The sequence below is a fragment of the Eublepharis macularius genome, chromosome 11 (genome assembly GCF_028583425.1).
Source record: "Eublepharis macularius isolate TG4126 chromosome 11, MPM_Emac_v1.0, whole genome shotgun sequence".
NCBI lineage: Eukaryota > Metazoa > Chordata > Lepidosauria > Squamata > Eublepharidae > Eublepharis > Eublepharis macularius.
In genome coordinates this window covers 84,207,970-84,271,015 of record NC_072800.1, presented here as the reverse complement: position 1 = coordinate 84,271,015, position 63,046 = coordinate 84,207,970, and the positions used below count along the sequence as shown (strand labels likewise).

The following is a 63,046-nucleotide window of genomic DNA, read 5'->3' as shown; positions in this document are numbered from 1 at the left end:
AGTTTACATGCTTCGTCTAGACAGGAGCGAGGCAATAGATTAAAATGAAACACAGTATTCATCTTCCCCCTGAGAACTAGCAGGCTTGCAAGGTCAGAGACACTGAGCTTCGAAGCACAAGAGATAAGACACTCTGGATACAGCCGGCCTGTGAATACAAGGCAAGTTATGGCATTATGCAATATGATATCAAGGAATAGCACAGAACAGTAGTTCATAGCAACACATCAGCTGCAGATAATGACATGGATGGGTGACAGACTCTCCATCCATCCATCCTCCACCTTTCTCACTAAGACCCAAGGCAGATTACACAGTGCAAGTGAAATACAATATAATCAGCAGCCAGGACATTCATTGAGCAAAATACAATCATGAAAATTAGGACGTTCAGTGAACAGATACAATAGGGAAGGGTAGCAGAAAAATTGAAACAAGCATAAAGCTGAGAACAGAGATGAACTCTTTCTTAAACAAAGTGTAACTAGTTAACATGGCATGTTTAGCAACACAGAAATTTCTCACCAGCAGACAGCACCCAATGGCATAGTCTATAGTCCCTGTCCCTGCCACGGCATCTCTCTGACCTATTTCTTATGACACAGCCTAATAATTTGGTTAGAAAGCCCTCCTGCATAATTCAGTTTTGCATAGTTATACCTTCTGGTTTCTCTCTGGGTGTGCATGCAGACGCAGGGAGACCAAATAGTGGCAAAATATTTAAAACCATCCCCCACCCCCATGCCTTAATTTGGTATTCATTAAGTTTGTTAATTTGGACTTTTGTAGTGTGTCGTCACAACCTCGTCGCTGCTCTGTTAGCCTCCTTGAATCTGAGGGGGAAAGGGAAAATAGACATCTTTTCAATAAATGCGCAGTTTGTTTTTTTGCTACCATCCACTGTCCTGGTCTGATCGATTTACAGGTGGACTTGGCTAGGCTGCTTCCACAAGTTAAAATGTATGAATGAAAGAAATAGACTGTTGCACCTTTCCCAATAACTATACATAAAATTTGTTCCAAAAGACCTCAGTTAAATGCCAACTCTGGCTACCAATCTATTGGGCAGGACATAAGGGCTGCAGTCCTAAAATATTTATTGAAGACAGCGATTTAAATCTTTATTAACACTTTCCTGGGAGTAAGTTCCATTGAGTAGTCTTCAGTACGATTCCAGCTGGTCCTGCATAGGATTGCACAGCTAAGGAGCAGTCCTAAGCAGATCTATTGGGACAGGAGGCATTTCCCCCAATTTTATTAATTAAAATACTTCTCTCTCTCCATTGTTTGTGGCTCAAGGCAGCTTAGTAAAATGGGAAATAAGTCCCATGTTATTCAATGGAGCTTACTCCCAAGAATTGTCCCTACAGTTGCAATCTTAAAAAAATTGGAGTAAATAAAAAGGTCTTTGAAATAATAAGAATAATAAAATACACAGTATGTAGAGTTTGGAGTAGCGCCAAATCTATCCACCGTAGTTTTCACTTTCTGCCCAATCTCGTCTTTGTGCATTTCTTCTGGGAGTTCATCGTCACTCAAACAGCTTTTCTGTATGTCCTTTCTCTTCAGTGTCACATTGGAAGGTGCTTCTCAGAATTTCCAATCTTCTGTTTTTTGGGAAGACTGGATTGTTGTGTACTCAACTATGTGTGTTTTGTAGACAGCAGTACTGACCAATGGGTTTACTCTCAGGGCCGTTTTCTTGGTATTGTAGGGCTTATCTCCTGCCCAATATATTGGAAACTACAGCTGGCATTTGTCCAAGGTCTTTGAGAACTGGAATTTCTTTCTATTCAAACTTTATTACAGGAACTTTCCCCCCACCCCCATACATATGTTGGACTGCTTATTTTAAATAATCAATGCAAAAAATTAAAACAAAGATTTGGAAACAAATAATTGTTCTCTGTGAGCAGTGATTTATTACAGAAAATTTTCCAGCGTACATGACCTAAAGAACCATACGGGTCAACATTAGCACTTGCCTTCTGCTTGGAAAGCGAGAGAGAGCCACAAGAATGTCAAGACATGCTGGTATACTATACATGTTAGGAGGAGAGGAATTGCTGTATTTTGTTATCAGCTGTCATCTCAAACACTTTTCAGTGTCTTCCTCACAACAGCTCTTGTCACAGCTGTCAGATCACGAGTTACAAAAGGCATGAATGGAGCTGGCGAGCCGAAATTGGAGGAACAATTCAGATGTAACGGTTTTCCTCTGTGAAAGACTGTTGTGGAACAAGTGTGTGAATGTGGTTGTGTCACAAAGCAACGCCAGTGCTTCCTTTCAAGAAAAGATCTACAAGCAAGAAAAGTCTCCTGCCTTGTATAATGTCTTTCTTGATTTTTTTTAAAAAATGTATTTCTCTACAGTTCCTCCTGTGCAGAGGACAAGTGTCACATCAGAATCAGTAGCGTTCTGGTGAGCTCAAAAGCTTCCGCAACGTTTTGCGTGAATTTGGTTGGTCCTAATAAAAGATATTACATGGATTTTGTTCCCGTTTTTACATGGCAGTCAACCTGGACTGAACAGTTCTCAGATTTCTCACCAGAAGGAGCTGGTAGAAAGCGCAGTTCTAGAGGCCGTGATGTATCCAGAGACACCGCAGTAAAAACTGATCCTCATAAAGAAAAGAGTTCTCCCCAAAGTTGGCAAATGCTGCTGCTGGTCTTGAACCACCTCTGTTAGTCTCTTGCCATGAAAACCCAAGGGTTGCCATAAGTCAACTATGACTTGAGGGCACTCTCCACCACTCCGACTGAAGGTCAGGAGTGACTCCTCTTTGTTCCTTGTGATACATCGGCGGCAGGCTGTGGTAGAGAACTCTGGTATTTATAGCTCAGCCAGATGTTGTGAATGGAGAATGGGGAACAGGCTCTGCCAGAAAGCTGAGGGACACTGGTCTCCATCACTTGATAGGTATAGACAACTTCACCAATGAGGTGAAGATACTTTGGGAGCAACTACATCGATTGCTGAGGTAGCCAGTTTTGTGTAGTGGTTAAGAGTGGCAGGACTAATCTGGAGAACTGGGTTTGATTCCCCACTCTGCTTGAAGCCGGCTGGGTGACCTTGGGTCAGTCACAGCTCTCTCAGAGCTCTCTCAACCCCACCCACCTCACAGGGTGATTGTCATGAGGATAATAATAACACACTTCGTAAACCACTCTGAGAACATAAGAACATAAGCAAAGCCATGTTGGATCAGGCCAGTGGCCCATCCAGTCCAACATTCTGTCACACACAGTGGCTAGAAATCCAGTGCCATCTAAAGGACTGTTAGTGAGGCCAGGACACCAGAAGCCCTCCCACTGAGTGGGTGTTAAGTTGTCATGAAGGGTGGTATATAAATCAAATGTTGTTGTTGTTGTTGTTGTTAAGTGCTATTCCACAATTTAACCAAGTAATCAACAAAAAAACTCCCCCCCCCCAAATATTGGTCTACTGCCACATGGAGTTTTGGAATACTGTGGAGCTTGTAGTAAAGAGACCAGTAGCACCTTTAAGACTAACCAACTTTATCGTAGCATAAGCTTTCGAGAACCATAGCTCTCTTCGTCAGAGGCATCTTAAAGGTGCTACTGGACGCTTTACTATTTTGCAACTACAGACTAACATGGCTAACTCCTCTGGATTTATGGGGCTTTATGAGTCTTTGGGGTGCAGTCCAACCTAACATTTCTTCCTGATGAGGAACATAGAGGCAGGTTGAGATCAGTATCTTCAGGAGTAATGAGCTGGAGATAGTATTATTCTCTTCTCAACACCTGAATCTAAGCCCACGCAAAATGTCAGTGTATAACAGAATGATTCAGAAAGCCGCATACAGAAGGAAAGGGACTGCTAACTATATCACTGTGTACAGGCAGAGTATATTATCTGTTTGCTGCATGTATTATCCTGTCATTGCATTATTTTCTACTGATGCAATGCCATTTTTCTGGTATCTGCATTATGTATCATGTCTAATATTCTATGCTTATTTCAGTTTTCTGAAATCCTAACCCTAGTACATGGCTTATTTGACATTACATCCTATTGGTTGCCTCAACTTACACTGTGTAATCTGCCTTGAGTCTCAGAGAAAAAGACAGACTATAAACACAATCAATCCATTTGTTCAGGATTATTAAAAATTGACCACAACTATAATCTCTCATACTTCCTCATTTGATTAATTTCCTAACCAACTCAGTTTAACCATATATGCGTGCTATGGAACAGTGTATTTAGAAAGTTTTCTATTCACTGTTGTATTATTCATGGGTATGTTTACAAAGGGGATAGCTGTTTGGCTTAAGCGCCACATGCATAATTCCCTTCTGTAAGAGGGATTTGTGTAAGTCCTCAAAAAATGTCCTGGCAAGTTTCAGTGCTGCCAGTTGGCTGGGTGAGCCCAGGCCTTGGGAATGAAAGCTGGAGTTGCTTTTGATTCATCAGCCCATTGAAGCTGCACAAAGATTCCTCTTTATTTGATACTGCGAGACACCTTTGCCCTATACCACGCTGCTGCATTGAAGTGCCACCTTAAGCTAGGCAAGGAAGGGCACAACTGTGTGCCCAGTAACCCCTGAACTTGTGCTGCATTCCAAGGCCGAATCCACACTTCCTTTTTGTTTCCGCACCTTTTTCGCAACCGTGGCGCTGTTCAAGCAGATACTCACACGCTTTCCCATTCCGCGTGTTCCCCGCCATCACCACAATACAATTGCACCTCCTTTCTGTACCACATGATAATGGCGGAAATCTGTTTTTGCCTGGCCCTTTTTTTTTAAAAAAGGGCTTTCATAGCACATTTGCACAATAAAGAAAGGTCGGTATACCGCAAAACCTACTTTAGTGAGCAGCAGTTTGCACGGGAAAAGAAACAGATGATGGTCCTTTATCTTACCATCAGTTACTTTCCGCTCTCGGCTTTGAATGGAACCTGGTTCCCCCCTATAAATCCTCTGGCTTTTCCCTGGCTCTGCCTACATAAGAGTCGGAATATTGGTATAGTGCAAAATTAACTCTTTTTTTTAAAAAAGGGAAGTGACGTGCGCCATCAATGCTGATGACGGAGGAAGGAACCGCCCACTATAACACTTTACTCAGTGGCGTGTGGAGAACTGATTGCGCCACGATGACGCACTGGGAGGGTGAAAGTGATGATGCACAGCATGGTAGCGGAATGAACCCAACTGCCATGACTGCGCAAGATAAGCGGATGGTGAGTGCCTGTGGATTTGGCCCAAGTAAAGATCGGGAACCAGATAAGGATCACGACTAAGAATTAAAGTTTGCAATAACTGTGTGTCCGTAACGGTAGTTGTTACCAGGAATCAACATGTTGCCGGAAGTGCTTGTGTTAGGAAGAATCCCATTCTTCTCGGCATTCAAAACAGAATTTCTTTCCCTGGGAAAATGCAACCCTCCACTCCTCCAGTTTGCATGCTTATTTCAATGGGTCTTGCAAGCAGTATCTGTGACATCCCTGGTGACAAGTGACGCAACTGTCACCTCTGTGCCTGTTTTGTGACCTGATATTATATGACAGCAATCCTGTGCATGTTTTCCAGGCAATAAATCCCACTGAGCTCACCAGGACCTAGAAACAAGTGCTTTGTGTCCCGTGCTAATATTCGTCCATCTGAAATAAATTGCAGTGGATGCCCTTAGTTACCACCTGCAAGTCTTTAGCGGATTAGAGGCTGATAGGGGAATCCAGTTGAAGCCAATACTGAGGAGTCCAAAATTAATTTTATTTGGGGTATGTGAAAGTCTTCTGGATGTAGCAGAGACTCACAGGGTGGGGTAAGCTTCCATGGCTGACACTGCAGGCGTGTAATTCTTCCTCTTTTCTTCTCTCTCCTAGTTCTTCTCATATTTACTTTTGCTTCTTACAGAGACGGTCCCTTCCTCCGCTTCCTTTTTGCTGCTCATGGTGTTCAAGCAAACCACAAGCAGAGCCAAGCTGCAGGCTCTAGCATCCATTACCCTAAACTATGGCTACTGCCCAAACTCTACAGGAGACGGCTGATGCTTGGTTCTTCGCATTCCTTTACCCCACGAGTCTCATTGCCTTCACCATCTCAGCCCCTCCATCCTACCACCCCCTTTAACAAAAGCAGCAGTCGTGGGAGAAGCAGCAGTGGATAGAAACGAAGGACAGAGACATGTAAGAGAGAAGAAGGTAGAGAAAGTGAAAGGTATCTAAGGAAAGTGTCGGGACAGAGTGTGAACAGGATAAGGAGGACAAAAAGAAGGACACTTGAAAAAGAGTAAGGAAGGTGTGTGGAAGGGATCAGGAAGTTGGACAGCAAGTAGACACCTGGGTATATATAAGGGCCAAACTACAAGTGATGCCTGACACTAGTTGGACACTTGTCAGCTTCCCTCAAGTTTTGATGGGAAATGTAGGCAGCTTTGCAGAATGTTGGACAAGTGACAGTTGAAAAGTCCATTCGACAGCATTTGGAGAGCCAAGCTGCAAGACCAGGATGCCTACATTCCCCATCAAAACTCAAGGGAAGCTGACAAGTGTCCAACCTGCATCAGGCATCACTTGTAGCTTGGCCCTCAGTGAACACCACATTGGACATCACTGACCTAGGCTTTCCTAGTGCTGTATAAATCAATCTCCATTCAGCAACTGCTTTACTTCCTTTCTTACAAATACTGGTCTCTGAGCCTTTTGTCCAATTTGAAAGGCAATCAGAAAGAAACTAGCTCAAAATCAAGTTGTTAATAACTAGGTATATCTGAACTGCTGATTCCACCCCCCCTTTAAAAGATGTGGTTTTCCCCTTTTCCACTGGAACTCAATATGCCAAATGTTCTGTCGGGGTCTTACTTTGCTCTGTCAATGAGAATATTTGTAACATATTACAATACAACAGTGTAGTATCTTGCTTTGATTTGGAATTTTCTATCTTTAAAGTTAAATTAGTGCATTGCCATGCTGAGATGCATATAACATTTTAAAAATTCCCTCTTAAATGCTTGAGTTTCGGTACTTGTGAACTTGAACACGCTGCTTTCCTTGTTTAAGAATTTTACTGAGACTAGAAACAACACCTGTTGTGTGAAAAAATACAAAGGGCTCAAGGAAACTGATTTGGCAGACCTCCTCCTAGTGAAAAGTGAGTGCTTCACAGCAGCCTGGAGGCCAGAGTGGGAGGGCGCTGAGGGGAGGCATGAGGAGGAGTGCTTAGGCTGTCGATTCAGTGAGCCCCCTCGTGGCGGTGAGTGGGTGCTTCACAGCAGCCTTGAGGCCAGAGTCGTCAGCAATGCACCTGTGCAAGGATAAAAAGTCAGTCGTCGCCAATACGGCTTGCCTTTTATATAGTAGGATTTGCCGTGGGGATTCAGAATCCGGACTAGACCCACATAAGCCTCCAAGTGCATAGTTCTGTGTTATTTGGCTAATATTCTTTGAAAAGATGGGCACTGAGGCTGGGAAACATCTGTGCTGAGTAAGAAAAGGGTACAGAAACAGGTGGCAAAGTGGTAGAAGTTTTCTTGGGAGGAGTGCTAGTATGAAAGCTCTTTTTAAAAAAATATGCAATCAGACCAAAAAAATGTTTTGGAGGGGGGAGGGGAATGCAATTCCAAAAGAACATTTGTGCAGTTCGGAAATTCAAGTTGCACAAAAGATGTTACATTATTACATTGGCTGAGGTAAAAAGTGATTTATCGCAATGTGAAAAGGACATGGAGACATCCAGCCCCAGGATCCTCTAGAACCCTGGGCCCAGATCTAATCAGTTCTCCTCTCTCTGTTCCTGCCGAAGATGCTCCTTACGGACTGGACAGGTGTCTTGTAGCAACATGCGCTACGCATGTAAATTACAGCCACAGTTCCAAATGTTCTTTTTAAAAAGCCCCATGAAAGCTGGTTGCCCATCTTCTCTTCCTCTTTTAAAAGGCTGAATGTGAGAAGTGTGTCAGCTCCTCAAGATTAGTCTCTGAATCCGTGGCAGGATGGATCTATAAAGAAAATTCACCCTGAAGCAGTTATGAAACATGTAAATAAGTACCCCTGAAATACTGTTCTCTGCTCCTTTCGCAACTCTGGGTTTATGAGCTCATAAAGTTGATGAAAATGAATTAGATAAATGATACTGATTGTTTTCTTGCTCTCTTGTGGAGCCGCAGAGAGGATTCGCATCTTTATGCTGATAGTTATGATGATGTAGCGCGGTTTCCACTGAGCCATCTCTCCCTGATCCTTCCTGGGGCGTGCTGTGTCTTGTTTGCACAATGAAAAATATTTGCACTTTATTTTTCAATTGGAGCTCCTTGAGAAGGGGAAAGCAGCAGAATTCAATTGCATGGGCTTCTTATAAAGATTAGCCAAGGAAGGTTAGAAGGGTATTCACTGGTGGTCTCAGTGCAGTGTTCGCAGTTCCTTGAAAGAAATTCATTAAGCTAGGAAAAGCTGGCACCAGCCCAGTCTTCCTGTAATGTCTTCCGTAATATGCTACGAGGGACACATTTACAGTCACTCCTGGTTGTCTTTATGGGACTGTGGCAAGATGAAGGGCCAGTTCACAGCCATAAGACTTTTTAATGAATAGAACCTGGTTGCTTCCCACAGCCCAAATAATTTTCCAGGCATCTCAAACATAGCACAGCCTTTTGAGTACTGGGCTTTCCCAAGGATGCGCAAAATAGAATCATAGCTGTAATCTCTAGAATCACGGTGATATCATGACTGTTTTTCTTCCAGAAACTTTGTATTTCGTGCTAATCCCTTTAAGCACAGCAAGGAAACATTCAGATACTGTGCTTTTCGTCACTCGTAATCTTTCAAAAGGACCGAGTATTTCATCTGTCTTTATTCTGTCCCTCTTAGCTTCCTTTTATAAGCTTTTGTAAATAGCACATAGTGAAAGGAAGAATATTTTTGCTTCGAACCTTGAGATGTCCTTGCTCGGCCTAATTAGGGCAGCAGAAATCAGGCTTTAGAACTACGCTACTTGCCAAGGAACCTAGTTAAGAAAAACATGTGGATTACAATTTACATTTGATGACTCAATTATACATTTGACGACTCAATTATAGCTCCCCATAGGATACCAGGTGGATCTTAATTCTGATTGGTCAAAAAAAACCCAACCCTCCAATACTTAGGGTTTCCAAATAGCCTGGATGATGATGGGATCCCTGCTGGCTGTGAACTGCAGGCTGGTTCTGGTGCTGCACAAGGTTTTGATGGACTTCATACCTTAACCCAGATTAGGGTTGAGGGACAGAGTGAAAGTAGGATTTAATATCTGGAAGGGGACCAAGGTCAAGAGAGGGAGGAAGGTGGCCCAGATACGTCTAGGTAGTCTCATCAAGGCTTGTTGCCTCCACACTATCAGAACACCCAGTTCTGGAGACTTTCTGTTCATTCCAAATTCCATAATGAAGATTCTAGTGGAGTCAGATGGCCCAGGCTAGCCTGAACTCATCAGATCTCGTAAGCTAAGCAGGTTAGTACTTGGATGGGAGGCCTCCAAGGAAATCCAGGGTCACTACGCAGAGGCAGACAAGGGCAAACCATCTCTGAACTTCTCTTGCCTTGAAATCCATATGGAGTCAGCTGCTACTTGGCAGCACTTTACCCACAGATTTGTCATGCAGTCATGATGTTAGATCAGTAGAGAGGCCTGAAAAAGAGCTCTTCAGGTGGTTTCAGTGGACAGCTCCATGTGGAACCCAAAGGGTTCCCTGACCAGACCGAAGTCATGCTCCTTAAAACACATTTTACAGACAAAACTAAAGGATGTTCAGGTGGAAAATTTAAGATGGATAAACATTATTACAAATTTTTTTTTAGAAATCTGCGAGTTCTTTTATCGTATTTTGTCACTGAGCGATCCGGCTTCTCACTGTTTCTACATCATATTCAAGGCCACTATTTCTGAATATTTTATATTTAATTTTTATTATTAATATATTAATACATAATATATGATGATATATGATGAATATCTAAATATTCTATTTAATATAAAAGAAACAGAAATAAATTCAGAAAACACGAACAATGAAAACAAATTATTGTTACTCATAGGAATTGCAATCAAAAGATTTAGATTGGAATGAAGGTTAATCTGTGTTAGTTTATTTTCATAAAAATATAATTGTTATAATTATTATAACACACTTTTTGAAGGCTTGAACTAGCATCCAAAACTATTGGCTTAAAAAGCTAAGCAACAGCATATTTTGGCTCATTCAACAAAGATGTCACCAGGTGAAAGAATTCAATAAATGTGGTACCACAACTAAATTGCCCTGCTCTTGCATCTGTCTCTTCAAAACTTTCCTCCAAATTCCACCCTTTCTTTGTTTTGCGTGTTCTACTCTACCCAGATATCGGCCGTTTTCACACTACTAACCTGCTTCCGTAACATTGCGAAACGTCGCGCAAAAAATGCGGAAGATAGCATCTTCTCGCGAGAGTTTTGCGCGATGTCGTGCAAAACTCTCGTGAGAAGATGCTATCTTCCGCGTTTTTTGCACGATGTTTCGCAACATTATGGAAGCAGGTTAGTAGTGTGAAAACGGCCATCATCTGTACCACCATAACTGAGTCTTGTTCAACATCATGCTGTTGAGTTCTGTGAGAGACAATGAGTCCTGATCGCCCTTGAGCTGACTTCCAGATTTTTAACTTAAATCAATTTGAGATATTCCGTGTGTATCTCTCTACGTCAGTGTTTTTTTCCCGTACAGAAAAGCCAGAGCCAGCCCTCCACACCTAGGGCATGGGACTAGACTATCTTTACAAGAAAGACTCCTTATGTTGCAAAATAAGCACTAATTACAGCGGACAGCGCTGCAACCCAGTGGTGCTTTTGGCTACATGTCCTGAGGTTGACTTATCTTTAAAATTTAGACAACGTCCCCACCCCACCCCAAAATAAAAAGAAATGCTCTGGTACTTGAGTCTGGTCTGCTAAGGTGTTGCTTAGCAATGAGCATGTAAGCAATCAACTATTAAAACCACGAGAGATGTCATTTCTCACCTATGCAGGATGCCTAGTTACTTGCAAGATGTACCGTTTCCCATCTCTACAAATGATCTGGGTCTTTTGTAGGCATTATGTGTTAGTTATTACTGGAATGCAGTAATCAGTTTGAAAACTATCCATCTTTCAGCTGGCAAGTTAATTTAAGTTAGCCTCCGCTGACATTACGGCCTCGTGCAGTTTAACTGAAGCCATCTCTGCTTCTGACAGTTGGCACCCGTGTTTCTGTTTCAGAAGGAATTGTAAAGACAAAACCTGCAAGTTTGCCTTCTGTTTGGATGAGGCTGCCCAATAGTTATTGCACACGTACAAGGATTTTGTTTTTAATTCTGCTTTCCTTCTCAGTCTGAGGCCTGGTTTACACAAGGCATAAAGGGAAATGTTTAGAATATCGAGCTGGTCAACTGGAATACACTACTTTAGTATAGCAGGTTATTGATCCCAGCCTTGAATGTTACTTAGGATTGGCAAAAAGCCTGGAGAAAGAGGTCCTCTTCCTCTCATAGAGACTTCATGTGTGGAAAAGGGCAGCTAAAGCTTTTCAGGGCATGGAGGTAAATAACATTCATGGACAACAGGTCTATCGGTGCTATGGTAATTAAAAACTTTATGAACTGACATGGTGAACCGAAATGATGACTAAAGAGAACCACCACATTCAGAGGCAGTAAACTGATGAATACCAGTGCCATGAAACAACGTCAGGGGAAGGCCTCTATGCCCTGTTGTTGGCCCTCCAGATAGGGTTGCCAGATAGGGCGTGGAGACTTAATGAGTGTTTATTTATTCATTCATTGAAGAAATTGTTTATGGACTGGCACCACATTTCGCCACCTGGAAGTTTTCACACCATCTCTACTTCTTCACTTCGAGGGAAGAGGCTTGCCAAGTGCTTGTGGACTATGACTATAGGATTCCTCTTGTATTCACTGTAAAATTACTTGGACATTTGTTATCCCTATATCGGCTTCTGTACGTTATTAAGAAGTGTTTATTTTGAATGTATTGATGTTTTCATGATCATTGTTAATATATAGAGCACTGTTTGCACTTGGAATTTTTTGATATAGAGTTATCTATTTTTGACTGTTTGGATTAACCCTACGGGGAGGTGTTTTGAGGTTTACTCCCTGTTATTTACCCTTTGTTTGTGTTCCTCCAGATAGGGTTGCCAGGTCCAGGTTGGGAAATTCCTGGAGATTTGGGGAGTGGGGGCTGGAGAAGGCGGTGTTTGGGGAGGGGAGGGGCCTTGGAATGGTATAATGCCATAGAGTCCACCCTTCAAAGCAGCCGTTTTCTCCATGGGAACTGATCTCTGTCGCCTGGAGATCAGCTGTAATTCCAGGAGATCTCCAGCTACCACGTGGAGGCTGGCAACCCTACCTGCAGAGTAACTGGTTGGCCACGGTATGAGACAAGATGCTGGACTAGATGGGCCACTGCTCTGATCGGGCAAGACTCTGCTTATGTTCTTATTACCTCCCTTTAGCCTCTGTTAAAGGGAGATGCCATTTTTCTCAAGACTTGTTAGCAACCCTAATGTTCCTTCAAATGCAAGTCCAGTCCCTGCAAACAGAAAACTTGCACAACAGGGAGAATGCGTCCATTTCTTTTCTTCGTTTGCAGCGCTGGCTGTTTTCAGGGAGGTTTCAACACACTCCACAACGTGCTCCTCCATCAGCCTTTCCTCTGCAGTTGCAACTGGTGCATTCCCGTCAACCGTCTTATTTCCCTCTTATTCTCCTGTATGATCAGGGCAGAGATCGAAAGGAAAAAAGAAAGTAGTTTCCATCTGTCATTCTAGTACGTAGGGAAGCAACTAATGACATATGATGAATACATTTTGCTAATAAAGACCTAGACAGCATTCTCTCTTGCTTGCCTTCCAGGCAATTGTTAAAAGGTTGCCAGAACACAAACCAGAAATCCTGCCTGTCCTTTTAAATGTTCCAAAGCAGCTGCATTTGCACAACTCTAGTCGAAACTGTAGTGGCCAAGGGCACAAAACAGGCAAATTTAAACTGAGTTGCATCCAGATCTCAGAAGCTAAGCAGGGTCAGCACTGGTTAGAACTTGGATGGGAGACCACCAGGGAAGACGGGGGTTGCTCTGCAGAAGAAGGCAAAGGCAAACCACTTCTGCTTCAAACTTGCCTTGAAAGCTCCTTGTTGGGGTGGCCATAAATCAATTGTGACTTGATGGCACATATGTAGGTATTTAAAGCTTTTGTGTAACTCTCTGTAACGTAACTTAATGGGTCTAAATGTGCCTGGGTCATGCAATATTTCCATAATCCCACTTTAGGGGCTTTTTAAAAATACGCACTTTTTTGCTATAGTGCCGTTGCAACCGGAGCTATGGGTGTCACCAAACCCCACCAAATATCAAAACATAAAGTTACAGAGATAGATTTATAGATTTCCAAAATAGCTGATTGCTTATGTGTAAAGTGACAAAGTGCATACATAAATACGCTATTATAAATACTCCCACAGTTCATAAAAAGTCTGATATCATTCCAATGAAGTCTATACAAAATACGAGAATCATCAGCCGTATAACAATAATGACTAATACAATTAGAATGTTAAAGAGAATGTTAAATATCGGGAGAGCTGGAACAAATCCACACGCCACCAAAGGTGCCAAGGAAGTCTGTGTAAATACAAACACCAGTGCATTGTGATCAATGGCTGCTCTCAGAGCGGTGCACCGATGTTTGCATTTGCACAGACTTCCTTGGCAGCTTGAGAGAGAAGGACACTGGACCCAGATTAAAGCCCCTGATGAAGTGGATATGAAACAGGCAGTTTAAATAGCCAGCCCCCTGTTGGGCTTTGGGGTATGCAGATTTGTTCCGGCTCCCCTGATATTTTGGTCCATCTGTAAGAGAAGAAAAAAGAAACATGATTAATCATAGACTGCTCTGTCACTTACCTGGAACTTACCTTTGTTTGGAGTTTGTTCCTCTGAAACCAGCTGCAACACACTTTAAAAGAAATAAAATTTACTACAAGGGAAAGGAAATGTACCTTCCTCTCTTTAACATTCTAATTGTGTTAGTCATTATTGTTATACGGCTGATGATTCTCGTATTTTGTATAGACTTCATTGGAATAATATCAGATTTTTTTAAAAGAATGGTGGCAATATTTATAATAGCTTATTTATATATACACTTTGTCACTTTACACATAAGCAATCAGCGATTTTGGAAATCTATAAATCTGTCCCTGTAGCTTTACGTTTTGATATTTGGTGGGGTTTGGTGACACCCACAGCTCCGGTTGTGGCTGCCTACTCTTTGTCTTCATTTGTTACCGGAGGAGCCTCTTCTTGTTTACCTATAGTGCCATTGCATGCAAACATACGCAGTCACTATCTCCACAAGGCTTTATTATAAAGAGAACACTGGAACCTGAGTGATTGGATTTCCTGTTTCAACACTCATTTATTTATATCTCATTTGTACACCACCTTTCCTGCAAGGAGTCCAGGGCAGCATGTATGGGTATTATCCTGACAACAGTTCTGTTGCAAGCACCTTGGAGAAAACTGATTGAAAGACGGGGTATGTATCTTGTAAATAAACAACCACACCGTGTTTAGCAGATACGGTGAGTTGTCCAAGGTAATCCAGTGACCTCCAATAGTTGGGTAAGGATTTGAACCCAGGTGAGCCTGGATTAGGTCTACTCACTCCGCCTGCAACAGGCCACTTGCTTTGGGAATGGACTTGTCCTTCAGCCCCCAAGCATTAGATTGGGTGATGACTTTTTAAACAACAACTTTAGCAAATATCTGATTAGTGGAGTAGCGTTCTCTTGGTTCATTGAAATGGAAACCCTTATCACCAGATTAAATTGCCTCTTTCTGTTTGATTAGACCTTCCCATTGGGAAGCTCTGATGACCTTGCAATTGTTCTTTTTTTTTATCTGTTATTTGCTGTCCTGCTGTCTTTTGTTGTGTAATTGTTGGTTGCCATGTTAATTTAATTGTAGTTTTAACTGGCGTCTTAAGCTGGTTCATTGTTATTGTGAACGGCTCTCTGAGCCATTATGGCTGAAAAGCATAGAAATATTCGCTGGGATGCAGAGCGGACCTCTGGTCACTGAAAAGACTTCTCCAGACTCCTTTTTCTTGTCACACTCCTCTCTACCACCCACAACATTTCTGTATAGGGTTGCCAGCTCCAAATTGGGAAATTCCTGGAGATCTGGGGGGGTGCAACCTGGAGAAACCTGGATAAAGTGGGTTTTGAGGAGGGAAAGGACCTTGGCATGGCATAATTCCATAGAGTCCACCCCCCCGAAGTAGCCATTTTTTCCAGGTGAACTGATCTCTGTGACCTGGAGACCAGTTGTAATTCCGGGAGATCTCCAGCCACTAACTGGAGGATGGCAACCCTATTTCTGTAGGTTCTAGGAATGATGTGGAATCTCCACTCCTTGTGTTTATGGAAGTGCAGTTCCATTAATGGAAGAAAAGATTTGGAGCCATCCTGTTGTTATTAAATAAATAAATAAAGGCCTATTCCCTCCCTCCCAACCCACAGATCAAGGAGCTAAAATGAAGCCTCCTGGGCTCTAATAAGGCACATAATGCCTGTACTAGAGATCTTTTAAAGTGTGAAAGAATAATAAAAGAGGTCACTGGACTCTAGTTTTCAGCTTTTTTGCCATCAACCCCCTCATAACACAGTTTTATAGAAACTGCACAGTATAGGTGGAAGGCCCTTTTTCGGATTTTTAGAGCTAGACAATCTCTCTCCAAGATTTTATAGAAAATAAGTATATTTAATATAATTGAGAGGGGTGGGCTGACTACATTTCATAAACTGGAATTAATGCATAAAAAAATCCAAGCTGAAAATGGGGAGTTTGGGGTGGATGTTTTTTCTCCTTCCCCCCTTGGAAACTGGCAGCTTCAATGGTGATGTTTTTCAGTCTCCTTGCAAGTGCCCCCTGGTTCAAATCAGGGGAGGGGAGGCTCTTTCGCAGTCCTTCAGGGCACAGAGGCCCTGTCTCATCACTTCTGTTTCAGGTGGGTAGCCATGTTGGTCTGTAGCAGAAGAGCAAGATTTGGGTCCAGTAGCACCTTACAGACCAACTAGGTTTCCAGGATGTGAGCTTTTGAAGAATCACAGTTCCAGGAGAATCTAATCCTGCAGGTAATTCCAGAAGCAGTCCTAAACCAGCCTGTTCCAAAGTATGGCCCATGTTATTCAGTGGGCCATACTCCCCAAGAAGCGTCTTTAGGGCTGCAGCCTCCTTCCAGGTCAACCGCAGAATTCTCTTCTGGGCACAGGGTGCCTGATTTCCGAGGGGTGGCCACAATAGTGCACAAAAGCTTATGCTGGAATAAATACTTGTTGGCCTTTAAGTAGCCGCAAGAGTCCTCTTTATATTTTCGTTAAGGGACTTTTATAATCTTTTCCTTTACTTTTGCTAATATTTTATGCCTTGCTTTAATTAAAGTCCAATGTCTTGGTTAAGGGTCTCCCCTCTATCGGATTATCGGGGAGATTCCCCTCACAGTTTGCTTTCTGGTTGATTCATGCAACATGTCTGTACCAGAGATCCTAAAAATCCACTGGACTTGCTTGGCCTGTCAATCTTAGAGAGGATGCAAAACTAATTATGGGATGCCATCATTAAGTGGCAATGTCTCTTTACAGGACATGCCTGGGTGCATGTTCGTCAGGTGCTGGGAGACGCAGCTGAGAAGTGTAGTTTCGAAAGACAGAGCCAGCGGAGATCACTCCAGAGGGACGGATTCTCTCACAGCCCTTCGCTGCCTCTGGCATGCCGGATTGTCTTCCCTTCCGGAGCTTTTACCCTGATGCCCTTGCTGCTTAAAACTTTGAATTAACCGAGCTTCGGCAAGGCAAAGGCTCTGGAAGGGGAGACACAGGAGGCAGTGGAGGGCTGTGAGAGAATCCGTCCCCTCCGGAGCGATCTCCACCGGCTCTGTCTTTCAAAACTACACTTCCTGGCTAACATTGAGTGAAGAAGATGTGTCAGATGTCTTGTGTGGGGAGACAAGCTGTCAAGTCACAGAAGACTCTTTTTCATGGTAGATATTAAGCAAAGCAAAAAAGAAAAGAGTCGAACAATGCACTCATAACATTTTTAGAACTTTTTTTAAAAATGAAGATTACATTTATTATTGGAAAATATCTGGCAAGTCCAGAATGCAAACTGGATTAATTCATTTTCAGCCTCGAGTGTGATTATCTGCCAACAGTGTTTCAGTGCTCTGTCATCAGAATGAATAGTTGCGGGTGAAAAAGGAGCAAGCCGAGCTCTGAACCACAGCAGCCCCTAATGGCATCTCAAACCATTTCATCTTTGCGGGAAAAGAATGCAGTCTCATCTCAAGAGAGAGGCCAGCCACCTGTTCTACTGGGTGGCATCCAAACGCTGAGACAATCTGGAGGCAGATGAATGGCATTTATTGCAGCAGACAAATTCTTGAAACCACTGGCCAGGTAGACACCATGCCAGGGATATCTGCGGCAGGACGTCTGACCTTAAAAAAATTATTAAAAAGAAAGATTAGCTTTTGAGCAATGTGGACCGAGGAAACCTGTAAGGCACAACCAAAGGAGTAATCCTAAACAGATTTACTCAGAAGTAACTCCTACTTTATGTAATGGGGCTTACTCTCAGGAGGATTCTTAAGATTGCAACCTGTGTTGCTCATCAAGTGAATTGTAATTCTAAATCAAGTGAATGCATAGACAGATAGAAGCTTCTCTCCTCTTCGCCAGTGTTCCCACGGTTGACTTTAGGAACACGTAATGACATTAAGAATTAATCAAGAAGAGAAAGAATGGAAGGGTTAATTTGATTTTCCTCCCCTTCCATATAATTGGCCCATTATATATGACTCTGGAAATTATGCATTTGCTGCTGAAACAGTTCCTTGGATAGTAATTTTAAAAGTGTTACTTTTGTATGTGCAGTATTCAGGGAATCGGCAGCAGAGCTCTGACCTTTTCTTTCCAATTTCACTTTCCTGCGACACTCCCACCTTAGAAAAGTTGCTTCTGAGAGTCATGCGATCAGCAGAGAACAGAATGAACAGCCCAGAGAGCTGCAAGTAGCACAAGTACTGAAAGGAAAAAATTCCCCTTGCATGTGCAGAAGGTACCTTCTGTTCCTGCGGGGATGGAAGTTGAATTCAACCCAGGGAAAAACAACTTCAAAATGTTGAGACTCTGGATCTCCCGAGTCTGTTTAGAAGCAAATGCCAGCGACTACCATCTAAGGCCAGTACATGGGTTGCATTGCTTCAGTCTGCAAGTTGGGGCCCCGCATGACTGAATGTTCCTCCACAGAAAAAATCCCCTGCACACAGAGAAGTGGCATGCCATGCCATCCATCATAGCAGGCTCTGGCTGATTTTCTCTGTATATGCAGGTTGGCTGGGGAGTTACAGTGAGCATGGGCAAACTGCCCCTCCTTCCCCAAGTAGCAGCAACTACATTCAGCTCTCACACATCTGGGATTAATGGTAGTCTGCCTTCGAAGCAGGTTTAGAGAGACCCTTTTATTTTTCCACTGGTACCACCAAGAGCCAAGCTACAAGTGACGCCTGACACAGGTTGGACACTTGTCAGCTTCCCTCAAGTTTTGATGGGAAATGTAGGCATCCTGGTCTTGCAGCTGTAATGGAGAGCCAAGCTGAAAAACCAGGACGCCTACATTTCCCATCAAAACTTGAGGGAAGCTGACAAGTGTCCAACCTGTGTCAGGCGTCACTTGTAGCTTGGCTCCAAGTTAGTCTGCAGGGCCAGGCTCTGTTTGTTTGTTTGTTTGTTTGTTTGTTTGTTTGTTTGTTTGTTTGTTTGCAGGGCTTTTTTTCTGGGAAAAGAGGTGGTGGAACTCAGTGGGTTGCCAGCACAGGGGGCAACTCTTGGCAGGAGGCAGTGCCTCTGGTACCACATGCATGTGTGCAAAGTGTGTGCACGCTCCCAGGACTGCACAATGACGTCACTTTGGGTCAGTTGGAACAAGGGGGGAGTTTTTAAAGTTTAAATTGCCCTAGGTGAAAATGGTCATGTGGCTGGTGGCCCCGCCCCCTGATCTCCAGACAGAGGGGAGTTTAGATTGCCCTCTGCACCGCTTCGGCGCAGAGGGCAATCTAAACTCCCCTCTGTCTGGAGATCAGGGGGTGGGGCCACCAGCCATGTGACCATTTTCAAGAGGTGCTGGAACTCCGTTCCACCACATTCCAGCTGAAAAAAAGCCATTTGTTTGTTTTTGTTTGTGTCATTTATAGTCCACCTTTCTCACTGAGACTCAAGGCGGATTACGTAGTGTGAGATTAGTACAATCAGTATCAAGAACCTTTCCATACAGTGTCAAGGACATTTCCATAAACAATGCCATAGAGTAAATAAATACAAGTTTACAAAGACATAGCATTAACAAGGATCTATTACAGGATTGAAGAATTGCTGAAACAGAACATAATCAGTTCTAGGACTGACATTAGACAACATGAAGCACAGGTAGTATATAGGAGTACATATTTAAAGTAACAGATAATATGTAAGGCAACATAATGGTGAAGTCTATGGTCCCTAACTCATTAGAGAAGCATCGAGACCCCCTCCCTACAATACCGCCCTCCTATCTGAGTAAAAAGCCTTTTTGAATAATTCGGTTTTGCATTGTTTGTGGAAAGCCAGGAGAGTGGGGGCTCACCTGACCTCCTCAGACCAGCCATACCACAGGGTAGGGGCCACCACAGAGAAAGCCCATGTATGGGTTGCTGCTGACTTCACCCATGTGCAGGCTGGCACCTGCAAGAGACCCTGTTAAGATGAGCAAAGCTGCCATGGAGGGACATAGGGAGGGAGGCGGTCCTGTAGGTATGTTGGGTCAAGGCCGTGAAGAGCTTTGTATGTAATAACCAATACCTTGAATTGAGTTGCTATGTTCCGACTGTGAAGCTGACAAAATGATTTGAGGACCGCAGCCTGTTTTGTTTATATGTGAACCTGAGAGAAGTTTTTCCTTCCAGTAGCTCAAGCGAGGGGGCTGCACTGTTGGCTTTGGTAATATACTTTTTTTCAAAAAAAAGACCACATGGAACCATCATTTCCTTTTCAAGCTGTTTTTGCCCCAGCCTCTTCTCTTTCCCAGCTCAATGGCCATTTCGACACAGAGGCAATTTTGTGTTTCTGGCTCTAGGCCATTCAATTGAGTGGGAAGTGCTGCCAGAGAGATACTGGGAGCTCTGTTCCCACATCTCCCCAAGGCTGAGCTTTATGCAGCTGTGCCTCTGAGGGACACCTCTGGAAATAAAGGGCAGCTTATTACCCATCTTCTCCAAGTCCTGTCAGGGAAGTAAATATCCTGGAGTCCGGAGTAGCCGCTGTACAATGCCCCTTTATAGCTCTCAGCGGGCCTCCGTTGCTGGCTCCAGCTGCCTCGACATGCTGTTTTTCCGCCGTTCTTTTCTTCAATATTTTTTCCAGTTGACTTAATTATTACAGTGCATGGACCAGCCTGAGGAAAATACACTGATGCGGGGAGTTGGCATCGCGGTAAGTGCGAGGAGAGGGAAGTGCCTCTGCCATAGGATGACATCACCTGGGAAGCGATTGGCCAGCTTCCTTCGGAAGGCGGCTCTGGCCTCAGGCCTTTGGGCTCCCTTCGGCTGACTTCCGTGATACAGAACAGAGACAGGGCCTGTCTCTTGCCAGCCTGCTTCGCTGCCAGCGTTCTGGCAAAGTCTGAGAGACATTAATAAAAACAGTACAGTACTTTGGCCTCTGCTGAGGAGTGGGGGGGGGGTAATGTGGGAGGGGAATACAAAGTCACTTCACAGCTCCAGCTTGGACCCCAAGAGAGAACAAACGAAGGAAAGAAATCCACAGCAAACCACACGTTGGAACCTAACAAGGCAATAAACAAGTTGGGTTCTCATCCGAGAAGTATCAGGGCCTGATCTCGGGAAGTGCCTTTGAGTGGTGTGCAAATACGGATGGCTTTGCTTGACGTGTGCAGAATCATTGCACGTGAGAGTCTGTAACATAGCGGTTAAGTTGCAAATTGGCAACCAGCTGGTTCAACTCCTACTACTACCCTTAGTTCTGCCGGTGGCCTTGAGTAAGCCGCTCCTCTCAGCCCCAGCTCTCCTGGCGTATTGTGGGGATAATAATAACACTGACTTCGTTCACCTCTCTGAGTGGGCACTAATCTGTCCAGAAGGGCGGCATATAAGCATACTGTTGTTGTTGTTGTTATCTTTATTATATGGAATTCCACAATATAGATGGGAGCAAGTGTGTGCCAGCAAGACAGATTTGTGAGCTGGAAATTCTGGTTCAAAATTCAACTGAGCTGTGAACAAACTGGGTGGCCAAACTGGGTGGCCACTACCTCTTTGCTTCTGCTCCCACCATTGTAATACAGGAGTGCTCAGAATACAGACCGGCAATTTTCTTTAGAAAAAAGAAGTCAACGACGGCTCCTGTTCCTTAACCAGCCATGCCTATGACTGTCAGGTAGCCTTCACCCGTGGAGCTTCAGTAAGGCAGGGGGTGATTTTTTCCTCCTCCGGAGAGTCTTCTTCCTCTTCCCTGTAGGCCACTCCCCTTCCCCTCTATAGCCTGCCGACTCCTGGCAGCTCCTTGCATCAAGGCCTTAAACAGCCACTGGCAGTAGCTGCAGGTTCCATCCACCAAACCTTGCCCTCGTTGCCCAGCAAGCACAGTATTGTCAAGGCCTGCCCCTGGACACCTCAGCAAGGTGGACCAGCCAATTCCTGTCCCATAGGAAACTGAGCACCTTGGGCCATTGCCCCCCATAGCTATTCTGCTCCCTGCATCCCTCCATCTCCGAGGGGTTGATTCCACTACCAGCAGCAGCGTTATTAGCGCTGTGGGATGTCAGCAGGGCTGGATCTGGTGGTGCAGGTGGTAATATAAGAATTACAATATGTGTAGCTATTTCTGAGTGCATTGGAAGAGTTCAGTCCTCAGCGGACAATAAAGAGAGGGGGAAAAAGGGATGAAGCATTTGAACAAGTGGCCAAGGCTAAATAAATCCTGGTTTAGAGACTCAAGTGAAGGTCAGTTCCAAAAGGCAGTCCAGGCACGAAGGGAGCAGAGGCAGACTGCGGGACTGGTGGGGACAAAGAATGAGAGAAAGACTTGTGTAACTGGGAAAGGAAAGCATGGAATAAAACAAGGAGCACCTTCGTGTAGTAAATGCTGTCTTGGTGTAGCTGTCAACCTTTCCAGACCTAAGACCAACAAGCATGTGACATCAGAATCACATGACAGAAAGGGGGGCACCAGAATTATGATCTCTCTGGTGTCAAGGCCAATTAATAGAGCGAAGGGCGGGAAACGCAAACCGAGCGCTGGAACATGTGCTGCCGTGAAGATTGAGCTAATACTCCTCTGTGCCACTGAGTGATTTCCGTCTTGCCGTTTCTCTCGGAGTCTCTCTACACGAGATGTGACACACGAAGAGCACGTATCGGGAGATGCAATGTTAGCTGGGAAGGGTAGTTTTAAAAGACAGAGCAGGTGACAGGGCAAAGACTTTGCTATACACTGGAGCTGTGTGAAGGGGCTGTGAAATATTAGAAGGGAAACTTCAGCCCATTATAACAGATGGTCCTCTGGGCCTGCGCGGAGGGCAATCTAAACTCCCCTCTGTCTGGAGATCAGGGGGCGGGGCCACCAGCCATGTGACCATTTTTGCCAAGGGCGATTTAAACTTTTAAAAACTACCCCCTTGTTCCAGCTGACCCAAAGTGACGTCACTGTGCGGTCCTGAGTTCTACCACTGAGTTCCACCACCTCTTTTCCCAGAAAAAAAGCCCTGAGCAAGGCAAAGAATCCTCAAAAGTACTTGAGCCCAAGGAGGCCTGAGGTTTCTCTCCGTGCCCAAAGGCCAGTGAGGTGTAGCCATGATCAACCACCTTGGCACTGAGGAGCAGTGGGTGCAAGCAAGACTCCAATGGCCAGTGTTCTTTGACAACAGAAGTGCTGTAATTCTCACATTTATTATTTCATGTATCTTGAAACATAGATATGACTTGGGAAGACTGAACCAACAGTCCGGATTCCAGGACAGAACTTGACTGAATTCTTCTTGCTTAGTTTATTAAAAGCAAGTTTCTAATCCTCATGGTTTCAGAGAGCACCTTTATAGGCTGAGCGGGAAGTGGCAGGAGGAAGATGAGAGATCTGTTCTTTAAACTCCTTCTTAGCCGCTGTGATGGCCCTTATGAGGGCAGAAAGGTGGGATATGAATTTTGTGAAATAAATAAATATGTTTGTTATTCAGTGCCAATAAACCCTATCAGTGACTGCTGAGAATAAAATACACTGGCTCTGCCATGATTGCTTAATTTTTACAAACAGCTAAAATGAGATAAAAGCAACTGGAGTTACAGTCCAGAAAGTAATAATCTTTTTCCACAGGTGTCGCCATAATTTCATCAGTGTCTGAAAAGTACTTCTAACTACATGGGGATGTGATTATACATACCCTCCAATCATGTTGTAAGCCGTTTCCTGTTTCTCTGGATTTCCCAGTGTAATACCGTAATGATCAGGGCTTTTTTCCAGCAGGAACGCGGGGGAACAGAGTTCTGGAACCTCTTGAAAATGCTCACATGGCTGGTGGCCCCGCCCCCTGATCTCCAGACAGAGGGGAGTTGAGAGTGCCCTCCGCGCCGCTGAGCCATGTGACCATTTTCTCCGAGGGCAACCCACTGAGTTCCACCACCTCTTTTCCCAGAAAAAAAGCCCTAGTAATGATACTGAACTGGTCTGATGCAGGTTAAAGATCATTGACTTTCCATGTAGGTGGTGTCATCCCACACTAAGCTTTCAAGTGACTGCCTCTTGTGAATTCACCCTTAGAAGCTGGTTCAAGAGCCAGAGGGACAGACGCTTCCAATGCAAACTTTGATGCCAGAGATGTACCTTTGATAGGTTCGCTGCCACCACCAGAATTTAATTTATCAGATTGAATGCTCCTAGCTGGACAACACTTTGCCCTTTGAATGTGTGTCTGCGTGTGTGTCTGAGACACAGCCAGGACCCCCACCTCTCATTTCCTAGGTCTATATGGTCGTATGAGCTTGGAGTGGCAGGCTGTTCGGGGAATTAAGAGAGAAAGTCTACGAAAGTAAAAATACACGCTGTAAAGGTTTTATTCTACGCACCCACAAAAATATTGGGGGAATCTACAAGGTTCTAAAGAACATAGGGGAAAAAATTACAGGTTTTTTGCTAACTAAACACACGGTATTCAGATATCTCCTTGCCTGAGAGATGGATCACTCCCTCCTACCCTAATGCCACCTCGCAGGTATCTGGGCTTCGCATCTCCATGTCTCATATTTTCAAGGAGATCCCTTTTTGGACAATAGCAAGTATGGATCTCATTCAAAACTCCTGCCAAAGGAGAATATAACTAATAAACTTTTTTCTTAAGAGCCTGAGATGTTTTATGCATGGTCAAAAAGCAACGTGCAAAAAGAGAGCAAGATGCAAAGAGTGAGAAATAGATGTCAGGCCAGGGGCAATTCTCTGCTGATCCCTCACTGAGTTGACAGTCGTCAGGTCCTTGTGACAGATGCCTAATGTGACACCCATATGTTAATCCCCCCCCTCGCTAAATCTGAGATACATATGTGCATTGCTCATCTTCTGCGTAGTGAACTTTTGTGCTTCACTGTAAACAAATCCTGCTTCTTCCTAAAACATAGGGATACTCCTGTAACAACAGCATGCAGGGATATCACACCCTTTTTTCTCATTTGTTACTTAAAGCCGTCATTGAAGCAAAAGCGAGCGTAGATGAAACGGCATTACGGCCTACGCAATGTGATCCACCAGCCGTGGCCCATAGCAAATCACTGGGGGGCTCGAGAGCTTTCCAGATGTTGCTGCTTGCCTTGCGTCACATAAAATAGGGCAGTTGACCTGCACTGGGCGGCCCACTATACGTGGCAGGTGGCTACATTTGTCTTGGCTGAGAACAAGCTGTGAGGGAATGTTCAGTACTCTCTGTCAGCAAGCAGTGCCTTCGTCAGTTTCTGCAAACCAGAGGTTCCTGGCTTTTTCCACATTTCACACACATCTGGGCATCCAAACATGTTTGCTGTCTGGGCGAGGTACTTTCTCCAGTTCTTGGCAGGTATCAGCATCTGCACACCAGTATTTTATTGACGGCAGGGAATTCACAGCTGTTCCCAGTGCAGAAATGGGCAGGTCATCTGTGGCGCCAGGGAAGCGCACCAAGGCAGCCAGGTTTGGCACCTGAACCGAGGAAATGGAGGTAAAATGTTATGTTGCTAGGGAGGGAGGACTCTGCCAGAAAATAAATCTGTTGCATTCCAAATATGGGAAGCAAGAGTAGCTTGAATGAGGTGAATATAACTTTTTATATATATATATAAAGTTTTTATATATATATAACATTAAAACACTCAAAATATAAACAGGTGGTACTTTTAAGTGCTCACCAAGGAGAAAACAGAGTGCTCGTACTATGCAAGTTATTTATTTATTTGTTAGGGGAAAGGGGGGGGGGAGAAAAGCTTTAATGGACTCATTATTGGCTTCCCTTGGTGGAGCTGTTAATTAATTAAATAACAACATGTGAATGGCATCCATGGGAGGAGTGCATTAGAGCTTCCAGATGCTCGATGCTAGCTCTTTTGGGACCACAAATAGTTACCGTTGAGTCACTGCTTACTCTGAGATTAACTGGCACGGTATTTCCACTTGGGAGAGAGTAAACCTCTTCTAGCTTGCACCAAATATGTGCCAGTTCTTCATGTAGTTAAGATTAATTGGTTCTTTGAGAAGCAGAAGTCACAGCTATTAAATATTTAAGCAAACTCCATTAATAGAATAGGGGGAGGGTTGGGGAAGGCTTTCAAAAACATTGGTGGGGGGGGGGCTGATGAATTCAGAGAGCTCAATCCACAATCCAGCCAGCACAATTTGTCTTATTTACATCAATGTGGCAATTTCTGCTTCAGTCCAAGAACTCTGTCACAGGTGCCTTCTTAATTGCCGTCTTAATGAGCATAAGCTGAGTTGGATTTCTTTCTTTCTTTTTAAATATGTCATATTTATGACTCCCAAGCATTCAGTGAATATAATTTATGGGGTGGGCAATAAAAAACATCGAGTCTTGCCAGGACTCAAGAACCAGGTAAGCAAATAGTTTCACAGGCCTTTTAAAGACACTTTCACAAAGGACCATCGTTCCCCTCCCCGGGGGGGGCATCTGGAAAGCTAAATCAGAGTATCTGCTGAGTGCCCCCACCTCAGGCCAACAGGTTGGGTTTAAGAAGTATGTTCAACAGTGTCTCTGATGTAGCTCCACCAACTACTGTTGTTTGTGAAAACCCTAGGGTAGAAAGATCCACATCAACATCTGATCTGCTGCCTGGCACGTATGATGTCGCTCCACCAACTTCTGTTTGTAGTGAAAATCCTGGTATACAACAATATGATCTGGGTGAACTATGGTATTGTCCCTGAAGAAGTCTAATGATGAAACATGTGGTTTCAGTAGCTGGCCCCTTGTTGGGCTAGGTGGGTGCAAACCAGTAGCACCCCCAACTTTCATGACTCCACTTGAAAAAGAAGAAAACAAAGTTAGATATTGCTGTTGCGTGTACACTTACCTTGAACAAGGGCATCTTCCCCGGAGCTGTTTTTCTCAGTGTATCTAAGAGAGAAGAAAGAGACTGCTTTACCTTTAAGCTTCATTCACGCTGGGTTATGGTTAAATAGTTGCGGCCATTATTTATTGTATGCTATTTATATATTTAATCATTCAAGATATGTATTTATTGACTATTCTACCTCGATATTGAATTGTGGAATGTTCCTTGGATAGTTTGTATGTACTTTATGATATTTATTAATGCACTAGGACACTTTATATTCTTGATTGAAAGTATGTATAAATTTTGAATTTGGCTTTTGTATCTTGAATTGTGGCTACCCTTATTCCTCCGGTTTTGGTTTCACCAGCTATGGGCCGTTTTCACACTACCTTAATTTCCCACTTTGTCCCCGCCTTTCCTACTGCCGTTTCTTCCAAACCATTCCACAATCTGCTGGAAAACGCGCCTGTCTCCTGCCATCCAGGTTCCTCACTGTCCTGTAAAAGAGCGCTTTTCCCCCAGAAGGCATGTAAGGTGATTAATCACATGATCTTTCAAACACACCTGATCTTTCAAACTCCAAATCATGTGATCTTCAAAATGGGAACAGAGGGCGGTGCGACCGGGCTGCGCGATCAACTTCAGGAGGAATGAAAGTAAAAGTAAATTCTAGTGGGAGTTGACGGAAAACCCTTTTATTGCAGCACAGGAGAAACACGCAGTAATTGTGTTCACATATACAGGGGGAAAGACGGAAGAAACCCGTCCGAAATAGGAAGAAGCGGGATACTTTGAAGCGGAAGAATGGATAGGATTTTGCAGAACATGCACGAGATGATCATGAAGAGGTATGAAAAAACCAGCAAATGGCGAGACACGGACGATAGCATGACGCAACGATAAGGTAGTGTGAAAATGGCCATGGTTTTGTTTTTTAAAATTTCTATTAAGCCTAAACAGAGTGATGTAGGGAATTCTTTTTGCAATGCACACTTCGAGAGACTTACACCCTTCTGAAGTCTGCTTAGAACTGCACAGTTAGTATGGGAACAATCTGTCTCATCTTCGGTCCAGTCAGACATAAGGGAGTCACCTTGGCCTGTTATCAGTGTGCTTTGGCAGACTAACAATGCCACCTGGGACTCAGCCCTCCAGAACAGAATTGAGTAGGATTGTAAGAATACCTCCACAGGATTGCTCTCTTAGTTATGGTGTTAACCCTCACCACTAAATCCAAATTAAGCTACTAAGTGGTTCGATGGTTTGGGGCAAACGTCTAAACACTCAAACTAAGTCCCGTACAGAATAATAATTATCTGTGCTTTTTATTTTTTAAAGACAACTTGTGACAGATTTATAAACTGTCACTTTTTGGCATTCAAACCATTGTATTGTGCCTTTGAGATGATAAATCTGTTTTCAGGCTTGCTTGAAAATCCTGTTCAGCCCTCTTTGAAGACTTCTCACTGTCATAAGTCCAGATTGTGTTGGTTAATATTTAACCTATGTTCCCTGTCAGGGAAAAAAATTACACTTAAGAATTATTTGTTCAGGAATAATCCACAGGGTTAAGGAGATCAAGGAAACTCTTATTTTTGTATAGCTTTAGACTTTCTAGAATATCAATTCTCCTGATGGGGCAAGAAGTATAGTTTTGTTTAACTTGTGAGAGAATGCAAATGGGCTAAGGGGAATGGGATATCTTTTTTTCCACTTCAAAGGACTCCCCCTCTATTTCTGTAGCCAACGATGGGCTCCCGGCAAAGATGCTTAGACACACAGCTGGCTGCACGTCAGGGACTTTCTGCTTTCTCTAGGAGAGAGACAAGGCTTTTGTTTCTATTTTTCTCATGTGGTACATTATGGCAAAAATGCTCTCGTTCACAATTGCTATACTTTTTCTGTTATGAATCGATTGCTACTTTTATTGATTTTTAAAATCTTAAATGCATCCTTCATAAAATAAGGTAAACTTGGACAGTCAAAGGACTACACTTTCCCCTACAGCTGTTGGCACCTGGGTGGCAAGCGGGACGTCATCATGCAGTCTGTGGTGCGTGTGTGCTGCGCGCGCATGGGGGGTTGCCACAGGCGCCAGAAACCCTGGCGCCGGCAGTGGTTGTGGGGATAATAACAACACACTTTGTGAATTGACCTGAAGGGCGGTATATAAATCAAATGTTATTACTATTAGATTATTATTTAAGGTAAATACAAGGTCAAACAAAATAAACTGCTTGAATGGCTGAGTGAAAATGCTACATTTGTACACTATAACGTCATAATCCAACATGCCATGCTACACTTTTAAAAAAGCATTATGTTTCTCTGCTTTCATTACAGGAGAGAAAATAAAGAATATTATATTACCATAAACAGCAGGATTTGAGTCCAGTGGCTCCTTGGGAGATCAACAAAATTTTCAGGGTGTAAGCTTTTGAGAGTTAGAGCTCCCTTCTTCAGACCGTTGCCACTAGAGTCAAATCCTGCTGTCCTTCTACAGATCAATAGGGTTACCCACCTAAAACTATCCTGATATTAGTATAAAATGTTTTATCCCAAAATATTACAAATAATTACCAGGTTTATATGAAACAGGGCTCTATTGTTCTATCCTATCTTATCCTTAAATAGTAAAGCAGTTGAATGAAATAGCAAGGTCCTATATCCTATAAAACCATCCCTTCTAAAGATGGGGGAATCTTCTTCCACTGCAAACAGTAATTTTACACTGCAATCCAATGCAGAGTTACTCCAGTCAAAGCCAATTGAAATCACTGGGTTTAGTCTGGAGTAATGCTGCATAGGATTTCACTGTTAGTCACTGTAAGAAGATTCATTACCAGTTATACAACTTCTTTTATCAATGACATTTTTACAGAATCCTAACAAACTGTGTTGACCTGTGCTTCATTTCTAATATTCAGTTTGTAAACATTTTAGAAATAGCATTTCAAGTAATTGTCTTACGTATATTGAGAATGGAGGTTAATTTTCCACCAGTAACAGGAATTTGTCTCAAATCTGTTTTGCTTGTTGATAGCATATTGTCACAGGGCCAATTGTAATTTTGAATAGCTTTGGTGGTACTATTTACTGCATGCTAATTATAGGTTATACGCTATTTACCCTAAAGTTCTTGGTTTCCAAGCATATATTTATTAGTTTCATTAACTTCTTTACCATTTCAGGTTTACAATTAAATGAAGGGTTTTAATAAGTCGGTAACATAGTTCTCAAGTAATCATAGCTTCTGCAGCAAAGGAAATCAGGGCCGATTCCAGACGGCCCTCTGCAATCCAAAACGTTGCGCGTTGTCGCGTGTCATCGCGCGGAAAACGCGTTATTTCGCGTTTTCCGCACGATGACGCGCAACAACGCGCAACTTTTCGGATTGCAGAGGGCCGTCTGGAATCGGCCCAGGTTTGCTGGTTGTACAACAGATCAACCATACAGTGTTAATAACATTCCAGTTATGTGGACAGAGTGCCTGATTTGCTGATGTAAAAAGGAATGAAAAACTTTAAAGCCCAGCAAGACAGAAACTTACAGTGCCGTCCTAGAGTTACTCCAGTCTAAGCTTTTTTATTTGAATGAGCTTAGACTGGAGTAACTCTGCTTAGGACTTCACTGTGTGATATTTGACTGATGGTGTTATGCTTGTGATGCTCAGCACGTTCTCGGTGACTTATGATTTGAAGTGAACGTTAGCCAACTGAGTTCTTCAGCTAATAGGTAAATTGAAAGGTCTTTCCAACAACTTCTTGTAAACTGGTACAAATGCTGAAAAACGCAAGTATGTTATGTTTCAACAGAGTGGAGAGGTTTTTTTTTTTAATGTCTCCCATCCAGGGTCTGGCCATATTGCCAGCCTGATGGTTTTCCTGAAATGATGGCGCGTAGGATGCCTTCAGGCCATTCTCAGGCCCTAAGGAAAGGAGCCAAGTGTGCATTTAAGGTACTTTCACACAATACACCTATGCTTGAAGTAACCCGGGAATAAATTTTTCCTGCCTGAATGCATTTCCTCTTACGACTCTAGCCACTCTTACGGCTCTAGCCAGTTGTTATAGCAACTGGAGCAATGTAATCACAAAAACACTATTTATACTAGTACTGAAATTCTTTTCACCTGAATGCCCCAAACTGAGGCTCTGGTGTCGAGCAGGTTCCTCCCATCCAACACATCACTATTAACCATCTCATAGCACCATAAAGTCAACCTTTGGCATTATTCCTGTAAGGATAAGTAATGACCATTATATATTGGGTCGCCTCCTACCAGCTTCCTGATGGCATGAGACAGTAGCAATCTTGCCAGATGCCCCTTGCCAGATTGCCAAGTTCCCCTGACCTCTGCCACAGCAACCTGGCTTAGCTGGAGGGAGGGGGGGCAGATGTGTGAGAGAAAAGAAAGCACAGGTGAGATAGTGGAAGAGACAAACAGCAGACAGACTCTGATAGGGTTGCAAGAAGCACTTTGGGCATGTGGGATGGGATCTCTCTCACTCTATGGATCTGCTGCCCTGTGCAGATGTTCTCCCTCTATATTTGGGGAAAAAGCAAATACTGTGTGTCTCCAAAAAGAAACATCCCATGTAGGCACGAGCCCCTGGACCCTCCCACTACTTTGAGAGGTGGGGCAGCGATAGAAACATATTATACTTTGCCCTTCAACTGTACCAGAGTCACAAAATGAAACAGTTGAATGGACTAACTCATCAAAAACATAAAAGGCATAAACCAACATCAAAGCATTTCAACGACTGAGATGAATGTCAACAAGAAAACGAGCAGACTAATAGTAAAAACCCTCAGCTCAGCCAAAGGATTTTTGAAATTAAAGAAAGTCTCCATCGGTTTTTTGACAGCTAGCAATGAATGGGCTTGGGGAGCTTCCTTTACAGAAAGTTCCAATGGATAGGTGCCACTGCTGAGAAAGCCCTGCTTCTTGCCGTCGCTAGCTTTGCTTCAGGTTTTGGCACTTGCAGCAAAGCCTCAATAATTGGCCCAAGTGCTGAAGAGATGCTACTACGGAAATCTGTGTTTCCAATCATCACTACTCACATACTCATGGGGCTGGTTATACCACCATGCATTAGTTAGGACTGACATAAGGCTTCATCCTACCAACTTGCCTGTTGGTGTAAGGAAGAGGACCAGTGATCTTCCCCAGTTCCCCTCCTTAACTGCAGTCCAATCTCATATAGCTTTTGTTCCACATGGGCCCCTCAGTCCCTGGCAAAGACTGTGTCGGCATGCCCATTCTTCTCCAGTCAAGATCTGGACCCTGAACTCAAAAGAGGAGGGGGTTTACTGCACTCAGCCCCTTCTTCTTGACAGCTCCCCTCCAGAACAGCTTGGAGTAGGCGTGCTTCCTTGCTGACAAGTCTCTCTTCCTTTTTAAGGGTGCAGCTTTGGCCCTTGCAAGACATCAAGTGTGTCTTTTCCTGTGCCATAGGTCTGTTCTACAACCCCCTCCTCCCATCCCTTCTCATCACATCAGCACAGCCACCAGTTGGTGGTGGGTGAATCCATCTGTTGACTAAAGATGGGCACGAACAGAAAAAAACCCTGAACATGATGTTCGTTGTTCATTGCCATCCACGAACAGGGACTCACAAACAACCACAAACATGGCCCTATTCACGAACATGTTCGTGGTTGGCTGTTCGTAGGGGCCAGCAGGCTCTCCTCCAGCCATCATCCAAGTTTGGTCAAGATCCCTACCGCACCACTCCCAGAAACCTGACCTGAGCAGGCACCAGGAAAGGTACCAATAATAAATAATAGCTTGGCCCCAGAGCCTGGCAGCAGCCCTGGAACCTGAGGGTGGGTAGATCCCTACCGTACCACTCCAAGAAACCCTACCTGAGCAGACAGCAGGAAAGGTACCAATAGTAAATAATAGCTTGGCCCAGAGCCTGGCAGCAGCCCTGGAACCTGAAGGGTGGGTAGATCCCTACCGCAACACTCCAAGAAACCCTACCTGAGCAGACAGCAGGAAAGGTACCAATAGTAAATAATAGCTTGGCCCAGAGCCTGGCAGCAGCCCTGGAACCTGAAGGGGTAGATCCATATCCCACCACACACAAAGAAAATTCAAGCTCCAATGAACTCTCTCTATCAAAATGCCAACAGCAGCTGTCTCTCTCTCTCCACTGTCAGCAAAGACTAGCCAGAGCTGGGAGCCCCCCCTCCCCCCTGGTCTTTGCTCTCTTGTAACAAATTTGGAGCTCCACACTTGGAAGGAAGACCTGCCTATCAATCTAAATTGGGCTTAGATTGGAGTTTCCAGGGCAACAGCAGGAGTTCAGACAGAGTTCAGACAATCCCTGCCTATGTTGCCAAGGGAATTGATTGCAGGTGCCAGACTGTCTGGCTTGACGAACAGCAACGAACGAGGCTTGCAACGACCACCTGTTCGTTTAAAATGGGGCTTCAGAAACAGCTTGTTTGTGAACAGCACATTGGGCTGTTCGTGGCTTTATTTTGTTCGTATTGCTGTTCGTGCCCATCTCTACTGTTGACATCCTTTTCAGAGGTCCTCCTCCATTTTGCACCAGCAGTAAATCTGGTGGGAATCTGACCCTTAAACTTTTGGACATGCAAATGTGAACCATTGTCACCAACAAAAACAACAAAATAGCACAAATGCTATTGTTTCTAGTGTCACAAGCGTGCACAGCACTGGAACGTAAAAGCTACACAGCCCATTCACAGTTTACAATCAACTTTCAGTCTGAATGGCTTAGTCCTTTTATCATCCTATATTTTAACGCACTGTTTATTTACCAGTACATGAGACTAACTGCAAAAATATGAAAGCAGCTGTACAAAGCCTATCACCAGCCTACTTAATTGATTTTCCCTTTGAAAGTAGTGGTTTTTAAAAAAAAACATTCTACAGTGCCCTTTTGCAGCTCAATGTCTTGTACATGGTGGCATTTGATTGTACACCCTTTTGCTTTTATATGTAATGAATTAGTTGTAACCTTGAATTTAAATTATCTACAGAATATATAAAAAAAGCTATAGTAACTTTGATAAGAGGACTTTGGTTCTTCATTTTTAAGTTTTTAATTATCAGCATCCTTGACTGTCATTCATTTTTAAGTTTTTAATTATCAGCATCCTTGACCGTCAAAACAGGCAGTGACCAAAATAAGCTCAATTACCGGACAGAGCTTGAACAAGAATTTCCAAGCCCTCCTATGACATTATCATTATGGACTAAAATGATCACCCAGTAGATATTAAAAAAACACTTTAATTTCTTGATTTGATACTTTGGAATAAGGACACATTAAACTGGATTTCCTCCATTATTGTTATAAAGATTCAATAGATGGCACCCATGTCTTTTAAAAAAAAGATCAGACCTCACAAATCAGTGGTTAATGAAGAATCATCAACTTAGACAACAATCAAAACATGAATTTTCCTTTTCAAGGGTTGGTATGGTTATATCAAAATGTTTCTTAATTTGCTAAGATATAGTAATGTGTATAATCAGGGGTCATTTCGTAGAAAAAGAGCTGGAGGAACTCATTAGCATAACTCATTAGCATATGCCACAGCTCTTGTCATCACCAGAAGTGTGTCATTAGTATAACTGATTTGCATATGCCACACCCCCTGGCATCACCTATTCTGGCTGTTTTGGACCCAATCCTGGCCATTCATGACCGAAGTTGGGCCCAAAACGGCAAAAAGGGGCTGAAAATGGCTGGAAAGGGGCCCAAAATGGTCAGGATCTGGCCGTTGATGAGCGGGAGAGTGATCCACCACCCGTCAGAGGCCTGAAATGGGCCCAAAATGGCCAAGTCAGGTGACCTCTTTGGGGAACTGCCGGAACTGCGTTCCTGTGTGTTCCCCCTCAAAATGAGCCCTGTGTATAATGTAAGGCACCTCTTATGGTCGTTTTGACAATTGACTTGAAATCCCCTTTGAGAGTAAGCTGGATCCAAGCAGCAGCTTTTCAGCACATGAAAGAGTCATTAAAAAGGCTACGCTGGGGGACTACGAGACTTGCATAGACAAAAGTAATGTGGGGCAGGGACTGTAATGAAGAAGACTGGACCATATTGAGTGAAAAAAACTGGCTGGATCCAACCTTGAGTTGTACTCTCCTAGTCACCTCTTTGGATGATAGCTTCAGGTGGGTAAAGCATGTTGGTCTGCAGGAGATGAGTAAGGTTCAAGTCCAGTAGCACCTTGAAGACCCAAAGACAGTTCCCAGGGTATACACTTTCAAGTGTCAAGTTATCTTGGTAACTGACAAAAGGAGCTTGACTCTCAAAAGCTTATATCCTGGAAACTCTTTGTTGGTCTAAAAGGTACTAGACTCACACCTTGCTCATTTTTGGATGAGATTCAGTTTATCTCATCTGCAAATACTGCCAAAGAATTTTATTTCTTATAGTATTTATACCCTGACTTTCTCTTGTGGCTCAAGGTATCTTACCATTCTAAATTTAGCACCTCCACGAAAATGCCCGCAGTTCAAATGACATTAAGAACCTCAGGAAATAAAACAGCCTTATAGAACTTCAACTTCCTAAAATCTTTTTAAGGACACCACCTTCCTCATGGAACCTATGCCACCACTTACTTTGCAGTAAGCAGTAGCGTGCTTTCTAGGATGCTGAATATTCGGATCCATTTCTGTTGGGTTTCAGAGCTGATTTTGGGATAGAGGCTGCTTTGGTCACATTGGCTGATGAACTTCAGCAGGATAGTAATGGAAGCTGCTAGAACCCAAACAGACAACTCTATTGCCTCATGTAGCCAAGAAGCTGCAAACATGATCACTTCTGGGAGGAACCTCTAAGAGCCCCGCCCCCCAACAGCCCATTGGTTCCCTGCAGTGGAAGTACCAGGAGCCCCACGGAAGGTTGAGGGTTCCTGGCCGGTCAACAGTCACTCTTACAACCTTGTCCTGGCACGCTGAACTTTCTTTCTGAAAGAAAGGTGGGATATCAATCAGAGGAATGAATGGAGTGCACTGTCCTCAGTATATTAATGACACCCAGCTCTATTTCTCTTTTTCATCCAGCAACTAGAATAATAACTTTAAGATAATAAAGGAATAATAATCCATCTCTGGAAGATGAATGGCTAAGAAAGGTTTTGGATATTTAATGCATAGAAAACGAAGGAAAAAGTTATATTAAGAAAATGTTTCAGTATATCATTAATTTCTATTCTGGTTTTAGAAATCTTCATGACATTGCTTTATCATGCATTTCTGTATTGTCTTGGTGAATTTGTAAGTGAAAAAATTGTTATGTAATGTACTAATTGAAAGATGGTTTGTTGCCCTTTGGCAAAATTGTGCTCTGTGCCACATTTTTCTCCAGCTCCTTCAGTTTTGCACCAAGTTGTCCTGTTTCGGGGGGAAATGGGACTTTGTTCAAGCTTACAGCAGCATTTTTCTGAATGAGATGCTCAGTGCACACTTGTAACTATATTGTAACCTCTGAGTAACCTTATTGGAGAAAACAAGAATTTCTTGGGATTGCAGTTGAACCCCACAAAGAAATATAGCAAAGAACAGAGGATAGCCTGAAAGGGAATGCTTTTCCTAATATGGACTCTATTGGTCCGTGCACTAGCGTCCAGAACTTTCTAGCTTTCCGATACTTTGTGTGTGCTGGATTTGTAAATTATGCAGAAGACGGTTTATTTTGTAAAGCAGTTGAAGCCCCAAAGGCAACAGAGATTAGTATTTACTATACAGTTCCAGTATTTTTTCCCTTGCCAGAACTGCAGGGCATTTCTCATTAGCTGAAACGAAGTCTGCCAGAATTTTGACATGTTGCATGCTGAATTCCAAACACAAATGTTCTACTTGGACTTCATGTAGGCTGATCTTCTCCTGGTGGTTTGCTTATTTATTCTACAATCTCATGGAAGGTTATTCAGATTTTTGAACTGCAATTCAAGCCAAAAGTGGGACTGAGCAGGAATAAGGTGCTGCCAAAACTGTAGTAAACTGTTTGGAATAGGGACAACCGATTGTTGGTCATGTGCTAGAGAACACCAAAAACGCAGTAGATGAAAAATTATCAATGTGAATACCTCTTAATATTTAAAGCCATTACAAATAATGGGAAAACATCATTGAAAGGACAGCTTAGTAATGTTAGCATTAGACAGTATGTTGAATTTTGATTCACTGGAGTGATAGCATTAATAGGAAAGAACCAACACATGGCTAAAACTCAGGTCTGCTCACAGGAAAAACAAGTCTTGAGATTTCATCAGTTTGAACAACATAGACAGTAATGGTGTTATTGAATGAATTTTAAAGTCTTACATTGAGCACCCTAGTTTAAGGAAACCATGCCACATTGCGTGTGGATTTATAAGGTTTTGAATAAGTGTAATTGCCGTGGTGGCTCTCTACCTCATTTGTTTGCTATCCTTCCATCCACAGACTGACAGGTTGTAGTTGTGGTTAATTATTATGCCTCTCTCTTTCCAAATATTTCTATCTGCTCCTTCCTCCCATTCATAAAGATTTGTACACTACTTCTTAACAGTAGGTTTTAAAAGAGTCATGTTGCCCAAAAGCTCTATGGGGATACTAAATCTTGCTGCTCACAGGCTCTAGGGTGTGGGAGGGTGCTATGCCAAATGGACTCTGACAGTGTGAATGGCTGTCAAAACAAAGGACTTCAGCTCTAAGTTTTCACACTGCTTAGTGTTTTCTACTAGTTAAGCACTACAGTAGTTGGGGGAAGCTGTAATTTGACATAGCTATGAAAAGTTTAGTAAATAGCTCCTCCCCCAAAATGACACTAGAATTTGTAGCAAACCCTAGCGGAATGAAAGAGGCTCTTGAGTTTAAAGCCTGCAGAACCACTTGCCATTATGAGAATTTCCAATCTGCCAAGAAAAGTCCTAAGGGGGTGTGTTTATTTGTTCTTCATAGCAAGCTCTTTAACATGCTTTTTTGTTTAAGTGATCAAGGAACTGATCAGATTCTGAAATGAATAGAGAACAAGAAAACAGGCCTAACGTGGACTCTGTAATACATTTGTTGTTCTGCTATTGAGTATCTGTATCCATCAGTGGTAGATGACTGCCAGTTCAACCCCTACAAACATGCTGTATATTTTTCCTATAAGCTTCTGGAGCATGTGGCACTGTCAACCCATTTATTAGCTAGCCCGGTGTAAGAGAGAGAAGCAAGTCCAGCTCAGCAAGCAGCAGTCAACCATTATTTCTGTAGCAGCCATTTTATCAGGCCTCGGGGACGACTGATTTTCTGTTTCTCCTTAAGGGTCTTAATATTTCCACAACCATGAAGCTGAAACACGAGCACTCCCAAGATTTTCAAATTATATTTTAAGGAACATTCATACAAAATTTTAAAAGCCGTTAAAAAAAATTATGTTATGCTTACTTGGCAATAAAACTCTCAACATTTTGTATACTCTTAAAGACAGGCCACCATTAAAACTGGACTCCACATTCTGAAATGCTAAACGGACGCTTTACAACACTGTTGTTATGGATGTGGCAAGAGGTGATTGAAAATCCTTTGGCACTGCCTGGATGGCACTGCTTGGAGAAAAAGACCCGGTGGGTGATCAGCTGTTGCCATGATTTACACAGGTAAGGCCGGTAGTCCACATGGGCCTCGCCCGGGTGTTTTCCTGAGCTTTCAGCCGAGTTCGATGATTTCTGCATGATGGTTTGGGTTGTTGCAAACAGAGCCAAGTGATACTCTCTGACGAGCTTCCCGAGGCACTGAGCGCATCTCCTTAGGTTTGCTTCCTGCAGGCTGAGGTTTTCCCCTCCATTGGCTCTGTCAATCCAATAAAAGGCTGACATGCTGTCAATAATCAGAAGGCAGAGGGAAGGGTGGGAGCAAAACATGTTTTCCAAAGAGTGAAGGGTGAGAAGCAGCTGAGCGCTGCTGCTGCAGGTCACAAGGAAAAACCTGCCCAGGCATTGCTTGATCAGCTCCTCGGAGCTTTGGGACAACCTGTGTTCCAAAACGGTCACTAGGCGCAGCATGTCGAAATGAGAGTCGGTATCGATAAAAAGCAAGCCGACTTCCAGGCCCCCTCCTGCTTTTGGGAGAATGCAGCGGACAATAAGGTGATAGAGCATTTCTGTTTTTCCTGTTCCTTCTGGGCCGTGGAATTCAACAATGTCCCCTGTTCAACAAGGAAGAAATAAGTTTTTCATCTAGAAGGGCATCTGTAACTCAGAAACTGACACAACTGGACAGCTTTGAGTTCTAATACAAACATACACACACCTTTTGTTTCCAAAGTTCTTTTACTTTTGTATGTTGAACTTTCTACAGCCCCATGTTCTGCGCAAAAATAAAGGTGCACAGAATTTGGGGCATAATTATCCTTCCTGATCTAGCAGAGTTAATGCTTTAGTGGAAACATTTTCTGGATTTACACCATTTAACCGGGAGTCGATGGCATTATATACAACAGCCCAGAAATAAGTGCAAGCTCACACCGACATGTTTTGTATTTGAGAAAATAGTTTTCCAAGCCACTACTTAGCCCTTAAAAGTTCTTACTGTTCATCGAAACATTGGACCAAAGCAAAAACAGGATTACTATCACATTTTTCAGATTACAGAATAAGAGATAATTTTAAATTTCACATTATTTTCATTTATAGATCTCAAACTCCTTTAAAGATAAATTCTATCATAATGTAGCTTAAAAAAATTCTTGCCTTACAAACTAGAGGAAGGAGAATAAAATGGCCAGCATACAATGCAGAGAGAGATTTAACTATGACTTTCCCAGGGTTTCAAACTTACGGTATGGTGGCGAGGTCAGACACCCGGGTAGGAAACCGCTGGACAAGCCAGTCCCCCCCCCAGCTTTGTGGCCAGGGGAGCTTTAAGGGGGAACCAAATCGCCTGGCCAGGCAGAGGCAAAGCCATACAAGGGATGGCTTGCACCCAGGGCAGAGGGTGGCTCGCCAAGACAGGTCAGTGTGGAGGTCCAAGAAAGACCCCAGAGCCTGACCTGTACCGCCAGTTAGGCCCTTGCCGTGGGTGCAAATTATTTTGTCGTTATTCAATAAAATGGCCCTTTATATCCCAATTCTGGTGTCTGTCTCTTCATTCCGACTGTGGGGGGCAAAGAGGTGGACTGCATATTCAAAAGTGTTCCTGTCAATATCTCTCTGCAAGGAGAAGTTAACACATTTGGGAGAAGACTTATCTTTAACAGATCCCACTTGTAATTCGAGGGCATACAACTGAATGGTGGCTTAAGCATCAAGCTGGCATATCTGCCAAGTACCTTCTAATTTGTCAATTATTATTTGCATTTATTTTACAGGGGGGAAATGTATTCCTTTTACCATGAATGGGATATCCGTCCTCAGCAAAAAGGGAAGGTTCCAGGCTTTTCAAGGAACTTCTGCCTTCAAGTCGAGCAAGCAGCTTGGAAACAAAAAGAAAGGCAATCTCTTAATTAAAAACAATAAATCAAAACAGCTAATTGTGTCAGGGTTATATTCTGAGCACTGTGCGCAGAACTGTCCTTGTGGAATAGAAATTTTCCACTTCCCCTTCGTGCTGCAGCCGGGTTTTTTTTAAATAAAGTTTTATTAAAATTTTAAGATTAATTAAAAAACCACATATAAGGAAAAGAACAGAGTTCTAAAAATAAAGAAAAAAGGAAGTAAGAGAAAAGAAAAAGATAGGAATACATACCAATTTTCTCTTTGAAAAGGTATACAAAGATTACATAAAATATACGAACTCTAAAGTTACCATAAGTGAATACTTCTCCTCTTCATCTCGTGCTACAGTCTGTTGTGTTCCCTAAAATACAGCTTGTGGGGTGGAAGGGATCCTCAAGAACAGAGGGTGCTGCAGTGTGTGCGCACCCGCAGTGTGTATGCGTATGAGAAGCAGAAACCTTGCATAAGCACAAATATCCATGGTGCAACCAGATGATTTGAGATCTAACTTACAGAATTTACGCAAATGACTATCTAACCATTGCTTTTAAATACCCCATTGTGTATTTAGACTCTGTTGTGTGTAAATAACCAATGCATATTCAAAAAGGCTTTTTACTCAGATAGGAGGGCGGTATTGTAGGGATGGGGTCTCAGATGCTTCGCTAATGAGTTAGGGACCATAGACTTCACCACTATGTTGCCTTACATATTATCTGTTGCTTTAAATTTGTATTCCTATATACTACCTGTGCTTCATGTTGTCTTAATGTCAGTCCTAGAACTGATTATGTTCTGTTCCAGCAATTCTTCAACTCTGTATTGGATCCTTGCTAATGCTATGTCTTTGTAAACTGTTTTTATTTATCCTATGGCATTGTCTATGCAAATGTCCTTGATACTGATTGTACTAATCTCACACTATGTAATCTGCTTTGAGACTCAATGAGAAAGGCGGATTATAAATGACATAAATAAATAAATTTTAAAAAATGAAATACTTGCATACACACCTGTGTGTGTATGCAACTCTAGACATGGTCCCATTCATAATACCTTCCACATCTATGCAGAAAATCATGCACCGTATAAACACAATGCATTCTATCCTCATTAAAATCATTTCCATTAAGCTTGCCAGTTTTATTGATTTCTGTGGAGTTTTGCCAAAATTGCTGAAAGCCGCTAAGAGTATACAAGACACTCCATTAGAATATGCAATTCCACAATAAAGCCCTAACGGCTCTGAAAGGACATCTTATTATACTGCATTAACACACAACATACTAATTATAAAAGTAGAATAAAAGGGCTACTCGACCAGGCATAAAAAACACACTGAATCACAACTCTTTCCTAAAAAGGAAGGCCTTGTATTATTTTCTACAGGAGTACAGACTCGTACTAAGGCCAGCCTGTCTGGCCAACAGGTACTAAGAATGTCCTGCAGCAGCCCCCACCGACCCACCTTTTTAAAGGCAATTACACCAGGACTTCTCCTGAGTTTAGAAGGGTACATTTATTTATTCATTCATTTAATTAGAATATTTCTCTGCCGCCTTTTCAGAGTCCTGCTCAAGGTAGCTAGCTAACAATGAGAAACCTCAGAATAAAAAAAAAGCAGTTAAAAAAATAAACCACTAGACCAGGGGTGGGCAATTGTTTTGGCTCGGGGGCCACTTTGTGGGAGCGGAGGTTAGCGGAGGGCCGCACCTTTTAAAATGATTGCATTCATTAGTTAACTTCATATGCTAATTTCATATCTATATCTCGGTTCAAGGTGGATTTTTCTGACTGTCTTGGCGGGCCACAAAAAACTCTGTAGCGGGCCGCATGTGGCCCACGGGCCGCAATTTGCCCACCCCTGCACTAGACATAAGCAGCATATAACAGAGCGGAACAAGAAAAAGCTGATAAACTAAAACCTTTAATTAAAAGCCTTGGTTGCCAACTAGCATGGAGAAAGATGTCTGTTCCTTTATCCGGGGCTTAATGTGTAGGAACGGACAGTGGAAGCTTTTCATGACGCACCAGAAAAAAACATTACTTGGTAAATAACATTTCATTCAGTCTCTATTAAAAGGGAAAAGGACATTGTTCTTCAGGTTTATCTGCAGCCTTAAAGATTAGAGGATGAAAACGCTCAAATGGAGAACAGCTCAAGGTACGCTAAGTACAGACAGCATAGAATTAGGTGGATAAAAAAACAGCACCCTGAATTTTGGCCTTAAAGTCAATTAATTTTGGATCAAGTAATTGCAGGCACATGACTCTACTATCAGGAAGGGGAGCGCATGGACGGCTGCATCTGAACATTTTTCAAGAGAAATTCGTTACAATTTACATTAGCTGCCTCTCAGTGTTCCAAAGGCCTAATGAGACCCTCTTAGTCTAAGAAATGGAGTTGGGAAAACAGTCTTGCCCATTGCCTCGCCTATTACATTTTTATTCTGCCTTTCCCTCAGCTTATACGATTCTGTTGTCTTCTTCTTTCCAGCTATCCTGTGAGGTAGGCTGGGTTAAGAGAAAGTGACAGGTCTCAGGTCAGCTACTTAGGATCATGGCTGAGTAGTGATTAGAACCAGGGTCTCTGCATTCATAGGCGCCTTCCACAAGGGTTATCTGACCTGAGTTGATTGCTTTGGAGAACTTTCCCCCCCTCCCTCTGCTTCCTCCAGTGTTGTCGTGCACTTGTGCACCTCAGGGAGTCTCCCCAGCTTTTATCTGATCTTTCTGAAACCTGCTTTGCTCCAAAGTTTTAGGAAAGATGGTAGTAAATCTTGGATGGTTACTATGTGGGTGAGTAAATTTGGAGTTTCTGGCCCACACAGTAGCCATTTTCCCCAACACTGTCCCTGTGGCAGCCATTTCCTGCACTCACCTTAACTGGGGAGGCTTTTTATTTTTAATTGGCACTAGAGTATCATTATTCCAATATACTGTTGTAATGGTAGATGTAGAAGGTTTTCTGAGATCTCTGGAATGCCCTGGTGGTCCAGAGAAGGGGGGTGGCCACTTCTGAGAGACCGGGGCAGGGAACTGCCAGGAAACCTGCCCTGTGGAAACCCTGCTGCTGCTGTGCTTTACCAGCAACCACAAAATCCTGGCACTGTGTGGAAGACACCCTAGTCTGACACTCAAACCACAAAAGACTAGGGCCCTGCAGGACTTGTGACAGTTCCACTGGGCCTGTAAGATGGAGATGTTCCACCAGGCTTACAGTGGTGGTTGAGGCATGGGCGAACTGCCCGGTTGGCCTCTCTGCCGCCGCCTCTGGTCCGCTTGTTTTACATTCTGGCAACCCGCCTGCCCTACCTCCATGATACTGGCGTATGGGATGTATTATGGTGAACCATCACATGCTGCATCTTAGATTGTGGTTTTAACTACTGTACTGGAACAATGAAATTGTGTGTTTTATCTTTTATTGTGTATTGTTGTTTTAATTTATTATATTACTGTATGGTGTTGTAACCCGCTCTGAGCCTGCTTGCGGGCAAGAAATCTAATAAATTAAATCAAATTAATTAACATGCACACCCATCTCTTCTGATAAGTGTCATATTAAGAATACTTCCCAACGGATTAATCAAAGGCACAGATTAATCAAAGGCAACCTCAACCCCCAGCCATCTTCACTTCCACCTTGTCTTGGTTCCGTTGCAGTTTGTTTGCCTTCTATCTATTTGCAACACTGGGAGATGTATCTGACAGAGCCCTCTACATGTTGGGGACGCTCTAGTCCAGATTCACGGATGCAGATTCCAGAACAAGCCACATCCCTCTGCCATCACCTTCTTACGGACAACCTGAGGGCAAGGACTGCAACCTGCTCCTACGATGTTTTGAGCCGCTGTACCTGGTGATCTCTAGGGCAAAATCAGCTCAAAGCTTTAGAAAGACAGGAAAACTGTATCGCCCCAGTGTACATTAAAGAATTATAATCTAAGCAGTCTGTTTCCATAATGTGTGCAGCGAGGGAAAGGTCAAACCATCTTTTATTTGCCCATTGGTCTTATTCCTCAGCCTTCTAAATATAGCGGGCCATTTACTTTGGTTTACAAATTTCATGGCATTTGCCAAGACTTTCCTGGGCAGCACAACAAGGGAGCCTAAAGTAATGTGGATTTTTGCTTAAGATGGATAAGTATCTCAATTTAACGGAACACTCTGTTTTGGTATCTCAAATGTCCTGAGGTGTTAGAAGGCGTGTGCATGTGTGAGCACGCACGCACGCACGCACACACACACACCAGAGTAGGCATTACAAATCTATGTGGTATTTCTATCATAACAACCTTGTATTTTGGCAAGATCATTTGGCTCTTCTAACTTTATTTTTAATTCATTTTCCATAATGCAAACTATAAAACATAACCTTATCACATGTATAGATTCCAAAAAGGATTTGGGGGATATAATAGAAAAAAACCCAAAACAAATTATAAAGTTATTTTATATAATATCCAGTATACTTTACTGCATTGAGTATGGGACCCAAACAGCTGTTCTGGTACAAACATCTCAAACTGGAATGTTATACCAAATATTTTATTTTGGTTTTGGAGAACATGTAGCTATGGAAAACATAAAGGGTTTTAGAAAAAAATATGTGGTTCATCTTTTGATACCAAAATCTTTACCCTTGTCTGTCTCAAGACCTGAGTGAAGCAGGTTAGAGACCACAGAAGCACCACTAGGCCACACAAATGCTTCTGATGGGCCCCAGCAGCCGACACGTTCTGCACGGAATATTTCCTGAGGATCAAGATTCTGCAGCTGCTCTTCCAGCTGGCAGTGCCTCTCATTTTGCCGCTCACTCTCAAGAAGCACCCCACACCCCCTGATTATTGAAACCTAACCGGGATTTTAATATTATAAAAGCTCGCATATTCTTTTCCCCCACTAACAGCAGGTGCCTATCTGGAGAACTTCATATGCAAATTATGATGATAATTAAGTAATAATGCACCTGGGTTTCTAGTGTGTGTTTACTTCCTAGTTTCTGAAGCAAAATAACTGCAGTCGTTTAGCATCACGCTGTGTGCCGTGGGCAAGGACCCCAGGGGAGCCAGCTAACAACTTCCCATTAAACAGTACCAACAAAAGCCAGTCTATTAGCAGTTTTAAGCCAAATTGTTAAGACATTAAATATTAATCCTGATGACCAGACTATTAATGAGCCTATTGCAAATGGATATTTTAATCTTGCCTACCTAACACATTGGAAGAAAAGCGGGTCCGGGACCAACCAATCAGTATCTATTTATTGCACTTTTATCCTACCCTTCCTCTAAGGAACTCCTGCCCAGTTATTAGGATCTCCACACTTATTTCCAGCCCTGCTCTTATGCATTTAATAACAGGCATACGCTTATCTCCTTGCTAGGGAAATCTTCTTCTGCTCATTCTCTACATAAAACTGCTGTTAAGTCACAAGCGCCTAGAGCAATAAAAAGGTGGAAACCTATTTGGAGTCTGTGGCTACTAGATCCAGGACCTTGGTTGCAACCTCGCTGAATTTGCCCAGGAACGTTCACCTGGCCAGCTTGCTTCTGACTTTCAGGAAACTGGCTGAAACCTTCCCCAAAAGTTGGCGATGGTTGTTTTATTATAAACATTTATGCCATTTATCTTTTCTTTTTAAAAGGAAAGACGCAACAAACAGATTAAATTGTGGACTGTTTTAGAAATAAATAAACCCATCACCAGCCATGTTACTTTTTCAGCACAAACCTATGCACGGCTACTCGGAAGTAAGTCCCAAGGAAAAAACAAACGAAAGTGCATCTATACACTGAAATAAAAGTGATGCTGACTGGGTCATCGCTGATGACAGCGTGAACTAGCTGGAACTCGCCAGAAAAGTGATCCTGAGGTCACGACAGATAGCATCACACCACCTCTGTGAAAAAGGCAAACTCAGTGCTAATGTGATATAAAACTGCCAGTACCGTGTCTTAAGATTTTGCTTCATATTTTCTGTGAAACTTTTAGTACAACCCCTCTTACCTACTAAAAACTAATCCTAAATACCAGTTATTGAAAGAAACACACTATAACTTCCCTTCCCTACCTTTGCTGCCTTCCTTATGGCAAATTATAGATTGTAAGCTCTATGGGACAGGGGCTAGATTCTGGGGCTCAGCAAACTATAATAAATAAATGACCTAAAATGATGGTGCAGCCATATTTGAACTATGGTATACAGTTTGGCCACCCCATCTTGAAAAGCCTATCACCAGGAAAGGGTACTGCAAAACACATCCCAAATGATCGGGGATCTGGAATTACATGGGTCTGTGATGACAGCTGAAAGTACATGAAACGCTTCAGCTTAGAGGAAAAAATTACTATGGAAAGCCATGGTAGAGGTTTGTTAGATCAGATGGGCGAGTTACTTATTTACGTTATTTATATTCCATCTTTCTCACTGAGACTTAAAACAGATTACACAATGTAAGTCAGTACAGTAAATACCAGAGACAGTTCCATAAACGTGTAATAGGGTGTATATATGCAAATCTGGAAAGATTTAAACCAGCGGAAATTCAATAGAGAGTTCAAGAAATGATGAAACAGAGCATAAGTGATTCTAAGACTGATATATTAAACAACATAGGAACAACTCTGTAGGATCATACTTACAGCAATAACAGTAAAGTCTCTAGTCTATCATACTTAAAGCAGTAGTCACTGGGAGAGGGGGGAGAGTTGCCAGGTGTCTGATTTTTACCCAAACAGTCTGTTGTTTGGGAGGGCTGTCTGGGGAAAACATTCCCCAAATACTGGGCACCTGGCTCCTCCCCTTCCCCCTTTTGTCACCCAACCAGCCCACCCAGTCTCCTGCTGCTGCACAGCAGTGGCAGGAGTGGCCAGCCAGCCCAGGACGTCCAGAGGTGGAGCTGGCACAATGATGTCACTTCTGGCAGTGCTGTAATCACACTGGATGGGAGTACATGCACACAGATATGAAAAAGGTTAGTGCTGCTGTCCTGGGATCCAGTATTATTCTGGATCCCATCTGCCAACCCTAGGAGGGCGTCAGCTATGAATTTCCTGCATTGTGTAGGGGTTGGACTAGATGACCTTTGGAGACACTTCCAGCTGTATGGTACTATGAATCACACAGTTTCAGGTGGTAGCCCTGTTGGTCTTCAGCCAAAGAGCAAGATCTGGGTCCAACAGAATCTTAGAGTCCAACTAGATTTCCAAGTATTGTTATTTATTATTATTTATAGCTTGCCTTTCTCACCAAGATCCAAGGTGGATTCCACACTGCCAGTGAAAATACGGTATCATCAACAGCGAGGTTATTCACTGAGCAAAATAAAATAATGAACAACAATTAGGACATTCAGGGACTCTCAGAAGCTCATACCTTGGAAGTCTAGTTGGTGTTTAAGGTGTCTCTGGACCCAGATCTTGCTCTGATGAATCAGACAAACTCATGGAGGTCCACTACGAACAGAACCTCCACAGTCAGAGGCAGTATACCTGCTAGCATCATCTGCTGAGGGCAAAGCAGGTGAGTGGGCGGGGCGGGGGCCCTTCACGCCCTTTTTCATGCTGGTTGCCCCTGGAAACGAGATACTGAGCGAGAGAGAAACCCGCCTTCCAGCCGTGCGAGGGGAAACAGGGGACTCCCTCCGCTCTCGGGGCGTGCAGGAAAGACGGGGGCGCGCGTCGCCCACGGCCTCACCTGAGCTCCCGACTCCGCCTTTCCGAGGCCGTCCACCATGGCAGCGGCTACGAGCAGGGAAAGCACAACCCACCGCTCATAACGGCAGAGGCGCCAACCGCCTCTGCCTCCTGCGCGCACGCGCAGACCACTCTTCCGCCATCTTTTTTCGCCGGTAACAAGCACGCGTGCGCAGACCGCTCTTCGCCCCGCGCACGCGCCCTTAGCGAGTTCAAGGACGAGGTATTCGCCTTTACCTGGGTGTCCTATGCCGCGCGTGCGTGTTAGAGTCCGCAAGGTTCCTTGTGTTCTTCTAGAGCTGTTCGTTAGGATAAGTGTTGTTTTCGGGCAGTTTGGTGTCGGTCTGAGCTCGAGTGATTGTACGGCTTTTTGTTAGTAGAAAGTCCGTGGCTGCAAGTCTATGCACGTTTACCTGGGTGTAAATCCTATTTGGCTTTCGTGGGATTTACGTCCGAGTAAATATGACGTTTGCTGCGAATTGACGGCGACCAACGCTGCCAGTTTGCTTTGGCTTGTGTTCTTTTTGCTCCGCTTGCAGGTCGGCGTAGCGCGCTCTGCTTATTAAGTAGAAGGGATGCGACCCCAGAGGCTGTGCTTCCTTCCATGCCTGTTTGGGAGAAGAGTTTAGAGAAAAATTTCGTTTGGCTTTGTGTTTCGTTTGAATGTTGCTGGGAATTTGGTTTGGGTTGAAACAAATAATGTGATCTGCAAACCTCTTTAGGGCGAGGTCTATAGATGGTGCCCTTAATAGAAGCACTGAAGTGTTTTAGGAAGATCACAGCTTCGTGTTGCAACCCTGCGGGGTTTTCTCTGCATCAGTCCCATGTTCAGTAGAGGTGACTGTTTAGGCAAGTGAGAAATGGGATTGCAGGACAAACCAGACCAGGTGCATGTTTGGTTATTTTAAAAGGGATTGGGGATTGCACTGTTTTTTCTTACAGAGTGAATTTAACAACAACAGTAGTAGTCGGGTCATTTCATAGAAAAAGAGCTGGAGGAACTCTTTAGCATAATTCATTAGCATATGCCATGCCCCTTTACATCACCAGAAGTGTGTCATTAGCATAACTGGTTTGCATATGCCACACCCCCTGACATCACCTATCCTGGCTGTTTTGGACCCAATCCTGGCCATTCAGGGCCGAAAGTGGGCCCAAAATGGCCAAAAAGGGGCCCAAAATGGTCAAGGTTGGGCTGCTGCTGAGTGGGAGAGTGATCCATCACCCGTCAGAGGCCCGATCCGGGCCTTTTTGGCCCCAATCCAGGCCGAAACGGGCCCAAAAGGGCTGAGAGTCAGGTGGGCGGGCCACCTGACATGTGACTTCTTTGGGGAACTGCCAGAACTGCGTTCCTGCATGTTCCCCCTCGAAATGAGCCCTGGTAGTAGTAATAGTAGACACGAGCAAGAGTCCAGTAGCACTCCAGTAGGTCACTGCGATTCACAAAAGTTCGCACCCGACCACAAATGTTGTTAGTTTTATAGGTGCTACTGGATTCTTTCTCTTTTCTGCTGCTACAAATAAACACAGCTACCCATCTTGAATAATAACAGTGTGCTTGTATACCACTCTTCTAGACAGATTAGTGCCACACTTGGAGCAGTGAATAAAGTCAGTGTTGTTAATATCCCCACAATATAGCTGGGGAGCCAAGGCTGAGAGGAGTGGCTTACCCAAGGCTGCCTGCTGAGCTCATGGCAGTAGTGGGAGTCGAACCAGCAGAGTGCTGATTCATAGACGATGGCCTGCGTCTGCACGCATAGAGGCCTGTCGTCTTCTTCCGAAGCCAACCCTGCTTAGTTTCCAGGATCTGACAAGATTGGACTTGCCTGGGCTCTGCAGGCCAGGGTATCAAACTGTTTACAGTATTATTATACCTTACACCTTTACTTTAAATACCCCTCTTGCCTTCTGGCTGGATAAAACCCTACACACTTCCACTTCTGTATGTATCTGAAGAAAGGAGCTTTGACTCCCGAAAGCTCATACCCTGGAAATGTAGTTGGTCTTTCAAGTACTACTGGACCCGAGTGCAGTCCTAAACAGAGTTACCGCCTTCTAAGTCCATTAAGGGCAATGGGCTGAGAAGGATGTAACTCTCTTTAGGATTGCACCGTATATCTGCAACTGATTATCCCAACAACCATGTGAGATAGGTTAGGCAAAGACAGAATTTATGGAGTAAAAGAATATGTGGCTGTGAGAAGATGTGAATCTATCTAACCATTGTTATGCCTTCTTCCTCCAAGAAGTTCAAAGGAGCATACGTGGCTTACACTTCTTTGCTTTATCTCCACAACCACCCTGTGAGGTGGGTCAAGCTGAAAGAAAATGACAGTCCAAGTTTGCTCTGTGAGCTTCAGGGCTGCAGGAGGGTTTGATCCAGGGGCTCCGCAAACTCAGAGATTAGGAACTTTTTCGGCTCAAGCCCTCTGCTCCCCCTGCAGTGTCTATCTGTGAAGACATCCCGTGTCAGCAATCGGAAGAGGGGAGGGGAAGATGCAAGGGTTGTCCTTAGCCACTGCCACGTGCACAGGGAATATGCTGAGCCCCAGGGTCAAAATGGTTTGCCTGCCCTTGCTGTAGCCATTGGATCACACTATCTGCCCTAGCAGGAGCCAGAATGGAAATTCTAATGCTAAAAATTAAACTCATGGGCTAAAGGCAACATTGATGTAAACAAGCGAAATCCATAATAACATCAAGGTAGGAGGCTGCCTGTTCTTTCTTTCAAAAATACGGCAACCTAGCAATCATCTGTGGTCTTTCTGTTCTAGGTTATAATGACATGCTATTCCTTTAATTACACTCCTGGTGCTTTCCGTGGCAGGATCCTTAAGCACATTACAAATGCAAGGAATTAATCCTCTCAATACCCCGGAGTGAACATTAAATTACAAAGGTAACAATTACCTTTGTCTAGCAGAAAAACTGCCTGAACGAGTGCACATTTTCCTGTACGTGCGACACCTATACAAACAGTACGGATACCAAGTGGCGTCTGACTTTAATGCACATGACATTTATTTTTGAGGGACCACCCGACATGGTTAATAGAGCTTTCAGCTCTTTGTAGACCTTGATTCTGAATATTTGACTGCTTCTCACAAATGCGTGAACAAATCAATCGGGGGACTTTTTTCTCCTAGCATGGAGATAAGATTATAAGAAATGGTTCTGCATTTCGGGTGGTTAAAGATGGAGAAGCAGGACTACTTTTAAATAGTTGGCAATTCTAACTAGTGTTTGTTTGACCCACCTTTTCTTTAAGGAAGGCACCCCTAGTTCTCCCGTACCCATTTTTTGTAGCAAGATCCTGGCAACTGCGCATATTGGGAGTGCATGCTACTCCCTATGCTCTTGATACCTGTGGTCACCATGTTGTCTGAACAAAGGCAACTCGTGTGTTTGGCTTATGTGTTTTTCTTCTCTATACACAAACTGGCTGCTGGATTTTTCTTGGTTCTGAGTCACACATGCAAAATACATGCATTGCCTTCATTCAGACAACATGGTGACTGCATACCAGCAGCATTGTGGCTAGCGCATGCACGGTTGCTGGGCTCCCGGAATGCATGAAAGTAACATCTGAAAAGAGCGAATGAGAAAGAGTGAACGATCCAAAGTAATCTTGTATACTTCATAACTGTATGGGTCTCCTAGATCCTCTTCCAGCATGCTAACCACTACGCCAAACTGGCTTTCTAGTGGTGAATGTTGTCAGGCCGTCAGCAAAAACTCTTGAAAGAACTAGACAGAAGTTGTATCCTATTTCTTATTTCTTACCTCTACTCCTGTTGCTTAACTGCAGATGCCTGCACCTTGATATGCTGCTTCTATAACCATTGCACAAGCACTCACATCTTTCATGGGCCGCTTGTAACTCTCAGACCAGGGGGCAGGCTTTCTTGACAAACAGCTGGTCAGGTGCTTAGTTTGACAGGGTCCGTAAAAACCGTACCAATCTGACTAAAGATAACTGGTACTAAGTCAGACCTTCAGTCTATTTCCCACCGTGTTTTCTGTTCTAATTTCTAACGTCTCTGAGTAATCTCATACAGAGAATAATCTTACTTTAAATAATCTGAAATGAGTTTAACTGGAGACATCAGAGCCTGCTCTACCTTATGGGTTGTTCCAGAAACAGGAGAAAAGCGCAGAAGGGGGAGCTACCAATAGCACAAGTTTTCCAGAGTTACTCCACTCTAAGCCTGTTGAAATCAATGGAGCAACTCTGCTTAGGATTGCACTGTAAATCAGCCTAAATTGAGTCCTGTGGAACTTTAAAAACAGATTTACAGCAGAGTAAGCCTTTTGTATTCATGCATCTGAAAAAAAGATTTCTACTCCCTGAGAAGTTTTTACCTCTATAAATCTATCTCCCTTTATGGTCTCACAAAATTCCTTTTAGTTTTAGAGACTCTCTACACGAGATGCCTGGGCACATGTTCATCAAGTGTAGGGAGACACAATGTTAGCCGGGAAACACAATTTAAAAAGACAGGAGCCAGCAGAGATCCCTCCTCAGAGGATCTGTCAATTTTATTTTTGCTTCCTGAAAGGTTCTGCCAATTTCACCTCTCTCTTCTAAAACTGTGGGATTACAGCCAGAGGGCAGTGAGGAATGGAAATAGGCTGGAGCTGCCTTCCAGAGCAGGACCTGGAGAGGTTATGATGGGCTGAACGTTCCCTTCTGGTATTTCACTGCCCCTTCACACAGCTCCAGTGTATAGCAAAACCTTTGCCCGGCCACTGGCTCTATCTTTTTAAACTACCCTTCCTGTCTACCATTGCATCTCCCAAGAGGTGTTCTTCAAATGTCAGATATCTCATGTAGAGAGACTCTTAATGTAACATACTCACATGGGTTCCATTTCAGAAATCTACATGGTTATGCAATATGGCTTTGGCCAGGCATACCTACGGGACTGCCTCCCTCCCTATGTTCCTCCACGACAGCGTCGCTCACCTGAACAAGGTCTTCTGCAGGTGCCAGGCTGCACACAGGTGAAGTCAGCAGCAGCCCATACACCAGCTTTCTCTGTGGTGGCCCCTATCCTGTGGAATGACCTGCCTGAGGAAGTCAGAAGAGCCCCCACTCTCCTGGCTTTTCGTAAATGATGCAAAACTGAACTATTCAAAAAGGCTTTTTACTCAAATGGGAGGGCTGTATTGTAGGGAAGATGCTTCGCTAATGAGTTAGGGACCATAGACTTCATCACTATATAAGATTTGAACCTGTTTTGCTTATGGCCTGTTTGTCTGTGAGCATGAACTCTGAATCTGAATCTGAATTTGATAAGAATTTTCTCTAGAATGAGAAAGTTGAAAAAGGCCTTACATCTATCTTTTTTTCATTTTCAAAGCTCTTAGTAGTGAAAATAGATCCAGGTTTTTAAGGTCTGGTAGGTAGAGCTCCTCCTCTAAAGTAACATGAAATATCTGAAGATATTTGAACATTTTTTTAAGTTAATGATAGGCTAAACAGAAGTTTCCTATTCATTTCACTTCCAACAATTAGTGGGTCAAAGAAAATATATATAGAAAGATTTTGTGAGATATGCTTTTAGTAAAAAATAAAAATTATTTGGTAATTGCTGCATAATGCAATGGCTGATGAAACTGTACTACCTAAAAATGCTTGTATAAAAGAAAGTCAACCATGGAAAACAGGGTTGATGACTCTCATAGGGTGGGTGAGGGCACCCACCATATGAGCTGCTTTAAATATGTACTCCTATGAACCACCTGTTCTCCATGTTGTCTAATGTTAGTCCTAGAACTGATTATGTTCTGCTTCAGTATTTTTTCTACTCTGTATTGGATTCTTGCTAATACTATGTCTTTTAAACTTGTATCTATTTACCCTATGGTATTGTTTATGAAATGTCCTTGATACTGTATTGAAATGTACTTGATACTGATTGTACTAATCTCATACTGTGTAGTCTGCCCTGAGTCTCAGTAACAAAGGTGGACTATAAATGATAAAAATAAAAATAAAATAATTAATGTTGAATCTGGTACATGTACAATCATATATGTTAAAACAGTAAGTTTCCAGCTCTCATGACTACAGGGGAAATGCAAAAAGCAATCAAAATAAATCATGTATGTTAACCTTGTTTATGTAAATAAAACCTGTATAGATCTAAACTGCACAGTTTAACATTTAGTGTATGTACAGGGTTTCAGATTTCCTGATTATAGCTTTGCAAGGATGCAGACAAATGTTGGTGAGTCCCTGACGCCTCTGTTTAAAAGGATCTCCAATAACAGGAATGGAGAGATACACTGCCTGAGATTTTGACGAGCTGCTACCATGCAAAATAGATGGTTCTGCGCTAGACAGGCCAATGGCTTGACTCAATATAAGATGGGGAGATACGTTCCATTTGCTACATGGCTCTGAAATGTGGTGAGTGAAATGAAATTGCACAGAGAAATGCAAGAACATCAGGAGAAGCCTGCTGGATCAGGCCAATAGTAAATCGAGTCCAGAATCCTGCTTCACGCTGAGGACAACCAGTTACCCTGGAGGACCACAGAGAATAGAGGCCTTCCCCTGGTGCTGCCTCTCAGCAGTGCTATTCCAAGGTATGCTGCTTCCAGATATGGAGGTTCCCTTACATCCCCATGGCGACTAGCCACTTACAGATCTCTCCGCCACTGTTTAGATCAGGGGTGGCCAAACTGCGGCTCGGGAGCCACATGTGGCTCTTTTAGACATATTATGTGGCTCCCGGTGGTCTCTGAGTATCACCATGGCCATACATTTTATTTTAGTCTAGTTTATTTCCCTCCCTCCCTTTCCTCCTTTCTTTCCATGTCTTTTCCTTCCTTTTCCTTTTTTCCTTCTTTCTTTCCATGTCTTTCTTATTTTCGGTAAAAATGTTCGGGTTCCCAGGTCTGACTCAGAAAATGTCTGGAGACTTTGGGAGTGAAGCCTAGCAAGGATGTGATGTCACTTTTGTGATGTCACTTCCAAGTCAAAGGTCAGGTGATGGCGCTTCCCAAGCTCCACACCTGATGATGTCACTTCCAGCATACTGCACCAAAAACCCACCCCTTTCTGTGATGTCACTTTCAGGACACTTCCCCCAAACCCACCTCCTCATCTGAAGTCACTTCAACATGTCATGTCTTTCAGCTCTCAGACATCTGATGTTTATTCTATGTGGCTCTTACCTTTAGCAAGTTTGGCCACCCCTGGTTTAGATCAAGATGGGTAGCCATGTTAGTCTGTCTGTGGCAGTAGAAAAGAGCTTCCGAAGAAGTGAGCTGTGACTCACAAAAGCTCATACCCTTCCACAAATTTTGTTTGTCTCATAGGTGCTACTGGGTTCTTACTCTTTTTTTAAAAAATATAAATCTGTCGAATCCCCTTTTAAAGCCATTTGTATTTGTAGCCATCACTACTTCCACTGGCTGTGAATTGCACAATTTAATTACAATTTAATCACTCATTGAGTAAATAAGTGTTGCTTTTTGTCTGTCCTGTACCTATTGCCCATCAACTTCACTGGATGCCCTGGAGTGCTATTATTATGGGAAAGGGAGAAAAAAAGCTCTCTCAATTAGTTTTTCCGTCCCATGCAAAAAATTTTGAACTTCTACCAGATCCCTACTTAGTCATCTTTTTTCTAGACTGGAAAGTCCTGGGCTGAAAAAAAGACTGCAAATGATGGTCAACCCATTATCCATGAAGAATTACCCAGTTGTGAGAGACTAACTGAGCATAAAAGCATAAAAGAAAGGTAGGCAATTGAAGCCACTGATTTGTATCTACTGATACAAGAAAAAGATGATGGGAGTAGTGGTAATGTATTTCTGCGATTGCACCCCCAAGTGTCATCTATAATTAACCAACATTTTAAATATCTCATTGCTCCTCTACCCATGCGAGCAAGTATGGAGGGAGACACTTTCATTATTTAAGGCAGCCGTTCCTAAAGGGACACTTTCAGGAGAGCCCAATTGGCTTAAGAGGCGATTCTGAGTTCTGAGCTATTTGTTACTCACGCCTGGGTTAACCCCCTAGGGAAAGCGATTTGCAGCTTCTATTGGAGCAATGAGCTTCTATTGACAGCCTCTCCTGACTTCAGTCTGACCTCGCTGATACTGTAATGTTAGTACCAGGGCTTTTTTTCAGCAGGAACGTGGTGGAACGGAGTTCTGGAATCTCTTGAAAATGGTCACATGGCTGGTGGCCCCGCCCCCTGATCTCCAGACAGAGGGGAGTTTAGATTGCCCTCCACGCCGCTTGGTGGCATGGAGGGTAATCTAAACTCCCCTCTTCCTGGAGATCAGGGGGCGGGGCCACCAGCCGTGTGACCTTTTTTGCCGAGGGTGATTTAAACTTTAAAAAACTCCCCCCTTGTTCCAGCTGACCCAAAGTGACGTCATTGGCCCTGGGAGCATGCGTGCACTTTGGGTGCGCACATGTGGTACCAGGGGCACCACCTCCCAACAAGAGTTGCCCCCTGTGCTGGCAACCCACTGACTTCCACCACCTCTTTTCCCAGAAAAAAAGCCCTGGTTAATACTATTGAGCATAATCCAAAATCAAAAGCCACGTAATACCTTTTATTAACACCAATGAAAGCAACATAAATCAGCATGCCAAGTCATCCACAACTTCAGGCTGGGAAGGTGGAGAAGACCTGTTAGGCAGTGATTTCAAGGCTCCGGGGGGTGGAGGATGGGGGGTTCAGTGCAACATAAACAGCTGCCCTGCAATTTTTGCAATGCCTCCATGAGACAAAAGGTCACAGGAAGCATCTTACGATACTACATCAGCCATGCTTCTTGAGCTGGGAAAAGAAAATGAATGAATGAAAGAAAGTGCTTCTGGATAAGCCAAAATAATAACATTTTGTTATCTGGAAGGGTGTATCATTGGGCCCATGGGAAAGTCATGCGCTCATTCACATGTTCATGCACAGCCAGACTCACAAGTAAGCCTCGTTGAGTTCCGTAAGGCTTATTCTCACTCCCAGGCAGCAGTCTTAAATGTAAAACATTTCCCTTTGTCAGATTGTTTGCAATGCTTCTATATTTTCTTATCATTGTAGATGAAGGACGGGGTGGGAAATCTGCCCTCTCCCACCACTTCAGCTTGAACAGTTGTCATGAAATTCTCCTCCTGCCTGGTTTCTAGACTTCTGAGCTTTCTGTAGTGCTAAGTTCTTACATGCCCAAGGTAGGGCTGATCGCCACCTTGGGGTCAGGTAGTAAATTTCCCCATGCCAGTTTGGCTAGGGAGCCTGATGGAGTTTTGCCATCTTCTGGGCATGGGTCAAGGGTCACTGTGTGTGTATGTGTGTGGGAGGTTTTTGGGAATTTCCTGCATTTTGCACGGGGTTGGACCAAATGACCCTAGAGGTCCCTTCCAACCCTGTGATTCTATGATTCAATGATAAGAGCGAATAAGGGTAAGATAAAAAAGATAAGGGCTTTACAGCTCAAAGCGTTGGGGGAGTGGCCAGGAAGCCCACAAGCTGATATGCTGGCATTTTCCACACTTAGGCTGGCACCTTGTAACTCTGTGGCATGTTGACATGGCTCAGCAGGCTCTGATGCCCACCACCAACCTAACTGGACAGAGGTGGAGGAGGAGCTCTTGTGTGGGCCGGCGGTCGAGGGCATCCGTGCTTCCCTTGCCATTGGGAGGGGCAGCTCCGCAGCTCCTTGCTGCCATGCCTTCTGGTGCCTGGCAGCAGAAGATGTCTCTGTCCTGGGCCATGCTGTGTGGATGGAGCTGTCAACCTTGAAACAGTGGAATGGGACTTTCAGCCCCACTTGGAAGTGTGCCCATGTGTTCATGGCACAGGGTTTGCCATACGGGTGAGCAGTAGCGAAAGGCCTGCCTGGTACAGAGGCTATGCTGCGGGCAGACATCTTGCCTATTGTGGGTGGGTGGGCTGCGGCACTGAAGACCTTTACAGGACAGACTTACGGTCGCTGTGTGCCCTCCGGGGGCTGGCAACGTTGCACCTCCTCCCCTAGCCTGTGGCTCATCCCTGCCGTCCCCCGGCAGGTGACTTACTCTGCGATGAGGCAAGTGCCAAGACCGTTCCATCAGGTGTCTGGCCTCATATAGGGGTGGTTCCATGCCTTGGAAATGTGGTTGGGGCACAGGGTGCACCGACTGCGGGTTCTTTAGGCCTCACAGCTGCCCCCTCTGGGGCACCCCCAGCTGGCCATGTTCCTGTGACGTGCCTTGTGGTCACCCACGAGCCAGGAGGAGACGGAGGTCAGCAATGGCATAACTCCTTTTTTTGCAGTGGCTGTGGGGACTGATGGCGATGGAGGCGAGGGGCGTACAGCAGGGGTGCTGGAGTATGCTTCTGCACCCGGGCTGGGTGGGTTCCCTGTACTGATGTTGTGCTTGTCGTTGCCTCCCTCCAGATAACCTCACCCTGAGTTCATCAGCCAGCATGGAGCATCCGCGTGCCCTCACCCGACAGAGACTGTACATGGAGGCGAGGTTGACCATCCTCAAGGGCCTGCAGCTCCCCTGAACATTGGATTTATTATCTGCTCTCCCTGCAAACGGGCTCAGAGTGGCTCACAATGTAGATAAATAAGTTTACAACAAAATCAACATTAAAAGCATAAAAAACAGTTTACACAATAAAATTTGGTGGTAGTCATATTGCTCAACCCTGACCAAAAACATCCTCTGAGATGGGGGTGATCAGACATATTGGTGGAGAAAACTGGGAGTGAGGGGTCCCACCCCCCAACCCTCCTCAACAGGATACCAGCAGAGGAGCTCGCTCCAACTTCGGCCTCAACCATATGCCTGGCGGAACGTCTCTGTCTTGCAGGCCCAGCGGAAGGATAGTAAATCTTGCTGGGCCCTTGTTCAAACAGAGAGGATTCCACCATGTGGGTGCCAGGACTGAAAAGGCCCTGGCCCTGGTCAAGTCCAGGTGAGCATCCTTGGGGCCAAGGACCACCAGCATTTTTGTTGCCTGAACGGAGCACCCTCCAAGGCACATATGGTGAGAGGTGGTACTGCAGATATGCTGGTCCCTAGGTAGTTGCTCGGTAGGTACTCTGGTCGGGTCTCAGCCTTGACATGGCTACGGCAATGGCTTTTGCCTGTTCCCTGCCCTGTGTGGCATCTTCTTAGGGAACCAACCGGCACTGCCGCTGTTGCTCTGGCAGCTGCGTGCCACTGCTGCAACCTCTCGAAAGTATATGATGATGATAACGACGGTCCACCATCATCCTCAGACACCTGACTTCATTGTATCACATTCATGTTAGTATTGCAGACTTCCTTTTAACTTTCAAAAATCACTTTTAAAATTCACCTTTGAGCACTAGCTCACGGGATAATGCTTAGCCTTCTAATGGGCGATGAGCTAAAACGCATTCTTTGTTCAAAATCCCATTAATAGCTTGATGGATGGTGGTGATGGGGCGGGGGGGGAAGCACAGGGAGAGATAATGGTATGTAAAACTCAGTGGTTTTCTTTTCACAAAGGTCCATGCAAGCCTTCATTCTACAATGGACAGCAGTACAAAAATGACGGTTGTCTCAGACAAGCTCTTCCCCCCCACCTCCTGCCCAGACTAAAGTAGGGCATCTGTTATTAGCTACTGAGGCAGAAAATCAATTGTGCCAGACTTTGTGCTTCTGCTTCTTCCTCGCCAGGAGACCTTTTGCCAAATGCCTGTTCTTAGAACTGGCACGGCCAATTAATGGAAAACTAGCTGCCACTGGAAACTGTTTCTCCCATGCTATGCCAAAGGAACGGGGCTAGGAATCACGGCGATTAGCAAGGCATGTGGGCAGAAAAAGAATACTGGCCTCCTTCGGATGTTGCCGTTTGGGATACAGGGGTGGCGACGCTTAACAGACCTCTGCAGGGTCTGCTGACCTATGGAATAACAATAACTAGATCCTGCATATATTGCCTACATGTTCATCATAATACTTCAGGTTGTTCCAAGAGCTTCATGTACATTATCTCAGTTATCCTTATAACAGCTCAATAGGGTAGGTTGGTATTGTTATCCAGGTGCTGGAGATACAGAAGTGAGATGGAGACACAAGTGTGTTGTCTAATGTCACGTGAGGGCCAAGGTACATGATTATGTGCTGGAGCATGAATGCATGGCCTAGGGTTGCCTGCTCCAGGTCGGAAAATTCCTGGAGATTTGGGGGGTGGAGCCTGGAGAGGGCAGGGTTTGGGGAGAGGAAGGGATTATACCTTCCTCAGCAGGGTATAATCCCAAAGAGTTCACCCTGGCCGTTTCCAGATGGCTTACCTGCACCCGGGACGTCGTGCCACGTTTCAGATCGTGCCGGGGAAAACGCGAAATATCACGTTTTCTCGCATGAGTTTTGCGCGATGTTGGGTGGAGGGTTTACACCCTTTGGGGGCATATGGTATTAATATAAGGACTGATTGATTACTCACCTGGAGACTTACCCACGGGATGTTCTCTGACAGTGGACTTTATTACTTTGACTATAAGGACCTTATTCTTCATTGGTGTATAACATCAGCTTGAGTTTGCATAGTTTGCCTGTCATTCATTGTTATTGAGAATTGTACATATCGAAACACTATTTTTCATTGAGTAAAAATTTATTTTTTCACTGTATGTAATGTGGTTAACTTTTCAATGTTTGATAACTAGTTGTTCCCTTCACATGTAGTATTCTACTCTTACGTAATTTGTTTGTGAGTGAAGGAGCCTCTGATTGTTATATTAGCCTCCAGGCGGTGGCTGGAGATCTCCCGGAATTACCACTGATCTCCAGCTGACAGAGACCAGTTCCCCTGGAGAAAATGGCCGTCTTGGAAGGTGGACTCTGAAATCCCTCTCTTTCCCAAACCCCGCCCTCTCCAGGCTCCACCCCCCAAATCTCCTGGAATTTCCCAACTAGGAGCTGGCAACCCTACCTGGAGATCAGTTGTAATTCCAGCAGATCTCCAGCCACTGGCAATCCTAGCATGATCGGACTCGCAGTCTCACATACATTTGAAGAATTCACCTTAAAAAGTGCTCATCACTTGGCAATGCAAGGGGGAGAAAGAGCTTTCAGTTTCCTTCCTGCCCCATTTTTGCCACCGGAAGAAGGGTTTTTTTGGCCTGTTTATCTGGATCCAGTGGAAGGACACAGAGAAGCAGAAAAAAGTCTTCCTTTCCACTGGCAAAAGCAGGGTGGAAGGGAAACGGGAAGCTTTTTCTCCCCCATTGCAGCATTCCCTTGTAGCACTGAGCAAACAAGTGCTTTTAAAAGTGAGTTCCCCAATGCTGGCGTGGCTGCAAACAAACAGGCTCTTTTTCCCACTGTTGGTGGAATTGCCCTTTGATTTCATATTGCTGGAACCTGATCTTCAACATGATTGGGAAAGTAACTGGTTATGCCATTCAACCACATCCTGAACGTGTTTTTCTTAATTTGTGGGGAAAGGAGGACATCCCCATAATCCGAAAAGATCTGATTTCAGTTATGATCAGTGCGGCCAAAGCCATAATCACAAAATCATGGAAATCCAAAGTCCCACTCACAATACAGCCTTGGATTAATAAGTTATAGGAATTTCTCACAATGGAGAAAATCACAGACCGCATCTCAGCCGCTGAGAACCAGAACTTCCAATCCAATTTCTATGAGAAATGGTGGCCTTTTCAGGACTATATGGAAGAGCAAAACAAATACTTGAAGTCAATACCTGACAATCTCAAAGTTATAGCAGTTTATTAAATTTTACGTTCTTTCGTTGTCTTTTCCACATATATTGTAAATACTTCCAAGGCAATTGATACGCTGTTTCGAGCACGTTTATATTCATTCTGTTTATATAGTTATATGGTTATATATTTGGTTTTTTTACTATTGCATATTGTTAAAATAAATTCATATATATATATATATATATATATATATATATTTAAAAGTGAGTCCCCCTGATGCATGACTGACTGTGAGTCCGATTGTACACCCATGACCCAGCATGTGTTGGGTGTATCGTGTAGTTGCACCCTGAGCTGAGATGCAGCTGAAGACGGGGACTTCTCATCTTCTTACCTTCTTAACCTCTGCCCTACAGTAGGGCTCGCAGCTGGGTTTAGGGAAAAGATTTCTAGCTCAGAGGAACGATTCCAAACCTCTCAAGCCCTTAAAACGATACATTACAAATTATATTGCATTTTGGCACCTGCCACTGGCCAGTTTCTATGTACTGTCGGCTTCCCTTGGGGTTTTATGTTTATGTAACTTTTCTTTTGTAGCATTAAACAACATTCTCACCTAAAGCAATATCTTAAGCAGGCCGGCACGTTGTAGACTTTTACACAGCCCACAGCACAATCCCAGAACTTGACGGAAGCTCTAAAATATTTAAAATCCACATTGCCTCTGTTTCCACACTGCCAGGAGCAAACATCTAAGTTTCCAGATTCCAAATCTTTACCAGTCTGCTTCCTGTAGGCTGTCCCCCCCACCCCATAGCTTGTTGTGTGTTTAAATAAGGAGGTCCATATAACTGCAAGGAAAAGAAACTGGGAATTCTTTTTTATTTGAACAGAAGCTGTTATCAACATCATCAAGGTTGGTATTATTAATATTGCTGTCTCCTGATTGAAGAAGTCTTCATTGATCAAATGTATGCATTTTAACTGATTAACCAAGAAAAACTGTGTGCCTTTGAACAGGTGATGCCCACTCATGTTGAAGAAGACATCACCATTTTAGAACAGGTACTCCTGCCTTTGTGGTTTTTAAAAATGATCTGTATGAAAAAGTATAGTTTTAAAAAAACCCGGGAAGCTGCTTGTCTCATCCTGAACCTGAGCAATACAGTGGGCAGGATGTGTTTTCTGTCCATATGTTGTAAGGCAGAATATTTTTTGAGGGGGAAATTGGGTTTGGGTGATATGTGCATGACAGAGCATACCCCCTCAGCCCTTCCCCCCTCACCTCAGTCCAGGATAATTTACGCAGTTATGGGTTCTGCTGCCGCTTTGTAGCTGCCCAATTTTGAAGGGTGATTATTTTGGAGGGGAGGAAATATGTTTTTTCTGATTCTTATAAACTTCCCTGTATTCTTTTAAGGGGTCACACAGCCTTTAAATGCTTGGATGAAATGTTATTAGGATATCTCACAGCATACAATCACAGCAGCATACACCCCTGATACTATGATGTGTTAAGGAAGGACTCAATTAGGCCAAGTTTCC

General features: G+C 43.7%; 1 protein-coding gene across 1 annotated transcript; it reads right to left on the bottom strand.

Moving 5' to 3' along the window:
• Positions 1-37,952: 37,952 nt before the first annotated feature.
• On the bottom strand, positions 37,953-47,970 carry XRCC2 (X-ray repair cross complementing 2). The gene is made up of 3 exons (XM_054991742.1): positions 47,838-47,970; positions 40,031-40,112; positions 37,953-38,847 (listed from the first exon to the last, which is right to left on the bottom strand). The coding sequence occupies exons 1-3, from the start codon at positions 47,874-47,876 to the stop codon at positions 38,138-38,140; spliced, it is 831 nt and encodes a 276-aa protein (XP_054847717.1). The 5' UTR covers positions 47,877-47,970; the 3' UTR covers positions 37,953-38,137.
• Between the last annotated feature and the right edge of the window lie 15,076 nt (positions 47,971-63,046).

What these genes read in the sequence shown, in the direction of transcription:
- XRCC2 (XM_054991742.1), bottom strand. Translation starts at nt 47,876, where the DNA reads ATGGTGGACGGCCTCGGAAAGGCGGAGTCGGGAGCTCAG. An exon ending in AGGCGGAGTCGGGAGCTCAG is followed by an intron (nt 40,113 to 47,837) that starts GTGAGGCCGTGG and finishes TTTGTTTCCAAG; the next exon opens with CTGCTTGCTCGACTTGAAGG. An exon ending in GGACGGATATCCCATTCATG is followed by an intron (nt 38,848 to 40,030) that starts GTAAAAGGAATA and finishes CTTGTTGAACAG; the next exon opens with GGGACATTGTTGAATTCCAC.